The 72,089-nt window shown below is 43.6% G+C and overlaps 2 long non-coding RNA genes across 3 annotated transcripts; both read right to left on the bottom strand.

Annotated features, from left to right (window-relative positions):
* Nucleotides 1-20,747: 20,747 nt before the first annotated feature.
* Nucleotides 20,748-26,622, bottom strand: Gm31423. 2 transcript variants are annotated; one of them, XR_376972.3, is made up of 4 exons: nucleotides 26,593-26,622; nucleotides 25,358-25,424; nucleotides 22,151-22,236; nucleotides 20,748-21,897 (listed from the first exon to the last, which is right to left on the bottom strand). It is a non-coding gene; the product is annotated as a predicted gene, 31423 (long non-coding RNA). The 2 variants fall into 2 exon arrangements; XR_868435.2 differs by lacking the exons at nucleotides 25,358-25,424; nucleotides 26,593-26,622 and adding an exon at nucleotides 23,262-23,420.
* A 26,147-nt stretch (nucleotides 26,623-52,769) lies between these two features.
* On the bottom strand, nucleotides 52,770-62,838 carry Gm52815. Its single transcript, XR_003955927.1, has 3 exons — nucleotides 60,746-62,838; nucleotides 58,567-58,751; nucleotides 52,770-55,119 (listed from the first exon to the last, which is right to left on the bottom strand). It is a non-coding gene; the product is annotated as a predicted gene, 52815 (long non-coding RNA).
* Between the last annotated feature and the right edge of the window lie 9,251 nt (nucleotides 62,839-72,089).

The following is a 72,089-nucleotide window of genomic DNA, read 5'->3' as shown; positions in this document are numbered from 1 at the left end:
TATGAGCCTATTCTAGGGAGACATGTCATCTTTCATGAAGGTTCAGTGTCCTAGTTCCCTTCCCCCAGGCAAAACGACACGGGAGCAGGTCAGGGTTGCTCTGGGTAAAAGCCTGTAAGCCTAAGAGCTAATCCTGTACATGGCTCCTTTACCTACACACTGGGGATTTGACCTCTATCTCCACTCTCATTAATATGGGTGGCCTATTTGCTCTTATTAAAAGAAAAAGGGGGAGATGTTGGGAGCCGCCCCCACATTCGCCGTTACAAGATGGCGCTGACATCCTGTGTTCTAAGTGGTAAACAAATAATCTGCGCATGTGCCAAGGGTATCTTATGACTACTTGTGCTCTGCCTTCCCCGTGACGTCAACTCGGCCGATGGGCTGCAGCCAATCAGGGAGTGACACGTCCGAGGCGAAGGAGAATGCTCCTTAAGAGGGACGGGGTTTTCGTTTTCTCTCTCTCTTGCTTCGCTCTCTCTTGCTTCTTACACTCTGGCCCCATAAGATGTAAGCAATAAAGCTTTGCCGTAGAAGATTCTGGTTGTTGTGTTCTTCCTGGCCGGTCGTGAGAACGCGTCGAATAACAATGCAGAAGACACAAAACACAATTTAGAACACCCTGATACCATGGTAACTATTCCTGTCCCATGAGAGTGTGGATTTACCGGCTGGGGAAAAGTGTGCATTCCCCTTTACAATCTAATCACCTCACAAGGATCCAACATTGTGACACTATCATAAAATCAATCAAAGTTCAGCATCAGCTTCAGAGGGGACAGACCATACTCAGACTAAGGTCATCATCTGAGGTTCCTTGTGACTGTGAATGGGATGGAGAGTTTTAACCCAGAACAGGCAGAACATAGGGAAATACCAATGTCACAGCTAAATCAATTTAACTGATTAAATGAAGTCTCTGTGCTCTAATGACTAGAAAACCAGGGTCCCTGGGCTTCCTTGGCATTGGAATGAAAGAAGGCATATAGGCAAGGACCTTGGCACTCTGGTCCAGTAGTTGATATATCCCTGTTCCCTTTTGCTGAGAAGGACTTATAAGAACTGCCTTCATCTGTTTTGGAAACTGTCTCACCATTGTATCCCTGGCTAGCCTAGAACTTGTTACTTGTTATGTAGACAAAGCTGGCCTTGAACTCACTATATACATCTTCTGGCCTCTGCCTCCTAAGTGCTGGAATTAAAGGCATGTGACACCATATCTAGTTAGGTCATGGTTTGACCAATCAAGAGGCTTCATGTTTTAGAACAAAAGCAGTCTCAGGCTTACTCACACCAGACTCAAGTATAAAAAGAAGTAACTGTACAACTTCTGTACAGAAGTAACTGACCCAGAGTCTTTTAATGTCTCCTAACACCCACACTGATGACTAACAGAGGTGCCAGTGGACTGAAGTTTGGTCCAGCTACTGGAGTTGGGTTATTCCAGTAAGCTCCATCTTTGCAGGTGATTCAATTTTTCCAGGTGACACTACATTTTCCTGTCCCTCTCCAAGATGGGGTCAGTCTATGGGAGAGGTTCCAGAACTTTGGTCACAAGGGGAGAGAGAGGCCCCTTCTGTTGTACTGATCCATAGCTATAAGCCTGCTGGCATTTGTAGAGTAGCTAGCCTGCTGTTAGCTCATGCTGTGTGGAGGAAGCTCACTGCTGAGGTATCTCTGGAATACTATGGTCTGTTCTCCCCTGACTTGAATAGGGCAAAATGTCCTCCTTGAGGACTCAAGCCCATCTTGAGTCCTTGGACTCTGGACTTTCTAGGAACTAGCAGATCTTCTTTCTAGGCTCAGCTAGCAAGGAATCTGTAATGTGCCCTATTTTTCCACTTGAGTTCAGGGAATGGGTCTCTCAATTTACTGGCCTGAGACTTTAGTTGTTCTATTCTGAATTCTCCACTCAGTCCTTAGTTATGGCCTCTGGGCCAGGACAGGGAGCCAAGGATGACTGAAAGATGATAGTGATGGTCTCCAGCTCGGGATGGCTCAGCTTACACTTTTGAACGTTAGGATAGTGCAAAAGCAGATCACTAGCCTTGACTTTTGTTGTGGTGCTGGGATAGCAGCATATGATAGTCCAGTGATGAAGGCCACACTCAGCCAGCTGTATCCTAGTCACCAAGCCATGCAAGGAAACCAACGAAACAACAGAAGAGTGCTGCTAAGTTAGATGTGATCAGAGCAGTGTTGACTTACACGGGTTGTCTACCTATAGCATTTCCAACTTATGGAGAATTCATTGCAATATTATCCCATGATAAGTCAAGGAGTACCAGCATTGCCGCACTACCCTGGCTCACTCAGCTCTCTGCACAATCGGGTGAGCACGATGCTTCAGCCATGTCGAAAGTTCGTATGCAAAACTCCTGGGAGAAAGTTTCTTTGTTCCCCTTTCACCTCTGGTATTAGTGATTGACTGTGCAGGTCGTGATATTGGGGGTGGGGTGTGGATAAAGCATGGTGGAGAAGAACCAGATCATACATGAAGCCTTACATACCCAAACAGTCCTACCCAGTGAGCTTTCTAAATAATGAGCATCCGCTGTATGGGCTCATCCTGCATGGCAGCCATTAACCACAGACATCTCTCAAGAACTTGAAATGTGACTGGTGCCTCTGCAGAGCTGAAATTTGAATTTAATTTTAACCATTTACAGTTAAATTTAAATGATACTTGGAACCACATGTGCTCATATGGTAGCTATGATGTTGGACAGTACAATTCTCTATCTTTTATGGGGAACTTCTGATTATCTGATTTATGGGCTCCTTTTCAGGTTGATTTTTTTTTTAAATATAAAATCTATGGGGTTACTATGTAAGTATATTAATTTGAAATTAACTATTCAGTTCATTTTTACAGAGTAATACTCTATGTGTTTTGTTTGTTTGTTTATTCATTTTGTGGTGGTTAGGATTGAACCCAGGGCCTTGTGTATCCTAGGCAAGTGCTGTACCACTGAGCCACCACCCAGCCCTATACTATTTAACTAATACATTATGTATCAATTTGGCAGCAAGATGATAACTATCATAATGAAGTAATGGTGAACAAAAATAATGTTCAGGGTATCTGATAGGACATAATATGGTATGAGACTATCTAACATATATTGATATTAAAGTGTATACCACTAATGTTAGTGTAGTTTGGGTTAAGTTAGAATTTAGTGGAAATAAATATCCAATTATTTTCCTTGAATTCATATACTTTCTAAACTCTTTTACAGACCTCTTGAGGATATATATATATATATATATATATATTTTAAAGCTGTGTTCTAGACTTATGTGAAGAAGACAGGTTGACAAGGTTAATTCACACAAGAAATAATTGTGGAATTCCCACTCTATGCCAGATATTAGTCTAGACACTAGGCAACAGTTTTGAATGAGGGAGACAAGGTTGGAGCATCCCACAAACACATATATTTCAGGGGAAGAGCAAGACATTGGATGAAGTAGCTGAGAATCTGAGACTGGTGCAAATGCTGTGGAGAAAACAGTAGAGAACTGATGGAGGGCTCAGAGGCCAAGTGGCTGCTTTAGATTGGGCAAGTAGCAATGTCTAACAGAAGTGACCTTTGAGTTGAGGTTAGCTTGGAAAAATGATCCAGACACACAGGGTGTGAGGGCTTGCCCACAGCTAAAGGTGCCAAAGTCACAGGGGTGGGTGTTACAAGGCAGCAGGGTCACAGGAAAACATCGAAGAAGGTAGAGGACAGAGAGGAGGGCCCAAGTCAGCCGTAGCTCTGAATTTGTGAGCTGTTTTTCAGAAGGGCAGGGAATTCATATTTTATTCGAAGTTCACCTGTAGTAAAAGGAAGGCTGTGATCCTGTAAGAATAGATTATTTAGGGAAAGTGGGAGCAAGAAGCTTCATGTGGGGAAGCTATGGTTGTTATGTAGTGTGGTAAGGGTGGCCGGGGACTCTGCAGGTGATAAAGCAGATAGAGAAAAGCAAGTGATGATTTTCCTAATGTGACTGACAAATCAAAAATAGGATGCATGGAATCTCAGGATGACATGGGGAAAAATCACTTACTAAGATGAAAGAATGACAGGGGGAGGTGAACTTGGGGGCTGTCTTAGGGTTCTATTGCTGAGAAGAGACACCACGATGAAGGCAACTCTTAAAAAGGACATTTAATAGGGGCTGGCTCACAGGTTCAGAGGTTCAGTCCATTATTATCATGGCAGGAAGCATGACAGCATCCAGGCAGACAGGAAGAGGGTCTCCTCCACACTGAGTGAAGCTTGAGCCCTCAAAGCCCACTTCCACAGTGACACACTTCCTTCACCAAGGCCACACCTCCTAATAGTAGCACTTACCATGGGCCAAGAGTACTCAAACCACCACAGGGGCAAAGTCAAGACCTGCACTCTGGTTTTTGAGTATCACAATGGGGATGCTTGGCTACAGGAGTCTGAAGTTCTGTGGTGAGGGTAAGGCTTATGCTGTACATGTCAATCATCTGCATTTGTGGATGTAGATGTCTCACTTGCCATGTTGTATCATTGCCATGGAAACAAATGGCATTTTATCAGCATGCTGGAGATTAAAGACCAGTGATTGTAAGAACAGAAAGGACAAGGTATGAGCCCTAGGGGAATTGGGTGTTAGGGACTGACCACTGAGAACTTATTGTGCAACTGTTTCAGCCTGAATCTTCAGATTGGTGTGTTTCCAATGGCAGGACAAAGCCCTCTAGTCCCAAGCAGCTGTTCTACAGAACTTGGAAACTGTCAGGGGTTGAGATGATGACCCACACCTGTCTGCAAGGGTTCATTACCAAACATTTCATCACCATTACCACAAATGTACTTCTTTTTTGGTGAGTCTGGACTCCTTTAATCTCCTCCTTATATTTAAACATTTCCCCCAATTTGTTAGTCCCATCTTCCTTTGTAGATTTCCAGGAAGTCATCCTATAGGATAATCTGGGCTCTTCTTTCTCAGAACCTGTTGTCCATACCTGGCTTGACAGCTTTCCGGGGAGGGCCTGTAGCCACTTATCCTTTAGCCACTTCTTTTGGTGCTCATTTGGTGTTGACATATGAGTTCCCCAGGAAACACACCCAGACAGAGATCTGTGTGTAAAAGGTTTTATGGAGGGGTTCCCTTAGGATGTGAAAGTGAAGAAAGCAGGACAGAACAAAGGGAGGAGTTGAATTGTGGTGTGGTTCAGGAGACTCCTCACCTGATCAGGCAGGAGTTCTCAACTTGAGGCCCTTCAGAGTTGCCCTGAATGCATCAACAGGGGTTCAGAACATTTAGTTCTTGTCTTAATTACTCTACCTGTTTCTATGACAGAAGCAACTTAAGAGAGAAAAAACATTTGTTTGAGCTCACAGTTCAAGCATGCACTCCTTTTCCAGGGAGATGACCTGGAGGCTCAAGTAGCTGGTTACATTGTACCTGTCATCCTGGAACAGAGAACAATGCGTCTTCGATTCACTTTCTCTTCTTTATTCAGTTCAAGACAGGAGTTCATAGAACAACGCTGCCCAAATTGGGTCTTTCCACCTCACTTGATAAGAAGATAAATCCCTCACAGGTTTGTTCAGTATATAACTTAATCTATATAACCCTGGAAGCATGTCTCTGGGTGATCTCATCAAACTGCTAATCAATATTTACCATCACTTCTCTCGTAGTTCTTAAACACAGATCGACTCAAAGAAGACACATATCCTTGGACAAGGTAACTTCTTTAGCAAGAGAGCCTTTCCTGGTCAGGAATGCAATTAAAAGTAGTCAGCCATTGGCATTCCTGTTCTATAAAAAAAGCATTGCAGTTTGTAGTCTATGTGTTCACTGGATTCTAATACAGTATGACCCAGTACACAGTTTGAGTAAGAGACTGTGGCTCAGAAACATTAAACAACTAGCATAAAAGGAGTAGAGACGAAACTTGAGCCCTTGTCTACCACTCCAGATCTCATTACTTTTACCATATTGGATCGTTGCAGAGGGAAGAAAACACATTTGCATAAGCAAGCTAACCAAGAGCCTGGATAGCGCCTGCCAGTTGTTTCTGTTTTCTCTTATTCCTCCACCCCCATTTTCTTCTTTTACATGTGTATGTGTTGATATGTATGCATATGATTGTGTGCACATGTTCACCTACATGTGTTTGCTTGCCAGAAGTCAACAATAGGTGTCTTTCTCTATTCCTTCCCACCTAAAGCTTGACAACTTGTTGAGACTGCCTGGCCAGAAGCCCTGGGCATTCTTCTGTTTCTGCTTCTTTTGGGATTACAGATCCATGCTGTTCCCTGGACATTTTACATGGGTTTTGGGGATTTATCTAGAGGCCGAATGCTTGCACAGTAAACACTTGACTAACTGAGACATCTTCCCAGCAGTTTTAAAATTTTGAGTCACATCAGTTCAACAGATTAAGCTAGAAATCTGGGGCTATGAAGTTCATCTGGAGAAGTTATATGTGAAGAGGGGATGGGATGGGTTGTGCACCAAACTGTATGTGAAACCTGGTGCCAGGCATTACCTGTGTCAGTCACTTTTCTTGTTGCTGTGACAAAACACCGGAAAGTGGAGCTTAAGGGAGGAAAGGATGACTTTGGTTCACAGTGAGAGTCCAGCCCATCTTGGGAGAGAAGGCAGGAAGGCTACAGGAGCCTGAAGTAACTAGTTACACTGCATCTGCAGTCAGGAAGCAGAGAGAGATGAATGATAGATATCAACTCCAATTTTATCATTGTTATTATTCAGTCCATGGTGTAAACCACCCACATTTAATGTAGGTCCTTTTTTTTTTTAAGCCTTTTTGTTTGTCTTGTTTTTGGTAGAGCTTAAAATCTTGGTGCTTACTGTGGTACAAACCCAAAATAAGAACATTTTTTAGACATTGGAGTTCATTGCAATAAGGCTGTACTTCAATGTCCCTCACATCACCAAAGGATTTTACCTCCATAGTAGCTAAGCTAAGAGTTGACAGTTCTGCTGCACCAAGGAATGAGTTGCAAATACAGGATAGAGATGTCCTGCTATGGTCAAAGCTATTTGACTTGAGTGATTGTCATCATTCTCAACCCACAGGGAACAGGTTATACTCATTTAAGAAAGGGTGTTTTTTAAGATGGTCTATCCATGAAGTCATTCATCAACCATTTTAGTGAACAATGGTTCTGCTTGGAAGGTGGCACAGACATTAGGTGAGGATGGATGTGATGATTTTGAAACGCATTCATCTCAGAAAAAAGAGGAACTTATAAAGTCCTCTTCTTCAAAATTGATACAATAATTATAAATATCAAACAAAGCCTTCAGTCTCACTCTTTGCTATTCTCTTATAAACCACCTCCCAAATTAATTGTGTATGTTTCTTTTTTTTTTCCATTTTTTATTAGGTATTTAGCTCATTTACATTTCCAATGCTATACCAAAAGTCCCCCATATCCACCCACCCCCACTCCCCTGCCCACCCACTCCCCCTTTTTGGCCCTGGTGTTCCCCTGTACTGGGGCATATAAAGTTTGCAAGTCCAATGGGCCTCTCTTTCCAGTGATGGCCGACTAGGCCATCTTTTGATATATATGCAGCTAGAGTCAAGAGCTCCGGGGTACTGGTTAGTTCATAATGTTGTTCCACCTATAGGGTTGCAGATCCCTTTAGCTCCTTGGCTACTTTCTCTAGCTCCTCCATTGGGAGCCCTATGATCCATCCATTAGCTGACTTTGAGCATCCACTTCTGTGTTTGCTAGGCCCCGGCATAGTCTCACAAGAGACAGCTACATCTGGGTCCTTTCAATAAAATCTTGCTAGTGTATGCAATGGTGTCAGCGTTTGGATGCTGATTATGGGGTGGATCCCTGGATATGGCAGTCTCTACATGGTCCATCCTTTCATCTCAGCTCCAAACTTTGTCTCTGTAACTCCTTCCATGGGTGTTTTGTTCCGAATTCTAAGGAGGGGCATAGTGTCCACACTTCAGTCTTCATTCTTCTTGAGTTTCATGTGTTTAGCAAATTGTATCTTATATCTTGGGTATCCTAGGTTTTGGGCTAATATCCACTTATCAGTGAGTACATATTGTGTGAGTTCCTTTGTGAATGTGTTACCTCACTCAGGATGATACCCTCCAGGTCCATCCATTTGGCTAGGAATTTCATAAATTCATTCTTTTTAATAGCTGAGTAGTACTCCATTGTGTAAATGTACCACATTTTCTGTATCCATTCCTCTGTTGAGGGGCATCTGGGTTCTTTCCAGCTTCTGGCTATTATAAATAAGGCTGCTATGAACATAGTGGAGCATGTGTCCTTCTTACCGGTTGGGACATCTTCTGGATATATGCCCAGGAGAGGTATTGCTGGATCCTCCGGTAGTACTATGTCCAATTTTCTGAGGAACCGCCAGACTGATTTCCAGAGTGGTTGTACAAGCCTGCAATCCCACCAACAATGGAGGAGTGTTCCTCTTTCTCCACATCCACACCAGCATCTGCTGTCACCTGAATTTTTGATCTTAGCCATTCTGACTGGTGTGAGGTGGAATCTCAGGGTTGTTTTGATTTGCATTTCCCTGATGATTAAGGATGTTGAACATTTTTTCAGGTGCTTCTCTGCCATTCGGTATTCCTCAGGTGAGAATTCTTTGTTCAGTTCTGAGCCCCATTTTTTAATGGGGTTATTTGATTTTCTGAAGTCCACCTTCTTGAGTTCTTTATATATGTTGGATATTAGTCCCCTATCTGATTTAGGATAGGTAAAGATCCTTTCCCAATCTGTTGGTGGTCTTTTTGTCTTATTGATGGTGTCTTTTGCCTTGCAGAAACTTTGGAGTTTCATGAGGTCCCATTTGACAATTCTCGATCTTACAGCACAAGCCATTGCTGTTCTATTCAGGAATTTTTTCCCTGTGCCCATATCTTCAAGGCTTTTCCCCACTTTCTCCTCTATAAGTTTCAGTGTCTCTGGTTTTATGTGAAGTTCCTTGATCCACTTAGATTTGACCTTAGTACAAGGAGATAAGTATGGATCGATTCGCATTCTTCTACACGATAACAACCAGTTGTGCCAGCACCAATTGTTGAAAATGCTGTCTTTCTTCCACTGGATGGTTTTAGCTCCCTTGTCGAAGATCAAGTGACCATAGGTGTGTGGGTTCATTTCTGGGTCTTCAATTCTATTCCATTGGTCTACTTGTCTGTCTCTATACCAGTACCATGCAGTTTTTATCACAATTGCTCTGTAGTAAAGCTTTAGGTCTGGCATGGTGATTCCGCCAGAAGTTCTTTTATCCTTGAGAAGACTTTTTGCTAACCTAGGTTTTTTGTTATTCCAGACAAATTTGCAAATTGCTCCTTCCAATTCGTTGAAGAATTGAGTTGGAATTTTGATGGGGATTGCATTGAATCTGTAGATTGCTTTTGGCAAGATAGCCATTTTTACAATGTTGATCCTGCCAATCCATGAGCATGGGAGATCTTTCCATCTTCTGAGATCTTCCTTAATTTCTTTCTTCAGAGATTTGAAGTTTTTATCATACAGATCTTTCACTTCCTTAGTTAGAGTCACGCCAAGATATTTTATATTATTTGTGACTATTGAGAAGGGTGTTGTTTCCCTAATTTCTTTCTCAACCTGTTTATTCTTTGTATAGAGAAAGGCCATTGACTTGTTTGAGTTTATTTTATATCCAGCTACTTCACCGAAGCTGTTTATTAGGTTTAGGAGTTCTCTGGTAGAATTTTTAGGGTCACTTATATATACTATCATATCATCTGCAAAAAGTGATATTTTGACTTCCTCTTTTCCAATTTGTATCCCCTTGATCTCCTTTTGTTGTCGAATTGCTCTGGCTAATACTTCAAGTACTATGTTGAAAAGATAGGGAGAAAGTGGGCAGCCTTGTCTAGTCCCTGATTTTAGTGGGATTGCTTCCAGCTTCTCTCCATTTACTTTGATGTTGGCTACTGGTTTGCTGTAGATTGCTTTTATCATGTTTAGGTATGGGCCTTGAATTCCTGATCTTTCCAACACTTTTATCATGAATGGGTGTTGGATCTTGTCAAATGCTTTTTCTGCATCTAACGAGATGATCATGTGGTTTTTGTCTTTGAGTTTGTTTATATAATGGATTACATTGATGGATTTTCGTATATTAAACCATCCCTGCATCCCTGGAATAAAACCTACTTGGTCAGGATGGATGATTGCTTTAATGTGTTCTTGGATTCGGTTAGCGAGAATTTTATTGAGGATTTTTGCATCGATATTCATAAGAGAAATTGGTCTGAAGTTCTCTATCTTTGTTGGGTCTTTCTGTGGTTTAGGTATCAGGGTAATAGTGGCTTCATAAAATGAGTTGGGTAGAGTACCTTCTACTTCTATTTTGTGAAATAGTTTGTGCAGAACTGGAATTAGATCTTCTTTGAAGGTCTGATAGAACTCTGCACTAAACCCATCTGGTCCTGGGCTTTTTTTGGTTGGGAGACTATTAATAACTGCTTCTATTTCTTTAGGTGATATGGGACTGTTTAGATGATCAACTTGATCCTGATTCAACTTTGGTACCTGGTATCTGTCCAGAAATTTGTCCATTTCGTCCAGGTTTTCCAGTTTTGTTGAGTATAGCCTTTTGTAGAAGGATCTGATGGTGTTTTGTATTTCTTCAGGATCTGTTGTTATGTCTCCCTTTTCATTTCTGATTTTGTTAATTAGGATTTTGTCCCTGTGCCCTTTAGTGAGTCTAGCTAAGGGTTTATCTATCTTGTTGATTTTCTCAAAGAACCAACTCCTCGTTTGGTTAATTCTTTGAATAGTTCTTTTTGTTTCCACTTGGTTGATTTCACCCCTGAGTTTGATTATTTCCTGCCGTCTACTCCTCTTGGGTGAATTTGCCTCCTTTTTTTCTAGGGCTTTTAGATGTGTTGTCAAGCTGCTAGTATGTGCTGTCTCCCGTTTCTTCTTGGAGGCACTCAGAGCTATGAGTTTCCCTCTTAGAAATGCTTTCATTGTGTCCCATAGGTTTGGGTACGTTGTGGCTTCATTTTCATTAAACTCTAAAAAGTCTTTAATTTCTTTCTTTATTCCTTCCTTGACCAAGGTATCATTGAGAAGAGTGTTATTCAGTTTCCACGTGAATGTTGGCTTTCCATTATTTATGTTGTTATTGAAGATCAGTCTTAGGCCATGGTGGTCTGATAGGATACATGGGACAATTTCAATATTTTTGTATCTATTGAGGCCTGTTTTGTGACCAATTATATGGTCAATTTTGGAGAAGGTCCCGTGAGGTGCTGAGAAGAAGGTATATCCTTTTGTTTTAGGATAAAATGTTCTGTAGATATCTGTCAGGTCCATTTGTTTCATAACTTCTGTTAGTTTCACTGTGTCCCTGTTTAGTTTCTGTTTCCACGATCTGTCCTTTGAAGAAAGTGGTGTGTTGAAGTCTCCCACTATTATTGTGTGAGGTGCAATGTATGCTTTGAGCTTTACTAAAGTGTCTCTAATGAATGTAGCTGCCCTTGCATTTGGTGCGTAGATATTCAGAATTGAGAGTTCCTCTTGGAGGATTTTACCTTTGATGAGTATGAAGTGTCCCTCCTTGTCTTTTTTGATAACTTTGGGTTGGAAGTCGATTTTATCCGATATTAAAATGGCTACTCCAGCTTGTTTCTTCAGTCCATTTGCTTGGAAAATTGTTTTCCAGCCTTTCACTCTGAGGTAGTGTCTGTCTTTTTCCCTGAGATGGGTTTCCTGTAAGCAGCAGAATGTTGGGTCCTGTTTGTGTAGCCAGTCTGTTAGTCTATGTCTTTTTATTGGGGAATTGAGTCCATTGATATTAAGAGATATTAAGGAAAAGTAATTGTTGCTTCCTTTTATTTTTGTTGTTAGAGTTGGCATTCTGTTCTTGTGGCTGTCTTCTTTTTGGTTTGTTGAATGATTACATTCTTGGTTGTTCTAGGGCGTGATTTCCGTCCTTGTATTGCTTCTTTTCTGTTATTATCCTTTGAAGGGCTGGATTTGTGGAAAGATATTGTGTGAATTTGTTTTTGTCGTGGAATACTTTGGTTTCTCCATCTATGGTAATTGAGAGTTTGGCCGGGTATAGTAGCCTGGGCTGGCATTTGTGTTCTCTTAGTGTCTGTATAACATCTGTCCAGGCTCTTCTGGCTTTCATAGTCTCTGGTGAAAAGTCTGGTGTAATTCTGATAGGCCTTCCTTTATACGTTACTTGACCTTTCTCCCTTACTGCTTTTAATATTCTATCTTTATTTAGTGCATTTGTTGTTCTGATTATTATGTGTCGGGAGGAATTTCTTTTCTGGTCCAGTCTATTTGGAGTTCTGTAGGCTTCTTGTATGATCATGGGCATCTCTTTTTTTATGTTTGGGAAGTTTTCTTCTATTATTTTGTTGAAGATATTAGCTGGCCCTTTAAGTTGAAAATCTTCATTCTCATCAATTCCTATTATCCGTAGGTTTGGTCTTCTCATTGTGTCCTGGATTACCTGGATGTTTTGAATTAGGATCCTTTTGCATTTTGTATTTTCTTTGACTGTTGTGTCGATGTTCTCTATGGAATCTTCTGCACCTGAGATTCTCTCTTCCATTTCTTGTATTCTGTTGCTGATGCTTGCATCTATGGTTCCAGATCTCTTTCCTAGGGTTTCTATCTCCAGCGTTGCCTCGCTTTGGGTTTTCTTTATTGTGTCTACTTCCCCTTTTAGTTCTAGTATGGTTTTGTTCATTTCCATCACCTGTTTGGCTGTGTTTTCCTGCTTTTCTTTAAGGGCCTGTAACTCTTTAGCAGTGCTCTCCTGTAATTCTTTAAGTGACTTATGAAAGTCCTTCTTGATGTCCTCTATCATCATCATGAGAAATGTTTTTAAATCTGGGTCTAGATTTTCGGTTGTGTTGGGGTGCCCAGGACTAGGTGGGGTGGGAGTGCTGCGTTCTGATGATGGTGAGTGGTCTTGATTTCTGTTAGTAGGATTCTTACATTTGCCTTTCGCCATCTGGTAATCTCTGAAGCTAGCTGTTTTAGTTGTCACTGTTAAGAGCTTGTTCTTCAGGTGACTCTGTTAGCCTCTATAAGCAGACCTGGAGGGTAGCACTCTCCTTAGTTTCAGTGGGCAGAGTATTCTCTGCAGGCAAGCTCTCTTCTTGCAGGGCAGGTACCCAGATATCTGGTGTTCGAACCAGACTCCTGGCAGAAGTTGTGTTCCACTCACTAGAGGTCTTAGGATCTCGTGTGGAATCCTGTGTGGGCCCTTGCGGGTGTCAGGCGACTCCGCTGGCAAGGTAGCCCGGGGCTCGAGTGGAGCAGAAGGGGTTTGTGCCCCAGATCAAGCCCGGGTAGCCTGCTTCCCTATGTACCGCAGTCTCAGGTTCCGGGCGATTGGATTGGGGCAGGCGCTATGTTCCACTCACCAGAGGTCTTAGGATCCCGTGGGGAGGCCCGTGTGGGCCCTTGCGGGTGTTGGGCAAGACTCTGCTGGCAAGGTAGCCCGGGGGTCGAGTGGAGTTGAAGGGGCTTGTGCCCCAGATCAGGCCCGGGTAGCCTGCTTCCCTATGTACCGCAGTCTCAGGTTCCGGGCGATTGGATTGGGGCAGGCACTGTGTTCCACTCACCAGAGGTCTTAGGATCCTGTGGGGAGTCCCGTGTGGGCCCTTGCGGGTGTTGGGCAAGACTCTGCTGGCAAGGTAGCCCCGTGTATGTTTCTTTTGACTGTATAAATAATTTTGAAGTATGTAAGCTGTTCTGAAAACCACTGTAAAATAGTAAAACATCAAATAAACAATACTACTAATAGAGAGGCTGAGATAGGCGAAACATGATTTCAAGACCATTATGTAGTACACAGCAAGAAACTGTCACATACAAACAAGCAGAAAATGTATATGGATTGTACAATATTGGACTTATTTCTCCAATTACCAAATTAGAGGGACCACTGGATGACAAACAACAAATTTCTAATTCATATTTTTGAATTTCAATTGATTAAGATATGTTGGTAATGTTAATTTTCATATTAAGAAATATTAAGGAAAGGTGATTCTTACTTCTGTGAGACCCCGAGTTAAAGTGTTTCTCCCTGAAAGGTAAAGCCCCTGGACGTTCCCCAAGCTTGTTTTCCCTGATCTCTAAAAATATAGCCAGAAAGAAGCTCTTTGTTCTCTATAGCCAGCAAAAAGACTTTTTGTTTCTGTGCCTTACAGCCAGAGATGCGATGATTGTGGGGAGACCTAGCCAGGCGCTTGCATGGCTCCCTGTGCCAAAGACACGGAGATAAATTCCACAAAGAAGGGCTACAACTCACTCCCCACTCCTCATGCCTTGTAATTTTACCAAGGACACCCGGCCAGAGAAGAGCTGTAGCCCAACTCCTCCCAACTCTCCTCCCAATTCCTCAGCTAGCTGTTAAAAGCCCCCCTACTGTTACCGCTCGGGGGGGGGGGGGGGGTCGAACTCCCCTGCCCTGTGTGGCAAAAAGAGTTCGTCCTCAGCTAGCTGACAATAAAGCTTCTTGCAGTTTGCATCAGGTGTAGTTTTCTCTCGAGTTATTGGGGTGCCGGCCAGCTCATCCCGGGACTTGAGCAGAGGTCTCCCCAGTTTCGGGGGTCTTACACTTCCTGTTATTTTTGTTGTTAGAGGTGGAATTATGCTTGTGTGGCTATCTTCTTTGGGGTTTGTTGAAAGACAACTTTCTTGCTTCTTCTAGGGTGTGGTTTTGCTCCTTGTGTTGGTATTTCCCATCTATTATCCTTTGTTGGACTGGATTTGTGGAAAGATATTGTGTAAATTTGGTTTTGTCATGGGATATCTTGGTTTTTCTGCCTATGGTAATTGATAGTTTTGCTGGGTATAGTAGCCTGGGCTGGCATTTTTGTTCTCTTAGAGTCTGTATGACATCTGCCCAGGATCTTCTGGCTTTCATAGTCTCTGGTGAGGAGTCTGGTGTAATTCTGATAGGCCTGCATTTGTGACTTGACCTTTTCCCCTTAGTGCTTTTAATGTTCTTTGTTTAGTGCATTTGATGTTTTGATTATTATGTGATGGTAGGAATTTCTTTTCTGGTCCAGTCTCTATGGGGTTCTATAGGCTTCTTGTATGTTCATGGGCATTTCTTTCTTTAGGTTAGGAAAGTTTTCTTCTACAATTTTGTTGAAGATATTTACTGGCCCTTTAAGTTGGGAATTTTCACTCTCTTCTATACCTATTATTCTGAGGTTTGGTCTTCTCATTGTGTCCTGGATTTCCTGGATGTTTTGGGTTAGGTTTGCTCTTTATGTTTTCTTTGACTGTTGTGCCAATGTTTTCTATGGTATCTTCTGCACCTGAGATTCTCTCTTCTATCTCTTGTATTCTCTTGGTGATGCTTGTATCTATGACTCCTGATCTCTTTCCTAGGTTTTCTAACTCCAAGGATGTCTTCCTTTGTGATTTTTTTTTTATTGTTTCTAGTTCTATTTTTAGATCTTGGATGGTTTTGCTCATTTCCTTCACCTGTTTGATTGTTTGCCTGTAATTCTTTAAGGAATTTTTTGTGTTTCCTCTTTAAGGGCTTCTAGCTGTTTATCTGTGTTCTCCTGTATTTCTTTAAGAGAGTTATTTGTGTCCTTTTCAAAGTCCTCTATCATCATCATGAGAAGTGATTTTAGATCTGAATCTTGCTTTTCTGGTGTGATGGTGTGTCTAGGCCTTGCAATGGTGGGAGAATTGGGTTCTGATGATGCCAAGTAACCTTGGTTTCTGTTGCTTATATTCTTATGCTTGCCTCTCACCATCTAGTTATCTCTAGTGCCCTGGCTATATCTGACTGGAGCCTGTCTTTCTTGTAATCCTGGTTGTGCCAGAATTCCTCAGAGTCAAGCTGTCTCTGTGACCCTGGGATCCTATGATCCTGAGATCCTGGGTGTGTCTGAGCTCCTGGAAGTCAATCTGCCTCTGGACCCTGAGATCCTGGTGTGACCAAGCTCCTGTGATCCTGTGATCCTGGGTGTGTTAAGTACCTGGGAGTAGATCTTCCTCTGGGTGTTGTGAGACTGGCTGTAGAGTTTGTGCCCAAGGTCTGCTCAGGGCACAGGCCCAGACAAACTGGAAGGAACCCATGCCACTGGTCTGGTGGAGTTCCTGTGTGCTTGTGTCCCGCTGGTCCCAGTTACTACTCCCAGTGTTGGGTCAGATGTTATGTCCTCTTCACCTCTGATTCTATCAGGTCTTCTTTCTTAATTAACGTAATCTGGACACTCTCTCACAGACATGCTCAGAAATCAGTCTCCTAGGTGATTCTGGGTCCTGGAAAGGTGACAGCCAATATTAACGACAGCAACTACTTTCAGAAGGTACCTGTTGCTGACCTCATTTATGCTCCATCGAGGATCTGGAAGGCATCCAGAAGTCTATCAGTAAAACATATTTCAGTGATACTCAGAACATAAAGGAGAGGTGGAACTTTTCCTACAGCTGTGCAGTGGACAAGCAAGGGCCAACAAAAGCAAGCAGCAGCTGCAGTGCACACTCTAATTCCTGGTCACCAGCACCAGTCAGCAGTGGCACTAGCAGCAGGTGCTCTGACCTCCAACTGGCAGCTGTCCTAATTGACCTTGAAACCAACAGATTTCCATTCCTCCAGCTCTTCCAAACACCCAGTAAGTTCTGTATTTCCTGGCTTCATCTTTTCTTATGCAAACACTTGGAATGGTTTCATTTTTATTGTGTTGAATGTGACACAGAGCCCCAGTGTGAGGCTAGTCAGGGCTTGCTCTACTTTCTATACACACACACACACATGAAATAACTGGGGAGAAGATGTTTCTCTCCCAGAGTGCAATATGGTAATTAACACAAAACAAACCACATCCCTGATTGCTGAGATCAATCCCCAGGGAAACAAGCATCACTGCTTGAAGGTTTGTAATAGTCACCCTGTACAACCACAATGCTTGGTTCCAGTGTGGTCATATCCTGTGCCTCCTTTAGCCAACATCATAGTATCATAGAGAGATACACATGAAATTTCTTCAGATTATTCTTTCCCACGGTATTGATGAGATATATGCTTTCCTAGTGAAGGAGATGCATGGCAGGTCACAATCATGAATCACTAGCTGAATGCCAGACAAAGATGGAGGCACCAAGAGCATTATAAACAAATGAAGAACACATTATAGACTAACATTTCTGCTCCCAAGGAAGACTAGAAAAGCTGTGGACTTTTGTAAATCAAGTCACTTGAGTTTGTAGCCAGAAAAAGAAAGAGAAAAAGAAAAAGAAAAAGAAGAAAAAGACATTGGCCTTCTAAAGTATTGAATTTTTTTAAAAAAAAGATGTTTGTATTTTTTCTTTCTTTTTAGAGGTGTATTGAATTTTATACTATGATATTAACATGAGACTTTTGGGAGATGGGATAAAAATTTATGGCTCTAAGTGATATTTGTGTTTTAAGTTGGCAAGGAGTGGATTGTGCTAGTTAGCTTAAATATAAACTTGACACAACCTAACATTCATCTGGGAAGAAAGTCTTCATGAGGAATTTGTCTAGATCAGGTTGGGTTTTGGACATGTTTGTGTCGAGATTGCCTTGATTGTTATCTAACCTGGGAAAACCCAGCCCATTGAGGGCAGCACTATTCCCTAGGCAGGGGTTTTTGAACAGCCTAAGAAAGGAGAATACTAGCTGAGAACCAGCAAACAGGATGCATTTATTCTCTTTGCTCTTGAGTATGGATGTGATGTGCCTGGTTAAACTCTTACATTTAGTTCCCCACAGTGATTGACTCTATCCTGCAATCCTAAACTGAATACTTACCCTCCCACCCCCAGACTCATTTCAAACAAACATGTCATTTATAGAGAAGGCTCAAACTGGAAAACCTACCCACAAACACAAAATCTGCCACCCAGAAGATGCTAGGAAGCCTTCAGTTAAATGATACACAAAGGAAGAAAGGATTAAGGAGACATAAAGGCACCCTCACTTTAACAAGATTCACTACAATGCCTACCTTCTACTTCATGAGTCTGTTTCTATGTTCCAGGCAACAGCTGGTCCTACTTTATGGTTGTGGGTACAATGAGTTCTAGTAAATCCTGTGTAATAGATGCACTCATGTGCTCCATCTTTTAAACAATCTTCTTAATTAGGGTGCTGTCCTTTTAGCAAAGCATTTACACAGTTACTTTATTGCATTTGAATTCAACATTAGCTTCAATCGACTTAATATGATTTTATGGGTATTTTTTTTAAATTGCTGTACAATGAAGGGAATTTATTTTATCATTATGATGGAGTTATTCTCATGGATACTTAATATCTGTTGGTGCAGAGGCCTAGAAAATGCTATTAAGAAGGTAAGACCTCACACATGTGGTAGATGGTTGTCATTTTGCTGGTCTTGCCTGTATTAGTATAGTCTGATTCTGAGATCCTCTATTTCCTTATCTGTGAGATGAGACCAGGATCTTCCTTGCCTCAAAGCTATTGTGAACACCAAGTGAAACATCCTCCAGGAAAGGACTTTACGAAGCACCTAAAACTGTGTGCTTCTGGGTTTTTCTCTTCAGGTAGAAGCCCCAGTCGTCTAACCCATCTGGCTTTTGTGGATGTGTGGATGATGAAGAAGAAGATAGTTCCGAAGGCTCTGCAGAACAGGTGGGGCATATGCAGAGATGGGAGCCCCAGGTATCAGGGAGCAAGAGAAGATGACCAGGAGCAACAGAGGGCAGTGATGGGGTTAATCAGACCTTTGCTGTGGGCACCTGCTGACATCCCAATTACATCTGTACTTCCTCTTCATTATACCAAGTTGTCTTCCGGGCCTCTGCCTGCTCAGTCTCATCTGAAAACTCATGTTACTCACATTAGAGCCCAAACAAACTATTCTTTCCTTTCAGCACACCAATGTTCTGGAATATCGTCTTTGCTCTGGAGTGCTAGGATTTCATTTATTGGGGTCAAGTACATGAATAACCCTTTGAATATGGGTGAACTGGACCTTGACTGACACCAGGTTTCCACTGTCCGCTCACAGCATAGTTAGCTATGTGTCATCAGTGTCTTTTCTAAATCTGAAGACAAAGATTAATGTAAGTAGGTCACAGTATCTTCTGAATAATGCCATACCATTGTTATTCCAATACATACCTGTTATCAGTCTTCTTCATCATTGTATATCATAGCACATAAGAGCATTAGTCATGGGCATGAGAGATAGCTCAGTGGGAAAAAGAGCTTACTATAGCATTCCAAAAGATCTGTTTTGATCCCTGATATGTCCAAAAAGCTGTTATGGTAGCATGCATCTGTAATCCCAGTGTTCTTATAGCTATGGATACAGGAGAATTGCCATGAAGCCCATGGCCTGGAGTTGTCCTCTTGGGCTGGCAAAATGACTCAGCTGGTAAAGGTACTTACCGCCTAGCCTGGCAACCTGAATTCAATCCCTACACCCATATGGTGGAAAGGGACAACAGCCTAAGAAAATATATTTTCTGACCTCCACATTCATGCTGTATAATCCCACATTCATGTAGATACGCACACACAAACATAAACATGTGCAAAGTAAATAATGGTGAGAGAGCAAAAGCTATTTCCTGAGTTCCCAAACGCATACATCATATATATACACACCCCAAAATAATAATATTTAAGATCATGGCGTGAATGTAGTAGGCTACGTGCATAACATGTATGAAGCTCTGGGTTCCATCTCATGAACAACAACAACAGCAACAACAACAACAACAACAAACCAATCATGACAATCAACCCAAAGTTGTATTGTATTTTAAAGCATATAGGCTTGGAGGTCATAGCTTTAGGGCAAAGAGTCAGAAAATGTACATTTGAACCAGATAATCACATGTGTTACCTGGTGACACAAAGTTAAGTGTGTAAGTTTGAACAAGTTTTACTCTATCTGCTGGGGCCTCAGTTTGCCAAGGTCTTAAAATGGAGATAACATCTACTTCCCAAGGCAAACATCAAAGATTAAAGATAATGCAGGATGAGATAGCCTTAGAGAGATTAATGGCAGGGCCTTACTCTATTGATCCCATCTTACAGACGCGGACACATGTTCTTATTTATTGCCTTCTCATTGATACTAGAACACTTGACAGCACTTCTGGCTCACACACTGATTGACAAATGCTTTAGCTGTAGATCAAGGGGGGTTGAGAGACATTCTTTGTTTTTCTGGCTTTCTTCCCCTCCTCGCTAACATTAACATTTAGTTTAATAGTGGTCATGCCCTTGTTGGCTGACCTCTCAATTAAAGATCAAAACAGAGTCATGTGTCAATTTTAACTCCATCTAACGGCTCTCTGGACATCGAAGCTTTTCTACACTCTAATATGACCCCGAGAATCCACACCAGAGGAAGGCTGAAGTGAAATCTGGTTTTGTGCTTCTGTGTGACTGAAGGGAGTGTGCACTGACCAGAGTTCAGTGTGAAGGCCAAGTGCTGTCCCACATCACCCTTCCCCACTGAGCAGGCAATTGGCCAGGATAAGCCAACGTTGCATCTGAAGGGATTTCCTTGAATGGAACTCAAGGGGGAGAACATGTTCAACTCAAAGGAGAAAACCTTGTGAGAACCTATGTTGTTTGGGATGAAATCAGCCACTCTGTAAATAGCTGGGGGAAACAAACAGAATCACACCTCTTCCTCTCCCATGCTCTGACCGAGAACTGGTTGAGAGGTAAAAGAAAAGATTGAGGCAGAGTCAAGACACCATCTTTATTATTGGGAATGTTACTATTAAGTATGTCCAGCATATGGCTCCTGGGCACATTACATACACCTGGAAAAGCTGAGGACAAAGGATTACTCGAGCCCCTCCCTCCAGCCAAAGTTCAGAATCAGCCTAGGCAACATAGTGGGGTTTCCCCACCCCTCCTCAAAAGGAAGAGAAGGAAGAAGGAAGAGGAGATAAAGGAAGAGAGGAGGAGGAAGGTGAAGAGGCAGCTGACAGCTATGGGTGGCTTCCTCTTTTGCCTTAAATGTCCTATCAAGTAGATAGAGCCACTTGCAGCCAGGACTTTCCTGCTGGTTTCTCACGAGTTAAAGAAGTATGGGGACCTCTGTTCTCTGCAGGTGAACAAGTCCCAGGAAAGAGAAAGAGAAGTGACAAACTTGGGGATTCGAACTCAGAGGTGTGTGCCCAGGACCTCCTTTTAAATTCGCCCTGAGGAGAAATCAAGCAGGCCAGAAACGACAACACAAAGACTGTCATGGTTGTGAAAGTTCCTCCTTACAGAAGGAACCATCCGCTCCATCGGCTCCAGCGAAGAAGGAATAAGATCAACCTTTCTTTCTCCCTGAAAGTGAATTTCACTTCAACAGTTAACTCTGAAAGTCCACAGCTCGTAGCGTTTGTGCTTCTTAAAGCTGACAACTGGGATAGAACACCCATATTTTAGGAATACTTGTAGATTGCAAAATATTTGGCTGCCACCTGTTTCCTTTCCCTTCTTGCGAAGCGTTGTCCTCGGGGCTATCTACAGCGCTCATTATAAATCCATCCATCAACCCCAGCCTCGCAAGACAACAGTGGAGGAGCAGTTGGAAATGGGAGGGTTGAGCAACAGCTGACGGCTGATCTCCAGATCATAGGCAAGGCTATGAAATGTAACAAGATGTGCACCCCCTCCCCCGCGGCTCCCTCAGCCTGGACTATTTCTTAGTGTTCCTGGTTCTGTTGGCAGGAGTCCTACTGAATTCAGTCAAACCATATGAAATCCCTCCTGGGTGTTGCCAAAATAAATTGTTAATCATATCAGACGTAGCACTGAAGAGTATTTATCACCGTCACTTTTCTGTTTGGTAACTGCTCTCCTTTGCTTCGTTCAGGATCGGATGAGAGGAGGAGAGGCCCGGGCTGTGCATGCCACATCTTGTATCTGTCAGAGAGGAGAGAACAGGGGCTTGGGGGCCAGACAGGGTTCATGGGGTCAGCGGGAGGGCACCCCAATACTAACAAAAGATGTCTCTGTCATCCGATTTTAAATAGCCTCTGGAGATATTAACCGTCTGGACTCATTTCGAGCTTGGGAGTGGGAGACCCTCACAGAGGTTGGGCTGGACAGTGTACAGAGGGACATAGAGGTTTGGACCTGTGGGTTTCAATGTGGCTTCGCCGGCTGCAAAACTTACACGAGAGGACTGCAATAGTTTCCAGTAGCTCGTTTCATTATGTGGAGCCACGCGCACCCAGGCAGCTATGCGATGGCTGTTTCTCACTTGCAGTAGAAAGAAAGAAGTTGATCATAAGCAGAAAAGTGACGACTCAGATTTTCTTAATGGGAAAAAAAATATCAATAGATCCAGAATAGACAAGATACGCCTTGGGGTGAGTCCCCATTGGCATGGCTAGTCTAATCATCATAGATTTGTGGAAACAGATGAATTATTGTGAATTGAGTCTGGACCCTCCCTCTCATTTAGAGCGCTCTGTAGGTGTCAGGGCCAACGAGATGGGTAAAAGTGCTTTGCCTCCAAGCCGGACGTGACCTCCATCCCCAGGACCCACATGTTAGAAGAAGATAGCTGACACTAGGTTTTCCTTTGAGTTCTCCATGCGTGCCTTGGTAAGTGCCTGCCCACGGGTGTGCACACATAACAGTAAATAAAACAGAAGAAAAAGAGTTTTATAATTGAAAAGCAGATAGGTCCTAATGGCTCCCATGTCATCCATGGCTGGGTGTCCATGCTGACTTCAAGCTTAGTAATGCCACTCTATTCCCAAGCTTCATCCTTGTGACTCATTTCAGCAGTAACTAATGTGGGCTGGCTGGTGCCGGCCCCAGCATCTTCCTGCTTGGAAGTTGAGAACGCATCTAACCTGAGTGGAGACTGTGAATCCAAGGCAGCCAAAGAACTGTCAGACCAGGACAGACATCGTAGGCTTGTTGGCACATCTGGGAGCTGGAGATGTGATACCTCGAGAGGCTTAGCTGGGTAGTATGGAGAGGAATATATTTGGTAAAGCCTAGAGGGATATGAGTCCCAGCAAGCAGTGTGGTTATCCCGTGCTGGACTTTTAACCTGAACTTTCTGAATATGCACGTTGAATCCACAAGCTTCTGGTTCTGGTGATGGTGTTCCCGTGTATGGGGAGGGAAGCATGCATCCTGGCGCTTACATGAGTGTCTTGTGAGGGATAGGGCGTACATTTTAAGAAAGTTTATTCTAGTCTCCTTCTCTCTTGGGGGGATAAAAGACTGATGGAAAGCAATGTGAGAAGGAAAGGGTTGATTTAGCTTACACTTGCGTATCGTAGTCCATCAACTCAGGAACCTGGAAGCAAAACTGGAGTAGAGTCGTAGCATGGAGGAATGCTGCTTGGTAGCTTGCTTAGCCTGTACTTTTATACACCTGGCCTGGGTTGTGTCTCCCGGGTCAATTATTAATCAATAAAATGCCACCTGGACTTGCCCACAAGGCAACCTGTTGGAGGCGATTTCTCAACTGAGAGGCTCCTTCTTCACAAGTGACTTCAGTCTATGTCACATTGACAGAGACTAATTAATATAAAGTTGAAAACAATTATAAAGTCAACTACAATACGGGCAGTGCCTTATTATCACCAAGTTCTGCATAATCTTCAAGCATGTCAGAGATGAAAGAACTTTCATACACACACACACACACACACACACACACACACATTCTATATTTAGTGGAACAAGCCTGTAATCTCAGAACTTGGAAGGAAGAGGAACAGATATTGCCACAATTTCAGGGCCAGCCTGGGTTATATAGTTAGTAAATTTCTGGCTATCCTGGGCTATAGAGTAAGATACTGCCTCAACCTTCTTTTCCAGAAACGATCTTATATCAACTGAAGTTCTACACAATGGCTGTGCTGAGTGTACTAATAGCTACACTTCAAATAAGTGTATGCTCTTACTTATACTTTGATAAAGACTGTATTTCACATGGGAGTGATCTTGTACAGCTCCGAGTGACTCTGGCCTGCAGCCATATCCATTGCTCATTTTATAAGCAAGTCCATCATGCACCAGAGTTCTCATGCATGCTTATCCTCGGCTCTATTCTTTCTCCATCTTCTGTGGTAGAAGGTAGTGGTACATATTTAAAAGTCTGCTCTGTGTTCCTGGCAGGTGTGAGAGTGTCACTGCACCTCCTAAGAGCTCTGGAATAAAATAAAAGACACGCACACTCAACCTTTATGCTTTCATTTGCCGTGGCTTGCTCAATGACTGGGTCACTTCCGAACCTCCCTGTGACTAGCACATACTCCCCTCTGGTATTTCTGAGTTAACAGTTTCTAAATCTACATTTTATCTTTGCTGCCCCGTTTCCTTCTGGGCAGCCCTCCCATGGGGCCATTTTCTCTTTGCACCAACATTTCGACTGTCTCACCCTCCTGCTCCTTCATGTCATGGTCCATCCTATGCCCCTCTCATGGCAGACTCCTCTCTTCTCTAGGTCTTCTGTTTTCTTGCTTGGGAATCCTAAAAGTCCCACCCCTATCACTCTGCACAGCCATTGGCTGCTGGCTCTTTATTGACCAGTCAAAAAACCAACTGTTGGCAGAGTCCTGAAGCCAATGTGTGAATTCCCATGTGTGATGGCTATCCCTGGTTGTCAACTTGACTATATCTGGAATGAACTATAATCTAGAATTGGAGGGCTCACTTGTGATTCAGATCTTGAGGCTGGGAGGCACAAGTTTCTGACCTGGATCTTGGCATGGAGATCTTGAGACATAGTGGCCATGAAAATCTTAGGCCCACACAAGGTGGTAAAGGTCTTTAATGCCAGGAGACTAAGGCAAGGAGATGTCTGAGTTCAAGGTCAGCCTGGGACAAAACAAATCTGAGATCCAGGTGTGGTGGTATACACCTTTAATCTGGGTCACACCTTCTGCTGGTGACCTACATAAGGACATTGAAAGAAGGAAGATTCTCTCTTCTTCACATGCTTGCATTTACTTGGCAGCACATTTGTTGGAATCTACTAACCCCGGGGGTCTGAGCAACTAAATAGGTCCTTGGACCTCCCATTCACAGTTGGCCATTGGTTGGGGAGTTGGACTACAGACTGTAAGTCAACATAACAAATTCCCTTACTATGTAAGCCCATAAGTTCTGTGACTCTAGAGAACCCTGACTAATACACCATGTAAGCACAAATTAAATCCCCCAACAGTAGAAAGTCTGATAGAAGAAAAATAAATCACAGTCTGCAGTTTCCTTCTGGCCATTATCATTATTCATTTTCTCACAATTTTTCATGAAATGTTGTCATAAATGCACTGTGTATTATGAGGTTCTAGATTTTATGATGGAGCATTTCTACATTGGACATACAAAACATGAGCAAATATTGACTTACCTGTGGGTGGACAGGTGAACGGCTAAACCCTGCCTTGTTATACACAGAAGTGAGGTTTATGAAATGCCTACAAAAAACACAAAATGCACACCAACTTCCAAATCTAGAGGAAACAGAAATAAGGTTGCAGACCATGAGGAAGGAGAGATTCTGCCTACTGCAGTTTCCAATGGTGACATTAGCCTTTACTTTAGTCAGAGAAAATACTCCTAGGGAAAGATGCACACCATCCCTGGCATGACTAGTGTGCCAAGACATGGCAGAGGGAGGACTGACCAGAAGTATTCAGCAAGCATTTCCTTAAGTAGTATAGTTCATCATCGGTGATCATAGTTACAGTTAATGATAGGTTAATTGATAAATAATGACAGCACAATGGGGTAGATGTATCTAGTGGTTCATACAGGAATGAAGAATGAGGCTGGAGAATTTTTTATATGACTAAAAGACATTTTTATATAATTTATTTGTTTGTTAAAATGAATCATAGGTCATAAATTCCCTTCCTGCATTCCATTTCCTTATAAATATGGATTTGGCTTACACTTTACATTTAAATCTACAGATCCTGGATCCAGTTCTGTTTAAGTTGTAAACTTTAGGTCATGATTACATCTATTAGTTAAATTTTGGTGTTGGCTTTGTGTGTTCAATGGTTTCGGCAGAATTTTGAAGAAAAAATAATAATTAGGAACTTATGTTTCTGTGCTGATAAAACTCCTTGTGGGCAATTTTTGATAACTAAGATGATCTACTCATGGACATTTCTGCAGGTCTTACTCCTCCATATTTCAGCAGATGAAAAGGAGAGCTATGTCATTATTACTTAATTTTGTCTGCTTGCATGTGTCCCTTCCCACGTTTGTGAGTGTGCCTATCTGTATGCATGCATGTATGAGCTTATGTGTGTAGAGGTCCAAAGTTGATGTCCAGTGTCTTCCCTGCTCTCTCTTTGGCTTTATTTATTAAGGCAGGGTCTCTAGAAGGACTTAAAGCTGTCTGGGTAACTAGCTTGCCTGGGAATCCCTGGTCCCTACCTCCTGAGTGCCAGTGTTGACGACAAGTGGCTATCACACCTGACCAATTTTACATGAGAACCCCAGGCTTAGACAGCAAGCATGCTATCAACCCAAACAACTTCCCTCCTGTCTTAGCTTGGGATTCTATTGCTGTAAAGAGATACCATTACCAAGACAACTCTTATAAAGGCAAACAATTAATTGGGGCTGGCTTACAGTTTCAGAGGTTCAGACCATTATCATCATGGCAGGAAGCATGGCAGCCTGCAGGTAGACATGGTACTGGAGAAGGATCTGAAAATTCTACATCTTGATCCAAAGGTATCCAGAAGGAGACTCTCTTCCATAGATAGCCAAGAGAAAGCTTTCTTCTACATTGTGTGTAACTTGAATATAGGAGCTTTAAAACCCACCCCAACAGTGACACACTTCCTCCAAGAAAGCCACACCTACTCCAAGAAGGTGACACCTCCTAATAGTGCCACTCCCTGGGCCAAGCATATTCAAACTACCACATTCCACTCCTCCTATAGGCTTGTTCAAACATATGAGTCTTTGGGGGCCATACCTAGTCATAGCATAAAGCAAAATACATTTAACCCAACTTCCAAAGTCCCCACAGTCTATGGCAGTCTCAACATTGTTTACAAGTCCCAAGTTCAAAGTCTCTTCTGAGATTCATGCAATCTTTTAACTGCAATCCTCTATAAAATCAAAATAAAAAAAAAAAAACCAGATTGTATACTCAACACCACAGGCTATACATTAGTATTCCAAAGCATCATAGTGAGGAAGTACTGGACCAAACCAAGACACAAAACCAGCTTGGCAAATTTTAAACTCCGTATCTCCATGTCTGATGTCAAAGAGCTCTTCAGATCTCCAACTCATTTCATCCTTGCTAACTGCAACAAGCTTCTTTCTCTTGGGCTGGTTCCACTCCCTGTTAGCAGCTCTCCTCAACAGATATCCCATGGTTCCGGCATCTCAAACATCTTTGGGTCTCCAAGGAAACTTCAACTTTACAGCTTCTTCTTCCAGTGTCTGGGATTCACACATGATCTTCTGGGCTCCTCCAAAGCGTTTGTGTTACTTCTTCAGCTTTGCCCTCTGTAGCATTGTAGACTATAGTAGAGTCTGGTTGACTCTACTCCATTTGCTCCTGCTGTTCTTGGTAGTCATCCCATGTTACTGGTATCTCCTCTATACTGAGGTCTTCCATTGAACTAGGCTTCACAAAAAGCCTCTCATAGGCTCTCTGCATGGTGCCAAGCCTCAACTTCTTTGCATGATCCCTTCAGTTCTGGGCCATCAACTGCAACTAAGCTTGCAACTTCACCAATGGCCTTTCCTGGCCTCTCATAGTGTCAAGCCTCAGCTGCTGTCCATGACCCCTTCATACCTTTAAAACCAGTACCATCTGAGTGATTCTTACATATTACCAAGTCCAACTACAAGCACAAGGTACAGTCTTGGTTATGTCTGGAACACAGCTTCTTTGTGCTCTTAGAAAATACTTTCCAGAAGTTTTTACCATAGTGATGCTAGTTTCTTCTTAATCAGCACTAATTTCTTAGCTTTAGCTAACCAGCATCAATTGTCCTAGTAGTCCCTTCTATTCTTGACTCTAAATCCTGAAACATGGTCAAAGCTCCTCAGTTCTGCTGCTTGCTGGGGTTGGAACATGGCCCCCTTGTTCTATCACATCATCACCAGCTTTCTGTTTTCCAACTCCTTTACTGCCTAAGCTTGGTTGTCCTGTAGCTTAGTCTGTAGACTGACCTTGAACTCAGAGATCTGCATGACTCTGTCTACTGAGTGCTGGAATTAAAGGCATATACCACCATGCCTAGACCTAAGTCTTTCTTTACCTTTTCACAAGATCTTTATAAATTCTGAATTGTAGTTCATTCCAGATGCAGTCAAATTGACAACTGAGAATAGTCATCAAATTTCATCCCTTGTCAATCTGACATACAATCATATTTCCTTATGTCCAAATGAAAACATTAGCCAAGTCATAGTAACACCTAACATAACTCCACATTCAACTGCAAATGCATGAACAATAAACTTAACTGAGTGGGATCTTGCTCCCAAGGTCACCATTCCCTTCATCTGTTTATCTCTTTGAAGATAGGATTTAGCTCCATTCTACCTCCTGGTACCCTTGAATACTTGAACCATATATTTTGTAATTTTTTTACCCTCAGTTTGCTATGTTTGATCAAAATGCTAGCGATCAACAGGGCAAAGTTGAAACTAGGCTTTTTTGAGACTTCCATTGTCAATGTAATTAATCTAAATCTCTTTACCTTAGCCTCAGGAAGACTCTTTGGACAAGGACAAAAAGCAGCCACATTCTTTACCAAAATATCACTAGAACTATCTCTAGGCAACATACTAAAATTCTCCTCTGAAATATCTTGAGCCAGGCGCCCCAGAGTCCATATCACCTTCAGCACCAATATCTCCCATAGTCCTACTCAGATGGCCCATTAAGCCCTACTTAAAGCAAACTTCTGCTTTCCAAATCCAAAGTTCCAAAATCTACATTCCTCTAAACAAAAGTATCTTCTAAAGGTAAGAACATTTAGTTGAAGCTGGCTTACAGTTTCAGAGGTCTAGTCCCTTATCATCATGGCAGAAAACATGACAGCTGCAGGCAGACATATCACTGGAGGATTCGGGACTTCTACATTTTGATCTAAAAGCAGCCAGGAGGAGACTAAGTTTGTTTCATACTGGATGTACTTTGAGCATTTAAGACCTCAAAGCCCTGCCTCCACGGTGACAAACTTCCTCAAACAAAGCCACACCTCCTCTAATAAGGCCATATATCCTATTTTTCCACCTTCTATGGGCCAAGTGTTCAAATGTATGAGTCTATGGGGACTAAACCTACTCAAAGGACCTTGAGTTACAATGAGTTACACAGGTCCAGTCACTCACCAGACATTCAATATGTCAACATTACTCTCATTCTAGGAGCATTTAGAAGTAAAACCCTGGTTTTAGATATGGCTTACATTAGATCCTATTTAACACATTTTACATTTTAAAGTAAGATGAGGAATTCAATCCTGATCCAGCCTCTTGACAACTTTTGCAACCAAGGAATTGACTATGTAACCCTGAAAATTGGAAAACAGGAGGGGGGTCCTTATATTTGAGAATTAATGATTTATTGACTATTTGATTGATCCAAAGCTCCAGCCTAGCTTCCAGAATTTTGAAGTTGTATTAGCTTTCTGGGCTTCCTTAAGAAATTGCCACAAACCTAATGATATAACACAAAAGACATTTTATCTTCTTGTAGTTCCAGGAACTAGAACCTAAAATCCAGTGTTGCCTGGTCCCTGCTCATCCTCCCCTCATCTCTGGCCACTACTGGTGAATGCTAGCAATCTCTCTGTCTCCCTGCCCGTGTAGGTGCACTGCTTTAACCACTGTGTTCATTGTCAAGTTTCTTGTCCTGCTGTGTGTGTGTGTGTGTGTGTGTGTGTGTGTGTGTGTGTGTGTGTGTGTGTGTGTGTTTCTGTCTTTCTTCATTGGATTTAGAGTCCACCCTAAGCCACCATGACCTCAGCATAACTCAGGGCACTACATATATAAAATCCCTCTTTCCAGATAAGGTCATGGTCTAAGGGTCTGAACATAAATTCTGAACCTGTCTAACCCAATATAGTTATTTACGGGTCTGTTTTCCCACATTAGTATCTGGGCATGATGGCTATGAACTACGTTGCCCTCTGACAATAGCTTCTGTCCCTCTTAATTACCAAGGGTCTCAAGGCCCAGCCACCTGCAAGGGATGAATCTTTGGGAGCCCAGATCTTCGTGGATGCATGCATTTTTATTTTTATTTTATCTTATCTTGGAAATTAGAACACTAGGCCAGTGAGTAATTCTCTGCATGGGGCTATCCTTTGCCATTTGGGACATTTTCGGTTGAGTAATGCAATATTTTCTCTCAGAAAATACATTTCAAGTTCCAAACAAGCAACTCACAAAGTATTTTAGGAACGCTGTTGGCACTGTGTTCTGGGATGCCTGCATTGTTGATGAGATGGCATGTGGAGATGAAGCTGTCATCAGAGCCACAGTGGGAAGCTTGCATTACTGCTGTCTATCCAAATAATATCATTTTAATAAAAAAAAATCAGCCAATATAAAGTTTGTTTTTTAATTTTTGGCAAATGCATTTAAGTCCACTTATTAAATTGTATAAGATTGTAACATAAAAATAACTTGAATACTAGTTTTCTTACTATGGATTCTTCACTAGAGGCTAGGACAAGGTCTCAAGACCAGGGGGGTTTCATTGGGAAGTGATCTCAGAAAGTAGGAGTTATTCAGAATGAAAGGAGATGGCAGAAAGAAAAACCAAAATGAGGCTGCACCAAGGTCAGAGTCACTGCTGTAGGCAGCAGGACCTTTGATGCTGCTGTAAACTTGGGAAAGTAGATGGTGAACTTTCCCGGATTGTCTCTTGAACAGGTGGAGGTTGTATACCCTCCTACTTGCCTCCTGCATGGAGGGGAGGGAAGGGATCTATCTCACGCTCTCCAGTCTGGGCCACTTGGAAGTTGCTTCTGCAGAATAGTATTACAACTCAGTGTTAGCACCATCTAAGACTTAACTGTCCAGTAAGCACCCGTACCTCTACAGCTACAATCATATGTGGGCTGAGGGAAGGGAACAGACACTAAGGGTATCTGTTATATCAGAGTTCTTCTTCCCTTTGTTCCTCCCCCTCCTGTGTGTGTGTGTGTGTGTGTGTGTGTGTGTGTGTGTGTGAAGCTAGTATGAGTGCCAGTACACATATGCAGAGGTCAGAGGAAGGAGCGGATGCCCTGCTCCACCATTCTTCACCCTGTTCTCTTGAGACAATGCCCGTCAGTTACTGAACCTCAAGCATGGTTGGCAACCACCCAACCCCATGCGATCTTCCTCCCTCTACAGTGTTGCGGTAATGGACATGCTCAGCTTTTTACATAATGCTGGGGATTTGAACTCAGGTCTTCATGATTGTGCTACAAACACTCTTCTTCCCTGAGCCATCTCCCTACCTCTGAATTCCTTTTTTTAATAGATAACATGATCTTCATGTGTGATCATCATTTTAAAACGTTGCTAGAGAAGGTGATACTTAATTCTAGCTTCTCGGTTCTCTATCTGTTATTCAGTGACCTCCCTTGGACCAAGTTGTGTTCAATACTTTGTTTTACTATTAATAGAATGAGCTGTTCTGGGTAATGAATGTCATAACCAGAGAGTAACAGCAGCTCATTTTCACTTGGTGAAACTTCACAGATCACCAGCAGTAGATCGAACCACTTGCAAACACCATCATCAGTAGCGTCAGGATAGCAAACGAGATTCAGCAATGTGGTATAGCCTAGCAGAAATAGCCAGGCCTCCACCAAATCAGCATGAGTCAGCAGGAGTGGCCAGGACCAATGGGGATACCAGGAGAAGTTCTCTGCCATGCCTCTCAACAAAGCATTGCAAAGCTAGCTATGCAAGTCCCCTGTCACTGTTCAAATGCTATCCTGAAAGTTCCCTATTCCATCCCAGGGTTCTATTTATACTCCCTCCAAACATCATGTGCCCTTCCAGGGGTCTTGCCTCACCACCTGAGAGAGTCTGTCTTAGCAAGACTCTACAGAGTCTGAATCAGCTGGTATTACTCTTTGAAACAATGATCATTAAGAAACAGCAGGCAAACCAATACCATCCATTGTCATTGTCAAAGCACTCCTCATGTGTCTGCCCCAGAAAAACACCATCCAACACAACTGACTTTCCAAAGAAACTGTAAGTTTCCACTTCACTTTCCCTATCACTAATACACATAACCATACAATAGCTTCCTGTTGGCTTTGAGAGTAGAGGCAGGAGCCCATTGGATCCCACTGGACACAAAAAACCATCTTAATTAGTCTGGATGGAACAAGCAAACAAAACCCCAGCTTTCCTTTACCTGTGCCCTGGAACCCTGACTTATTTAACCCTTTCCATACCCATTTTCTTAGATTTGTTTGCTTTCATTCCACTCACTTTCCACGGACATTTGCCTGGCAGTTGTCCTCATTAGAATCAGTGCAAATGACATGGACAGATGAAATCCCAGGAAAGGCTGCCAATGCCAGCATGGATAGGGTGAGTATTTTTACAAGGACCAGGCCTGTCCAAAGACATTGTGATGCTAGATGTCTCTTAAATGGTCTTGCCCATCAGGAAGAAGGGAGCAAAGGTTAGGAACAACTAATTTGCATTCTTCTATGGGGCAGCATCCTTTGAAACACAATTAGTTGCATGTAGTATTCATCTGATCTTGTACTTGCAAAAAGACAAAGTGAACCATTGATCCATCAGGTCTCTTCTGCCTTTCCCATCATATTGGGCGTTTTAGTAGGAAAAAGAAAGCTGAATTGCATACCCTCCTATAAATTATATAATTGAAAAACAATAAATTTGAAGATCTAAAAGGAATAGAATAAGGAAGGGGTCATACAGCGACTTCCCTAATTAATAGCCACTTATGTCTTCCAGCTGGTAAAGCACTTCACAGATGTAATTACCCTTTATTTTAAACCATTTCACTTTGTACAGTGAAAAATTTCATTTGGGGGAAGTGAGAATTAGACATGGCTTCTAACCAAACCGGGGCAAATCAGTACTAAAAGAACGCCACACCAAAGACAGCAGCTGTGCCGTAAAGAGTTAACTCAACATGTAGTTAAAAATTAATCTGCAGAACTTGCCTCAATACTTGTTTTGGTTAAAAAAAAAAAAGAAAACAAGAAAACCTAAGCATAATGGCAGTGTGAGCATTCATCCCTACAAGTATACATGTATGCATAAAACATACTGCAAACACAGCACACCAGACAAGATGGCTCACTAGGCCAAAGTGTGGACTTACACTGCAAGTAAACGGCCCTAAATTTGGATTCTCAGTACCCACAGAAAATCCCAGGACGTCAGCGTCTAGGACAGGCAGCTCCTTGGTTCTTGTTGGCTTGACAGCCTATCTGAAATAGCAAGCCCGAGAGAGAGAGAGAGAGAGAGAGAGAGAGAGAGAGAGAGAGAGAGAGAGAGAGAGACTCTGTCTCAGAAAACTAAGAGAGAGACGGGACTAAGGAAGACAGCAAGACTGTTAACCTCTGGTCTCTATGTGTTCTTACATGGCCAAGAGCATGCATGCATGTGCATACCTGCATCACTCGCGCGCGCACACACACACACACACACACACACACGCAGCACCTACAGTGTTGAAAGTTATTAAATGTTAACACTATTTTTGTTTTTTCTCATTTTGATTTTTTGGGATACTGATTCACACAGCCCAGGCTGACTTTGCTACTATGTGACCAAAGCTGGTCTTGAACTTCTGATCCTCCTTTCTGGGAACTTTATCATAAACACTGCAGTCATCTACAAATATAATGACTTTCCTTTTTCTCTTCTGACCCTGAGGTACTTTCTTCTCATTGTCTTATTGCCGCCTTATCTCCATTAATACAATCATTTTTCAGATGGAGCTTTTTTGCCTCGTTGCTGACATACGGTTGGTTGCCTTAGGATTGTGTCTGGAGTGTGAAGCTGACTTGTAGGTTCTTCCATTTGTGTCTTGGGTCGGGCAGATTCCATTCCCTTCTGGTAGGAAACACATCGGAGTTCCTCTTTGTTGCTATTCATGAATGAGTGCGACACATTTGCCAGATATTTTTGTCTGCATGTATTGGTAAATTTTCTCATGTGTCCTGTTTGATATAGTGAATGATATTGAATTTCTGAAGGCTTATTTCACTAATATGCATGTCATGATACCCTCATGTCATGAGTATAGGTACCCTCAGAGACTAGAAGAGATCATCATATTGCCCCGGAGCTCGAGTTACAGGTAACTCTCAGTTGCGTAACATGGGTGCTGGGAACCCAACTCCAGTCCTCTTCAGGGACAGCACGCACCATTAACCCTTGAGCAGTCCCTCTGCCTCTTATATTGAAATTTTAAGGTTAAAACCGTTTTGAGTTCCTGGGATTAACTCAATTTGGCCACAACTGATACTGTTTTGTGTACTGATGAGTTAACCCCTGCCAGTATTCTATTCAGAATATGTCTGAAGGTTAGGCATGGTAGTACATGCCTATAATTCCAGTGCTCTGGGCTGAGGATCGCCACAGGTCTGATGCCAGCTTAAGCTGTATAGCAAAACGTTGCCTAAGCCCTAAGTTTATGTAATGTACTAGTTATTTTACACCCCCCCCCATTTTTATTTATTTATTTGAGACAGAATTTCACTATACATTTCTGGGTAGCCTGGAACTCTCTATGTAGACCAGGCTGGCCTTGAACTCCCATACTTCTGCTTGCCTCTGCCTCCCAAGTGCTGGGATTAACGGCGTGAGCCGCCATGCCCAGCCTGTTTCTGTTTTTTAAATTTTTGTTTGTTTGTTTTGTTTTGTCTAAATCAAAATATATTGATCTCTTAAAACAAGTATTAGGAAAAAATTATCCAAGGTTGGAATTGTTCACTCCTTGATTAAATTATAATAAATATTTGATAGAATTTCTCAGCAAATTATCTGGACCTAGAGTTTTCCTTGTAGGAAAAAAAAATTAAAATAGACATTTAAATTCTTTTTATTTTTCTTGGCATCACAGTGCCTGTGTGGAGGTCTAAGGGGAACTTGTGGGAGTCAGATCCATTGTCCTTCTATCACGTGGGATGCAGGTGTTGAACCCAGGCCATCCAGCCTGCCACCAAGTACCTTTACCTGTTGAGACACATCACTAGCCCCAAAGTTAATTCTTTCAATAGACATGAGGCTATTCATATTTTCCATTTTATCGTGTGTCAGCTTAAGAAATTTGTACTGTAAGTTCATAAATTCTAAAATGTTAATTTATTGCAAAAAAATACCCTTTAAGATGTTTTTGAGGCCACAAACTTGACTGCCATCCCAAGTTTAGTTCTTGATGCCCATGATCCATGTTCTCTGTCTTTTATCCCTACTCAATCTACCTAGCGTTTTATCAATCACGGAAGGCTGAGAAGGTAAAAGATGCACTATTTACAATGTCTTTAATTACCTGTGCACTGACTGTGGCAGGGTTTCTACTCAAGGGCTCTGTAACGAAGCATTTGTGCAAAATCATAACTATTTCATTATTTCACGGTATGCTCATTTACTATTCATAGCAGGAACATATGTGATGTGGTAAAGACACCATCCATTCCACCAAAAGTGTTTGTTATAACATCAGGGTTTGACAACACGTTCTAGTGGTTAAAAGCTCAGGCTATGGACACAGCTGTGTTCAACATCAACAGTCAGCTGGAGTGCCTGCTGGCTGGGGATTTTAAACAGTCCGCCTTATTTTTCTAAGCATCTAAGGTTATTAGGGTTAAATAGGAAGATGCCGTTATAGCACTAAGTGCAACTACTGAGCTGCTCTGTAAAACTTTGGGTTATTATTTTTAACACTGTGAGTAGCCTGGTCAGACTTAATCTCAGATGACAGTGTGTGTGTGTGTGTGTGTGTGTGTGTGTGTGTGTGTGTAGCTCTGTGTGTATCTGTATGTGTATGTATGTATGTATGTGTATGTGAATTTGTGTGTGTATGTGTGGGTATGTGTATGCATGTGTGCATTGTATATGTGCGTGTCTGTATGAGTGTGTGTGTATGTGTGTGTGAATGTGTGTATATATATATATGTGTGTGTATGTCTGTGTATGTTTGTGTGAGTATGTATGTATTATGTGATTGTGTGTGTGTGTGTGACACTGTGTGTGTGTGTCTAATGCTGTTTCAGCAGTCTTTGCTTTCTGTTCTCAGCTTTGTAAACTGTTGCTGAGCATGGTTTCTCAAGTCCTCAGTCGTCAGCTGTAAATTATCCCCCAAGAAGCCGCTGGCTGGCACCATGGGGCATCGTGTCAGGCTGAAGTGCTGTGTCCCGTTTTCATTTGCACACTTCTTTTGCCATCCTGTGGGGACGAGAGGGACTGACTGCCAAGACTTTTCCCATATGTTCTTGAAAATTATCTAACCACAACCAAAAAGAAATTAAAATACAACCCCAAGCAAACAGGAAACTGACTTTTTCTTTTGGGAACTTAGTCAAAAGCCAACATTTTGTGGTTTCTGTGAAGATTCCTCTCACAGGGTCAGGGATTCATTTACAAAGTGCTTTGTTTTCTCACTTTCCTCATGACTACTTGAAAAGACATTGTTCCTTCTTTTTTTACCTATGAAGGTTGGTTATGGCAACACCCACCAGATTCATATTAAATACCTACACACACACACACACACACACATATATATTCTTTATGATATATATTATTTTTGTAAGATAAAGCCATAGAAGTACCAGACAGCCACGCTGGCTTCAGGCAACTATAAATAATTTCTCCATTCATAACCAAATACAGGTATCTGGCACACTATATTGCTACAGCCTATTAATCATTATGTAGTCAGGGGAAGAGTCAGGCCACAGGCAAGCCTGGACATGGATGTGTCTTCGGTGGAGAGACTCTTGATCTATTTATGTAAGCACTCACATTTGGCACCATCCTGTGTTAGGAGAAAACTCTTGTGCTCTGTTTCCAACTCACGGGAACTTTTTGACTTTACAGGGGAGCCGCAGCTGGGCGGTATTATTTGAGGATAATGAGAAGGTAATGAGTATGCATATCTCCTCGTGTCCCCCACTAGGAATTCTTTTCCCATCTTTAAAAGTTCCTGTTCATATGCTTCTCTGTGGCTGTCATCTGCTGTTTGCTTCTCACTTGCCTTCACTTTCTCTCTACAGTTGCATATGGTGGCAGGGGCAGTGAGTGTGCTGGCCATCTTGGGCTGCATGGCACTCTCCGTGTTAAGGTGAGCTCAGAGTGGCAACATGTTTTCTGTGGTTAAGAATTTGAAGGGACTCCGGCTAGGTCAAGTGTGGTGGTCATGGCTCTGACAGGCCTCGTCCTTCTCCCCAATTCCCTCTGTCTTGCTAAAAGTCCGTAGATTTCATTCCTAATGCTAGTCTCCAAGGTCCGTTCTTTATTTGGCCACTTCTTCCTCCTGAGGCTGACTACCAAGGTCCAACTATCAAAATACTGAAGTCCAGCGGTCAAAAGCCCTCTTGGGCTCACCTAATTAACATGCCCAATTAAAGTTAAACACCTCATCCTAACACGGGGTTTCCCATTTTTCCCTTTATAAACCACCATTTTCCTATGTGACGGTCTGTCTCCTCTCCATCAGAGGAAGTCCTTTGTCCCATTTCCCTCCAAGACAAATCCCCCTTCCCCTCTCCCTTGCTCCCCTCTCCCTTGCTCCCTTCCCCTTCTTCCTCTTCTATCTCCTGCCTTTGTCCTCTTATCTCAGCCTTCTGTCCCTTTGGGACAAAGAAATCTCCTTTGTGCTGTAACTTGGTTTGGGGGACCCTGAGCTGATGCTGTCTCTTCCTTTTGGAGTTGGCGTTGCTTTTCTTCTGTTTCTTACACATGACAGTTTGGGGGTCTGAACTGTCTCTCTTCCTTGGGACTGGGGGTTACTGAAGTTTTTGCTTAGGAAGAAAGTCTGAGGGAAAGCTTTATTTGTAAGTTAACATCATACTGTATACTTGAGCCGCAGCCGCTTCTCCTTCTTTCCACGCCCCTAGCTACTTGGCTTACTTTCTCTTCCAACCTACGGGCATGTCAAACCATAAAATCCAAACAGCTTCGGAAGGGACTTGGCCAGCCAGCATTTATTGCGTCCCAGTCACTCCGCAGGTGCCTCTCTCTCTAAGCCCTCCTTTTGTACACAAGGAAAGCGGGACCTGTTCTATTTTTTAAAAACAAAAACAAAAAAACAAAAAAGCCTCTCAATCGAGTCATTTAAAAACTATCAAATCAAGGTTTCTTTTTTTTTTTTTTTTTTTTTCCTTTCTGAGAAGAGTCTCACAGCCAAGGCTGGGCCACATAGCCAAGGACATCTCTTCTTCACCTCCAGAATGCAAGGATTCTAGGCAGTCTGTGCCACCAGACCCGGCTTACGCCGCTGATGACCGGACCCCGGGCACTGAACCTCCAACCAGCCTTCAAGGCAGTTCTTTAAAACAGAAAAAAGACAAGCTCAAGGCCTGCAGTGAGATTGAACAACATCACAGGAGGAGCTAAGGCCCTTCCGGGGAGAAAGACACGCAAGCCTGTGGAGAGTGAGAAATGTTTCTTCCCTTAAAAGCCTCGCCGTTTTGGACCCTTTCCTCATAAAGGAAGAGCTGGACCCACAGAGCTCTCATGTCAGACTTCTTCATCTTTTTCCTTAAAATTAAAAAAAGGAGGGGCTTCGGAGGCACTCGGCTGGTGACAGCACTTGCTGATCTTGCTGAGGACTCAAGGCCAGTTCCCAGAATCCACATGGAATCTGCTCATGACTGCCGAAAGCCTAGCTTCAGGGGTCCAAAGCCCTCTTCTGGCCTTCTGGGGCACCTGTGTTTGTGTGTGTGCAAGTATGTATGTGTATAAAATACACAGAAACACATACATACAAAGATATTTACACATACAAAGAAATATTTAAAACAAAGATGGGGTGGTGATAGAAATAATGAAGAAAACTATGAGATATCTCCACACAGAATAAAATTCAGGATTTCCAACAGGCATTGGTTGTGGAGAAAAACCTATGGGAAATGATACATTCTTTATGCTATATAAAGAAAAATAGCGAAATAACAAAATCAGAAGTGGTTGGTTTGTTTTTGTCTTTACGGTGTTTTCATTATTTTTGAGATGTCGACAGTCAGACTTTATTACTTTTGTGGTGAAAAGAAAACTTTAGCCTCCCTACTCCAGCACCCCACAAATCATGTGAGCCACAGACAGTATTTGTTCTCATGGATACCAAACACTGAAGGATGCCAGGGGCGGGGCGAGAGTGCAGAGTGCAGAAGCCCCTTTCCTTTTGCTTAGCTGTTGCCTTATCTCACATCGACTTTGAACATTTTCACCTCTCTTAGTTTGCTAGACTTATATATCACTTATTAATCATTTAAAACTCTCAGATTAAAATGTTACCTACTCAGCTGGGGATGTGGCTGAGTTGTCGAGTGTTTGCACGAAGCCCTGGGTTTGATCTCTATTGCTGCGTAAGTTGGGTGTGGTGGCACACGATGTCACCTAGCACTGAGGCAGCAGAAGAAAGAGAATCAGAAATTTAAGGGCATCCTCAGCTACCTAGCTAGTTCCAGGCTACCCTGGTCTATGTGAGATCCTGTCTCACAAAAACAAGAACAAACAAATAAACAAAAAACCTATATGTATACACCTATATGTATATGTATATGTATATGTAAGCTAGTGTTAATGCTTTTACCATATGGTGGCCTCCTTTTTCTAACCAGCAGAAGTAATCCCAGAAGGTGGTTCACTACCTCATCTCTGTATCTAGCCCACACCTAAGGTGTATGTGCCATGTCATCTACTTTCTCTTCCTTTCTTAAGGATGCCTTGTACTTATTCTTTACTAAGTCCAACATCTTCACTTTTCTCAACTATTGTCAAGAGTTTCAGCATTTTTAACTGTTATTTTAAATTTATGACTTTAGCTGGTCGTCAGTGTAATGCCTATAAAACTAACTTTTATATACATATATATAAAATATATATGTATATAAAATGTATATATATATATGTATATATATTTATATTTATATATATTATATATATAATGTATATATATATATAAATGTATATATATATATATATATATACATTTGTATGGATTATATATGTATGTGTGTGTGTGTGTATACACATTTCGACTTACAGATTTAGAGTCCAGTGTGTTTGTGATATTCTCTCTCTCTCTCTCTCTCTCTCTCTCTCTCTCTCTCTCTCTCTTTCCCCCCCCCCCTACCCCCCTTGAGTGTGTGTGTACATGTATGTAGGGGATGGCTCAATTTTGGAAGTTTTTGGAATGAGAAGAGCTTTTCTGATTTATGCAGCACTTTGTTCTCTGGGAGCTCTTATGAGTCTGCTGAACAGAACGCCTGTGCTTGCACTCCAAGTCCTCAGCTGGGCAAGGTCAGGAGAGTGCTGAGGAGGTCCCTGCCAAAGTGATGCAGACCAGCTGTCCTCAAGGCCTTGAGAGACTTGTGATGACTTCACCGACCTGTCAATCACGTCTGCTTGCTTCAATGCCAGGCATCATGAGACTGTTAGAATCACTGATTTAAAGAGAGTGGAACATGGGGGCAGCCCTTGGCTACCACCACTGAGTGTCAAGTCACTGCTGATCTACTGTGAATACTAAAGAAAAACCTGTACTAGGCCACTCCCTAACACTGGCTTATTGTTGGAAAATTAACCAGGAAAGCGGCTTTCAAAGGCTTTAGATTTTGTATTTATTATTATTGTTATTATTATTAATTATTATGTGTGTTTGCACTATGGATTATTATTATTGTTATTATTACTAATTATTATTATTATGTGTGTGTGCACTATGGAAAATTTAAATAAAATTCAATAGTGTTGTATTATACAGTAGTATGTTATGTTATGTTATTCTAAATAAAGATGAAACTAATTCAGAATACCCAAATGTTTTCCAAAAGCAAATAAATAACTGAACTCAACTTGGCAGTTTACAAAAGCCTTGTGCCCTATACCAAGGTTTGCCCCTGAAATGCCTGTGCATGACTGAGACATGCAGGAAGGAGAGGCAGGAAGGTGGTGGGGGCGTATAAGATCTTGTGCACTAGCTAAGCAACTGTCGAGTTGGGGGTAGGTGGTTACTCTCTAACTCTAAGCCTCCATTTCTATGTCTGTAAACTGAGACCCTTAGGGCATTAAGTCACCTTCCAGGGCTCAGAAGAGCGGATATGCATTGTTCCTCAAAACCCAGGTATCATCCCTGATGTTCTGGCGAACGTCAGAGCCCAGACTCTTGTCTGCTCCGAGCCTGTGTTCTAGCAGTGGAAGAACTCCGCTCTGCGACTCCATGTGCACACACCTTCCAAGGGTTAGTAGCAACGAGGCAGAACCCAGAGAGGAAAGGGCTGCTCTGGTGCCACAGGCAGAACCAACATCACACTCTATGGAGAGCAGCATGGGAGAGGGCTGTCGCCAATAACAGACGGCAAGGTAGAGGAGCTTCACCTGGGCTGGCCCCCACTGTCACCCCTTAGCCCGCTGTACCCATCCCCAACTACATGAAATGGTTCCTTTGATCCTCTACACCTCTGAGGTTCAGTCGATCTTGGAAGCGGAACAAGAACCCCACCAGCAAAATACAAGAGCCTTAGTCAGCATACAGCAATGGTGCCATTTCTCTGTTTAATTATTCCTCTCTCTTTCCCTCTCTCCCTCTCTCACTCTCTCCCTCTCTCCCTCTTTCTCTCTCTCTCTCCCTCTCCCCCTCCCCCCTCTCTCCCCACACACAGGAAACTTAGGGGGATCAAAGTGGCCTTGTCCCCCAACAGTGCCTGCCTAAACCGAGTAGTGAGTGGCTTATATGTAATTAAGAACTAATTTCTCAGTCAAGGTGCTAATAGTCTTTTGTGGTCACCGCACACTAGATACCTCCGGATCCATGCAATCTGTGGTCTTATATTTATATCTTGCTTCCCAGACATGCTGCTCAGTAGCTTTTTTTGAGCCTTATGCCCACTCTTCCCTGTTCAGTTTGATGATGCCGACAGGTCCCTGCATACCATGCCTCCGCTTTGCCAGCTAGCGCTGTGTTAGGATCTGTCAACCACGCAGCCGAGAGAAGAAGCAGAGACCTTCTCATTACCGTCTTCCTGTTTCGATGGCTGTCGTTCTAACAATGCTCCTTCACCTTTGCACTGGGAGTTCCTTCCCACACTAGTGCACAGTCCAGCTTATACCTGCTGTTATGTCACCTGCACCAGGCTTCTTGGGAGTCCAGACCCGAGTACCCTTTGAGCCCAGGAACACCCACTTCAGCAAGCAGTAGCCGCTCGCTCTCAGAGGTCCATATTTCACCTCCACAGGACCCATCCTCTAGGTCTTGACCATTGCAATGCTTTCTGTTGTCTCCCCAGCTTGCTGGGAAGTGATTGTTGCCCACAGTTGCTCTGCACAGAGCCTTAAAAGCTTTCTTCGTGCTCTCCCTAGTACCTGGAGAATGGCTTTGCTGGCAAGACCCATGTTGATAGCATCCTTGACTAAGCCAAGAATCACTGTAAGGAACCGGAGAACAGAGTGAGTAACGGAGGCCCTCAGGCCTAGGTTTGTATTCTGCCTCTTGGAATCTGCCACCTGCTCTATTTAAGCCTTAGTTTGCTGGTAATAAGGATGGGCTTGTAGCAATTGTGAGTCCTTGGCACAGTCATTATAATCATTCCAGTGATAAGACTGCCAGCTTCTAAGCCCAAGCCCAGGTTGTATAACTCTTTGAAGAAGATATATATTCTTTGAATATATATATTTGAAGAAGAATATAAAGCATGTACTTAATAACGAGCTGTTGAATGGAATGAAGTACTGAAGATAATTGGAGTTCACTGGAACAATGAACTTTTGGTTATTGTACACAGACCCTACTGTCAGGTCAGGTTTGGTCTATAATATGTATGGACCAAGACAATTCTTATTTGTTTTATTCAGTTAGGTGGTGTCTTGGATCATAGCCTAGGTTGACTTTGAACTCATGATCCTCCTGCCTCGACTTTCCAAATGCTTTTATTACTCTGTCATTCATTCATTCTCCTGGCATGCCTCTTTCAGAACCCCCATTGTGGCTGGGAACGCATGGCATTGGCCACATAGAATCGAGATGTGCTGGGCGCATATGTGGCTTTCCTCAGCTAGGAAAGCAACACTGGCCTGATTCTGTTTCTCTTGGCGCCCTCGTATACAGCATAGGTTTCCCCATTAGACAACCACAGGCACCCTTCCTAACTGCTGAGTCCAGGATCCTAATGGAAACCCTGCAATAGAGTACCTGGGACCTCCCCAGACTGAGGCAGATGGAAGTGAGTCCCACACAGAGAGCCAGTGAAGCCTCTGCCTGTCTGAGTGGAGAGGACAGACAGACAGACCCTTCTCTAGTAAGGCTGTGGGTTCAGCAGCAAGATGTCAGGAAGGTTTTCTGGCTTCAGCTTCAGGACTATATATGTGGGGCCTGATACAGGTATTCTTAGGGGAGCTGGAGAGATGGCTCAGTGAATAAGAGCACTGACTACTCTTCCAGAGGTCCTGAGTTCAATTCCCAGCAACCACATGGTGGCTCAAAACTATCTGTAATGGGATCCAATGCCCTCTTCTGGTGTGTCTGAGGACAGCTACAGTGTACTAATATACATAAAAAATAACCAAATAAATGTTTAAAAAAAAGGTTTTCTTAAGCGTCTGAGAAGATGTTCTACATCAAGACTGTTTTCCCTACAACGGTCCTGAATGGATTCAAAACTGCCTCTCTTTATAACAAATGGAGACCATTTCAGAAAACCACAACTGGACACAGTGCAGAGACCACCAGATTGTGAGAGGCCCCACACCACTGGGCACATGTACATCACAGCTCCTGCATCTCTGACTCAGGGAACATGGGGCAAAAGGGCTGGGGGGAGATTTTAAGAGCCAGAGGTCCATGGAATCTGCTCTGAAGCAGTCTTTTTTTTTTTTTTTTTTTTTTTCCCCAGCAATGGCTGCATAAACAAGACTGGGAAAATGGGGATATCATGGACACATTAACATGGAAGGATAAAGATTTTGGGGTGACCCAGCTTCTAACAAACTACAGGCAACTAATGACTGCTGGGAGAAAGAGAAGTGACCTCTCTCAGGGACAGATCTGCATGACCTTCTAGTCTAGAGTGGTCAGCCTTGAAAGCATACACAGACCAACAACAAAAGCAGATTCTAACAGTTGCATATACCATGTGTGTGTGCACACACAGATCATACATATATAACAATAATAATCAAAGAAAAAGAGCCTATCAATTTGAGAGGTGGGTGGTTATGGGACTCAGGGTCTATACCTTTGAGGGTCTGGAGTACGGAAAGGAATGGAAAATAGGGACATAGTTCTATTTCAATAAAAACATATTAAATAGTATAAAGGACAAACATCATAAATCCAAAATTGTAATAATAATTATAATTTTTTAAAAGGCCAGAATGCGTATGTGAAAGACTATTCTTTGTCACAGAAGACTAAAATTTCTTCAAGGAAAAATTCTCACTTCTCTGGGTAAACAGATCACTGACCGTAGCGCTACCTAGGAGGCAGGATAGAGAGGACCAGATCCCGCTGAGGAGGTGGCTTTGCCCACAGTGGAGGAACTTGAAGAAGGTGATGACTCCTAGACAGGGGAGGAGACCTGTACACAGCCAGAAGCTTCAGCTGTCTTCAGGCAATCTGCGCTGCGCAGCCCGGAAGCCCTGCCCACCAGGAAGCCTTTTCTGAGCGTATACTCTTTTCAAAACCAGGGGGAAAGCTGCCAGGACACTGGGTTCCATGCCAGGTTGTGAGCAGCCGTGTCTGCACCCTGTAGAAAGACTCACACACCCGTGCTGTATGAAAGCAAGCTTGAAAAGCAAAGAATGCCGGGAATGGGGGGGGGGGGGGGGGGACATGGCTCAGTGAGAGCCCTTACTTACCTTTACTCGGTCCCCCACCCCCACCCCCAGATAAAAAGAGGAGAGAGGAGAAGAAGAAGGGGGAGAAAGGAGAGAAAGAGAGACCCGCAAAGGAGCAAGGGGAAAGGAAGAATAAACGAAATGAGAGGGAAAATGAATCCTGAGGAAATGAGATTGTGTGCGCACGCGCACTCAACTGGCTTCCGGGAGACTTGTTCTGTGAAGACTGACTGTTGCCTCCCGGGTCAGCCATGACTCTAATGGAGGCAAATGCCCGAGGGACAGTAGAAACCTATGGAGAAGGGAGACATGTGGGAAAGCATAGCTCAGGAAGGCTCGTGCCTGGACAGGACTGGGCTTTTCACCTTTCTTTGTAGGGCTAATTAGCTTCTCTCTGGAGCTTTCCTCTGGTTCTGAAGGGGCTTCACCGGGACCCAAGGTTCACCAAACACAGGTCTCAAGAGGCAGAACATTCAGTGACCAGGGTGAGACCAGGGCCAGCCAGGCGTAAGGAGGAGTCAGAAGAGACCCACAGGCCAGTTCAGATCAAAGCCAAACATCACAGAAGCAGAGTGATGAATGTGCCTTAGGCGAGTTCACAGATACCTGGGCGGTGGCTGGGAGAAGCTTCCAGGCCAGAGTGTCCTTCCAGCAGAGGCAGCGCGTCCTATGTGCCGCATCAGTGCAGCTGGCCCTGGGCTAGACCACAGTTATCTCGGGGCACTGAGTCTGCGGTCTGCGCTGGCCATTCCATTACCTTATGGTTGCCCTAGCCATGATTACTTTGCAAGACATTTGCTTTCTCCACTGAATTTGGGTATAAAAGGCACACCTACATCTTAGCCAGGAAAAACAAATATTGAAAAGCCACAATCAGGGTCTATGCAGGAATGAAGGTACCCCTGTTTCTCCATGATCTGCTGAGGGGCAGAGATAGAATCGCTCAGCCTCTGGGGTCAGGTGTACACGGCAGGATCCCACATCTTCTGCCGGTGGCTTCTTCCATCGTAGACAAGCTAACCTCTTGGACAAGTTAGCCTCTCAGAGACATACTCTCCTCCCCCTGTAAAATGAGGATCATTGCATCCGACTCGTGGGATTTCATCGTAGGAAGATCGAATGTGCTTGGGCAGAGATAGATACTGTTTTTTGTGTATAGAAACATCCTTTCTCTCTTTTCTGTTGATGGAGCTTTACCAGACACACGGTGGATTACATTTTCAAGTAGGCCTGGAATCAGTTGTGCCATTTAAAGTCTGGCCAATGAGCTACACACAGAAACGCTGTGACCAGCTCATAGGGGAAGCCCTCAACTTGAGAAAGCAATGTGTCCTACCTCCTTACTCTCCTTGATAGCTGGGGTTATGGTAGCTGAGATTCAAGTAGCCCTCTTGTTCCAAGCAGAAGTACAATAAAGATGGTAGGAAAACAAAAATGGGAGAGTTCTCGATGCCTGTGGAACTCCATGTTACAGCACTCAGCCCTTAAACTGGCCCCTGATGTCTTACAAGAAGGAACAAACCTTTTTATTATTTTTTTAAAATACTTTATTTATTTTATATATGTGAGTACACCATTGCTGTCTTCAGACACACCAGAAGAGGGCATCAGACCCCATTACAGATGGTTGTGAGCCACCATGTGATTGCTGGGAATTGAACTCAGGCCCTCTGGAAGGGCAGACAGTATTCTTAACCACTGAGCCTACTCTCCAGCCCAGGAACAAACATGTAACTTAAAAAAAACCTAATCCCTATGTAAGACTACAGATAAGGTATTCCTCCCCTGCACTGCCTCAACCCCTTCCTTCCTACCAAGGGCATCACAAATACAAGCATAAGGCAGAATCCCCAGAAGGAGCATTGGCCGTCCTTCTGGTTGGGTACACTCCTCGTCCTGAAAGCAGGGCAAGTCTTCAGTAAGTCTTTAGGAAGAGGCCAAAGGCCACGTGTCCACCTTACTCCATCTGCTAAGCCCTCAATCAAGAAGCAGTATGATGCAGAGAAAGGGTACAAAGAGCCCTCCACTCAACAGGCAAGCACTGGTTTGTCCCTGGCTTTCCTGTCTGCTAGCTGAGTGGCTTTGGAGCCGACACTTCTCTGAGCAGCACTGTCTTAAATGGGACATAGGATGAGAAAGATCCCTCAGTGGTACTGCCATGATACCGCAAACAAACAATCTGACCCCTGAGTGCTGGACAGAGCGCCCAAACTGTAAGCATTTTAAGAAATGGGATGGTTCGAGGATATGGTTAATTGATAAGAGTGCTTGCTTAACATGCAGGATCCTTAGTCCTCAGAATCATGTGAACTGGGTGGGGTGGGGCAGCACCAGGTGTGCGAGCAGTATTCTCAGAGTAGATGTCAGAGGATGCAAGGAATACTTGGAATGCAAGGCCATACTTGGCTTCATAGAGAGCTCAAGAAAGACCTTGTCACAGAGAGAGAGAGAGGAGAGGAGGAGACAGACAGACAGACAGACAGACAGACAGACACACACACTCACACAAACTGACAGAAAGGGGGGGGGGGGGAGGGAGAATATCATTTGTTCCCATTCCCAATCCCAGCTTAGGCCCCAGGCAGCCCATCTGCCAACTGTGTCCAGATGGGCTGTTTCTTCTTCTCATTGATGTTCCTCTTGTTCAGAAGGTTTCAGGGGAGGGGTAGGCCTAAGTGTTATTTGCCTTTAAACCCTGGACGGTCCCTTCCTTCTCCCTTTGAATGGATGTGGCATTTGATGTCTAGCCACTCACTAACATTTACTACCTTGCTGGCTTTCATTGCAAAGCATGAGTCTAGCCTGCAAGGCAGAGGCTCCAGCAAGTGTGCGAGTGTGTGGAACATCCCCTTTCATCCCCTTTCCATCCTTCATTCCTTTAGTTTTGACTTAAAATGTTCAGGCCCCTGCGGATACTTTTGGAACAAGTAAACCCATCCCAATGACCTGGAAGTAGTGCTAGCAAACTAATTTTCAAGCTCTTCTTACAGCTGCTCTACGTTGCCGAGTTCTAAGCCCTTGGATGGCAGAGTCTGCCTGTCGTGCCCTCATTTGTAGGCTTGTTTTCCATCTCTGACCTTGATTGCAGGAGCACAGATTACTCTCCTGACCTTGAGCAAGAACCTGGGCATCATGGGGAATGGCTGAGAGGCCCTAACTTGAGAGAAATGCTTTACTGTGCCAAATCACAGCAATCAGAAAGTCTTTTCTGGGTGATGTCAATAGCATCATTGTGAATTTTAGCATCTTCTAAATTTGCCTTTGAAAGAAAAGTATTGCTTTATTTTGTTTTGTTTTGTTTTTAGAGAAAGGATTTCTAGTCCTGGCTTGCCTCAAATTCACTATGTAGTAAAGGCTGGCCTTAATTGGATCCTTCTACCTCTGCTGCTCAGCCTCTCAAGTGCTGGGATTATAGGTGTGTGCTACTATGCCCAGGTTATTCACTGTTGGGCTTCATGCTAGGCAAGCCATCCATTAACTTAGCTATAAGCTTGGCTCTCAAAAAAGAATAATATGAGCCAACACCATTGTCTCAGTGTAGGAATGCATTTCATCCATTTTAGACAGATATAGTGACTTGATGTATGTGTGTGCCCTTATCTGAATGCTGCCCAGCCACTCCTAGTGCTTCAAGGTAGTAGATAGCAATAGTGATGATCTGGTAGAGTCTAGAATATTCTTCCACAAGGACTGATGGACTTTCTTCTTTCACACAGAATCGGAGAGTCCACACTCTATAAAGTTATCTTTTCTACGCAGCATGTCAAAAGTTACCACAAAAGTCGAATTCTAGTGTTGTCAAGAATCCCTAGTGCAGTCACTTAAGACTATTTAGGGGGTGTTCATTGGACTTGAGGTTTAGGAAAAAAAAAGACACAAAGTTGGGTGGGTACAGAGATGGGGTGGATGTGGGAGAAGCTGCGTAGGGTGATGAACATCACCAAAAGGTTAGTTCTCCCAAATTAATAGCAATACTATATTATGTAGACTACAGGGTATGGGCATGTGGCTCAGTAGAGTGGTTGGTTGACATGAATAAGGCCCCAGGTTCGATCTCTAACCCCACATAAAACTGGGTATGACAGTAGATAGCTGTATGCGGAATTTGGGAGGTAGAGGCAAGAGGATCAGAAGTCCAAGATCATCCTCAGCCATATGACTAGTTTGAGGCTAGCCTGTAGATCTAGGCTCCAGAAAAAGAAGAAGAGGAGGAGGGGAAGAGGGGGAAGGAGCGGAAGGAGGGAGGGAGGAAGAGAAGGAGGAGGAGGAGGAGCAGGAAGAGGAGGAGGAGGAGGAGGGGTAGGAGGAGGAGGAGGAGGGGAGGAGGAAGAGGAGGAGGAGGAGGAGGAGGAGGAGGAGGAGGAGGAGGAAGTGCCTTGTTTTTAATCCTACCCCTTCCTGTAACTCAGTCTGGAGTAGACCGAAGAATCAGCATTTTTTTTTTTTTTTTTACCAATAGATCAATTGATCTTGATGCAGGAGGTGGTATGAGGTATGTGTTGCGATGTCTCCTTTGTATTGTATTACTCCTGTCTTACACATAGGGTAGTGAGCTGACAGTGAGTTCACAGTCTGCATGCCAATGCAGGCAGAGTAGTTTGTGGGTAGAGCTCCTTTGATCCTGGAGACAGAGGAGGCTAGGAGAGCTTGCTGTAAAAGGTGGATAAACAGGATTTTTTTCCCTTTTGAGGAGGGGGTAAATTAGATCCTGGAAGCACTCCCAGACTGTAGAAAAGTGTGCTAGCTACCAGCTGTTCTGGGAGAGTGACTCACCACCCTTGTGCCAGCAACCAAGGGTGGTGAAATGGATTACAGCCACCTCTGTGGGGGGTGACAGGAGGTGGCAGTGTGACTCCAATAGGAGTGCGTGCACCACACCTTGTGGACCTGTGCATTCCAGAGAGGACCAGACCTCCTGCACAGATGCCGATCTGTGCTGTCAACTCCTGTGGCCCCAAAAGAAGAGGGAAGTGGGAGCCAAATAAGCCATCTCCAAAGGAACACAGATGCAGCACTATTTAGTCATGGGTATGAAAAGCCCTGTGTTTCAAACTCTGTCCTCATCCTCTCCCTTGCTGGGAAATCTGGTCCGTTCTACCTCTTACGTGTCTCCTAGGTAGGTCCCATCCCCCTCTCTGTGACACACAGGTCATTGCCCTCTGTTCATTCCCACCACCGTGGCCCATGCTTCGACCTCCATCATCTCTCATTTGCACTCAGTAGGTCTTCATCTTCATTGTCCTGTTTCCTGTCTTTCCCGCCATTCATCTTCTACCTAGCCTCAGATCTGTCTTCTCCAAAGTGCACGACTAAGCATAATATTGTCTCACTTAAGATCCATAGCCCTTAAACTTTGATTTTTTTTTAAAACTCCAGTGTGGGTGAGTATCACCCAGCAAGCTTGTGAAAACAGGGTGGTGCTGGACCCTTCTGGAATGTTCTTCATGGCTTCTTTATTTGCTGAATTCCTGAGTAAAGTTTCTTGTCTCCTGCACATACTGTGAACACTGAGTGCTGCTATTTTACTGAGTCTTCCTAGAGAGCATCAGGTACCATTACCCTCCCATCTTCCCAGCATCGTGTATTTGATGCACGTGGGGCTCATGCAGGCTTAGAACCTTGTTCAGAGTACACAGGTACTATATGAAGGAGCCAGAATTTCTCCTGACTTTAGCACCTGGACTGTTATTCAAGGAGATATTCAACTAATGGTAATTAAATAAACGAATTATATTTATTAACATCAGGTAAAATTTGTGCCTTGACTAGGAAAATAAAAAACATTCTAAATGATTTAAGTTCTTCATGATATGTTAACCTGAGATACAGCTATCATTTGATACTAGGTGCACTGTTTCTTTTATCATCACTGTGACAAGATTCCTAAGAGGCCAGCTTACAAGGAGAGGGCTTTGTTTGGGCCCATGGTTTCAGAGGCCTCAATCCATTATGGTGGGAAAACATGGAGGGATATCTTACATCATGGAAGCCAAGAAGGGGGGCAATGCTGGCATTTTACATTTCTCTTTCTCCCTTTTATTCAACCCGTGCCCTGTGGGATGGAGCCCACCACATTCAGGCTGTCTTCTCTCCCCATCCTCCTTGGACGTATCCTGGCAGACACATCCAGGGATGAGTGTCATTGCTACTTAGGGGATTCTAAGTCCAGTCAAGTCGATGAGGCAGATTAACCATCAAACAAGACACCAGGTCCGTCTGTGACAATGTGTGTGTCTATATGCTACTCAGGTATCACTGTATTTTAAGGGCAAGAGCCTGAAGGATGGAGAGCTAGATATCATTGCTCTCTACTTTAACGGGGCCACCATTTATCCATTTCTTTCTCTCTTCTCTTTTCTTTATTTCTGTCTTCTTCCTCCTCCTCTTCCTCCTCCTCCTCTTTCTTTTTCTCCTTTCTTACTCTTTGTTGAGACAGGTTTTTTTTTTTCTATGTAGCATTGGCTATCCTGGAACTTGCACTGGAGACCAGACTGGCCTTGAACTCACAGAGATCCAACCTTCCTCTGCCTTTAGAGTGCTGAGATTAAAGGAGCATGTTACCACTGCCTGGCCGTTTGTCCACTTCTATCTGGCTACCCCCATTACTTCTTTGCATTTGTTTGTTTGTTTGGTTTGGTTTTTTTGCATAGGGTTTCACTATGTAATACAACGTGGTGAATGACCAGAATCTTGATGGATCTTGGTGAATTCTTTGATGAATCTCCAAGAAATTCACGGGCTCTGCCATAATTCACGGGCTCTGCCATGTGAGTAGCACCTACAGGTGCCTGAGACCCAAGCCTGTACCATTGGAGAAGCCAGAACTAGCGCAGCTTCCAAGCCTTGAGGTGGTCTCAGGAAGTCAACGGGAGAAGTCCTGTGCTGCTTGCACTCAGGGTGGCCCTTTGTCCTGCTTGCTGAGTTCTCCTTTCTCAACAGAAGCCAGCAGCCAAGCCTGGCTCCTTCATGAGATTTTTTTTTCCTCCCTTGGATGCAGCAGAGACCTCTTTCTACAAGTCCCAGAACTGTTTTCCCGGCTTTACAAACGAGGAAGCATGAATCTCTGTAGAGAAGCCTGCAGCCACTGGTTCTAAATGTTGAAGGAGAAAAATGAATGTATTCTTAGCCTGGACCTGCTAAGGACAGACCATGCACTGACACTTCCTGCCGGGTGCACCTTTCCTCCTCTTGCACACATGCTCCCCCTGCTGCCGGAAGCTGGAAGTGCGCCCGTGGGTGGGGCTGCGAGGACCACCTTAGCCCATGTTAATGCCCGCGTCAAAAAATTCCAAAGGAGTGACCAAAGACGAAATCATAGTCTTAAGATTCTTCCAAAGGTTCCGAATAAAGCTTTTCTTTTTCCATATCAGACATAGGCTTTGTAATAAAGGATGAATGTACACCTCCGTACCCTTCCTTAAAGGGTTAAATGAACGCAAGGACTTCAGGGTTAGAGTCGGTCACAGTTCCAGGATTTGATGAGCCTCGGCTTCTTTACCTGTACTTTGAACACAGTGACATTGTGCATCTCACAGCATAATTGTGGAACACATCCATGAATAGGAGTGTGCTAAATGTTATAACATAAACAAAATTACTGTGTGCTGTCTCTTCTAACATCCTCTTTCCCTCTCCTGCCTCCCCCTCCTTTCCCTCTCCTTTCCTCTTCTTTCTATCCCAGCTCCTCTTTCTCTCCCATTTTTAAAAACATATTTAAGTGGACATTATTTTGAAGCAGCTTAACCCTCCCACACCCCAAAAGGAAGGAAGGCAAAGAAAGTTCAGCCACAAACCGGAAGTAACAGAAAAAAAAAAAAAAGCCAACCCGTATCTCTGGCAAAACAGTAAAAAAGTGAAAGAAAGAAAGGAAGAAAGAAAAAATAAAGCAGTTTTAGGCTTTCGGGAGATCAAGTTCTATTTAGCTAACATGGGTTGCCAGCCTGGCTTGACCCCCTAAGTAGGGGGTTTTAGAGATGACTGGATAATTCTTGACCTCCGTTTGACCTCATAAATAGGAATTCTCATTCGGCATTGTAGGAGCTCTGGAGCTAGTAGGTTCCTGCCTTTTTAAATGTAGGTCTCTCCTCCTTTTCGCCGGTGGCAGTGGGCGGGCATGGGCTCGCGGCAGGGAGGGGCCGCCACGCCTGCGCCCTCCTGGGAGCCGCCCTGCCCTGCTGCTGCTGCTGCTCCTGCGGGCAGCTCAGGGCCCCGCTGGCTCCCTCCCTTCCTCTAGCAGCTCTGCCACGTGGTAGATTGGCTACTTCTGGGAATGTGAGAAAGCACTCCAATGAGGGCCATACCAAGAACTTTACAGCTCTATAAATTGTGTTAAACTTTCCTTACAAGCGTCTGTTTAGAGGAGACGAACCCTTAGATATTCTCTATAGCACAAGAAAACAGGGGCGACGGGACCAATCAGGACAGTGCTGGCTGTTGTGCTTGCTTAGTTCTTGAAAATGTTATAGCATTCTTTTGTCTTTTCCTTCTTGGGGGGTGGGGGGTGGGGGAGCGGTTTAAGGTAAGGAGGGGAGGGTCTAAAAAAGATGCGGGTGAACATCACCTCACCAGCTTTCATGGAAGTTTCTGCCCTAGGACTGAGGAAGAAGACAGCAGCCTTTCTGGCCCTGAACTTCTCCAAGTAAAGTGCTTGGGGAAAGGGGACCTATGTCTCTCTTTAGAGTAGCCCAAGTATATGGTACAGTGACATGGAATCAAATAAACGCATTCTTAAGGTTGGATCTTGCCACGACTTAGGCTGTGTGTTTTGAAACCGCTTAGCCAATGACCTCCCACTGTGCATGTGCAATGGAAACCTCTGTGTGTGTGTGTGTGTGTGTGTGTGTGTGTGTGTGTGTGTGTGTGTGTGTTGACCATGCGCCTGTCAACAGGAGAAGTCAGCCTGTGGTATTGATGGGAAGAGTGAAGAGGGCAAGGCCACAGAGCTGGTTTCCTGGGAAGGCCAGCCTAGGTCAAGGTCTGAATGCCGTATTCGGTACCAGTGATGATGGGTCTGCCAGCAATCCTTCATGGTAAATTAAACAACTGGCATTTGAAAACATAAGTCAAAATAAACATTTAACCTATTTATTATGTATTTATTTTACAAATTACACTGGGTGTGTTTCCAATGCAAAAACACACACACACACACACACACACACACACACACACACTCGGGTACCCTCTTAAGTAGAGAGCACATTTTAAATTAAAATTTTATTTTAATAGGTCATTTATTTCTACAATTCAAAAGTCAAATTTTAGAACACACTGTACCTGAAAGGTCTTGCCTAAACCTCCCTCACATCATCTGATTTCTTCAGGTTCTTTTTTTCCTTCATCGATAACCATTTTTTTAAATGTTACTTGTTTATGAAATTCTTGTAGATTCAGAGCCTGACCGTAAGTTGAGTCGCACACGGTTATGTTTTGAATTGGGTCTCTTTAAGTGGTATCTGGCTGGCCTAAACAACCTGCCTCTTGCCGGGGACCCCCAGGGACCACCGAGGACCCAGGAGATGGGCTACAAGAAAGAGAACCTGAGAGTTGAAGCTGCTATAGGGGAATAGGGTGACTCCATATGTTCTTCAAGAATCCAGCCAGACGAGGCTGGTTCGTCGAGTGAGTCCTGGGATTCTTGCCTGCTACTGATGGGAGTTGCTGGCTAGCTTCACAGGGAAAAGCTGTCTCAGGGGAGCTGCAAGGAAGCCCGGGACAGGTACAGGTCAGATCACACAGATCCAGCCCTCCCACAGCTTAAGGGTTTGCTCGGAAGAAAGAACCCCATACAGAGCTGGACTCTCCAGAGGTTCTCCAGCTTGAACAAGGCCGATCAGCTGGCAGGCAGGGGTAGGCTGCAGAATCAGCTTTTTGTCTTGTTTGGACTTCTGCCAGGTCTGTTGCAACAAAGTGCAGCCAAGGGCAGAAGTTTCCCATTTTGGGGGTGATAGATGCTGGAAAGCTGAGAGTCTGTGCACGTCTGAGGCTTGAGAGTGATGATCTGTTCCAGAACTTTCTCCTTGCCTTGTACTTACTTGTCTGATTTCTGTGTCTTCACCCTTTTGTGTTTGTCTGGATTCCCAAGGCCCTGGACTAGGATCTACCCTAAGTGCTTCATTTTAACTTCACCTTTGTAAAAAGAAAACACAAAAGCACCACTTATGAACAAAGCTACATTCTTGAAACATTGTTCAAAAATTACTTATAAACAAAGCTACATTCTTGAAACATTGTTCAAAAATTTATAGAAACATCTTGCATGGAAGTGAGGATACTATTGTGGTTTGAGTGTGCCTCCCCCTCCCCCCCCCCCAATTTCATGTGCTGAGAGCTTTCCCTCCATTCATTAGTTGGGGGCATTGGGCTTGATACTAGATCATTAGGACAAGAGAGTGCTGCACTGCAGGAGTGGGTTACTAGGGCAGGAGTGCTAGACTTAGTAGAAAAACACGACTGGCCTCTTGTTCACATGGCTGTTCCCATGCAATCTCTAGCTCTTCTGCCTTTTGCCATAGAATGACCCAGAATGAAAAGCAGCCCTTGATGAAATACCTTTATCAAGGAGTCCCTGGCCTCTAGACAGTGAAAAAAAAATCTCTCTTCTTAAAAGCTGCACAGTCTGAAGAGGACAGTGGTGGTTCATGCCTTTAATTCCAGCACTCCGTAGCTAGGGAGGTAGGAAGATCTCTGAGTTTGAGGCCAGCCTGGTCTATAGGGTGAGTTCTTAGACAGCCAGGGCTTTACAGAGAAGCCCAGTCTTGGGGGGGAAAATTACCCAGTCTGTGAGGATTCTGTTAGAGCAGCACAAAATGGACCAATAGACTCTAGCCTTTACTTTTTGCTTATTGTTTTTGGGACAAAGTCTCATTTCATAGCGCTGCTGTCCTGGAATTCACTATGCAGACCACGCTGGCCTTGCGTTCACAGAGACCTACCTGCCTCTGCCTCCTAGTCGATGTTTCAAACCAGATTGGAACTGGAAGTCCTTTTACCTCTACCTCCAAAATGCTGGGTGTGCAGGCATGTACCACCATGGCTGACTCGAAAGCTATTTCTCAAGAGAACACAACTGACATCGCTGTCACCTCTTTGTACCTTTGACTGTGTCCACCTGCCTACAAAAATGCTGTCCTCACACCATTCTATCATGAAAAACCAAGCCACACCAGTCTGGGAACATGTCCCGTTCCTCATCTGTGTGACACGAGGGAGGCAGTGTGAGACCCCGGAGTGTGATCACTCATTGTGGCCTCTGTATATGAAATACAGTATGGTCTTCATTATGGAGAATGGCCCTGCGGTTCCAACAAATCTTTCATCTTTATAAAATCCCAGGTAGGGAAGCTCTCCCTCCAGTCACAGTCCTCTATGCCTAGATTCTATGAAACTGCTTGTGACTTGGACTCAGGTTTTCTTTACCTACGCTTTGAGATAGAGACTATTCTCTAAGGTCTGCCCGGGCCTTGGGTGTGATGGCCTTGGATTAATTTTTTTTTTCTCTTTGTTTCTGTTAAATATGGCCTGGCACCTTTCCTGGGACGCTGTGACAAACACTTCAGACCCATTTGTGTTGCTGGGTGTGGCTTTGCCTGCACCTCCTCCTCACAAGGTGAAAACAGGAGCTGAGTGCCACTGGAGGGAGGGATTCTGCTCCCGGAAATCCCCCATGGAGCCAATTCCGTTCCAAATCTTTCTCAACACCCAGAGGAGAAGCACAACAGCTGGTAGCTCCCCCCTGCCCCCCCCCCCATGATTCTATATTCTGGGACTGGAGGGACAGAGTGTGTGTGTGTGTGTGTGTGTGTGTGTGTGTGTGTGTGTATAAATGTATATTAACGGATCTGAGGTTGAAAGTTAAGAAGTAGATTTGGAGCCTCAGTTGGGTCCACAACTCTGGTTGCGCCTGGCCCACCCTCGTTAGATCTCTTCACTAGGCTTCTACTGGACGGTTACCATGAGAAGCAGAGACCTAGGACACTCTGAGAAGCAGAGACCTATTACTTTTCTGTCATCCTGGCCTTCCAGAGTTCTTGAGTTCCAGTCCGGTGCCCCGAGTTTCTGGGCTCCATCCGAATGAGGAGTGAGTAGAAGCCAAAAATGCTGGCGAGCTGAGTTCTCTCAGTACAAGGAGGAAACACACCACTGTGAGGAATCAAAACTGTTCAGCCACCTTCCTCACTCACAGGGTCCCTCAAGGGACCCAGAGAAGGTGGTGAGTGTAGTCAGGGTTAGGTTATTTGTTCTTAGGCAAAGTTAGGGAAAATCAAGGGGTCTCAGGGCCACCTCTCTCTCTGGTGTTCCCTAGGTCCTTAGCTTTCCTTCTCTGGCTCCACTTCTGACTCACCCCACCGCAGCCCTTGTCTTTAGAAGTACTAGAGTTTACAATGGCCTTCCAGGGAAGGTAAGAGCTGAAACTGGGAAAGGTGTAGCAGCCTTTGACCTTGTGCGACCCTGGTCTGTGACTCACTTGCTGGACTCCCTGGCTGTTCCCATTCCTGATGGAGGGATGCCAGAGCTCACATGGAAACAACACAGGCCCGAAAGGAGGGCTGAAGTGAGGTTGCAAGCTAACTCTCCCAGCACTTGATACAAAGTGATGTCTTGGTGGAGATGGTAACAGTAACCCCCAGGGAGCATCCCTACCAGATGCCATTCCACTGCAGCGTGGCAGTCATTGCAAGAGGAGGGTACTGTTTCAATTCCCATTTTACCCCACCACAGTGAGGTCCAAAAGGCAAAGTTAATACAGAGCAGAGCTGGGTTTCCAGTCCTGCAGTTTGTGCTCTGAACTAAGAAAAATGTGGGTATTTGTTGTATAACCGAGAAGGCAGAGTAAAGTCAAGTGCCTTGTCCAAGACTGCACAGCCTGGGAGAAACAGGGATGAGATAAACAGCTCCCCACCCTGACTCTAGACTTCTCCCCAGGCGTAGGGTGGGGCGGTTGAGGGGTGGAGGAGGCAGGATGTAATTGCATCTTGCATCTGCCTCGCCCTTCTCCACCTCAAATTTCTACCTTCCTCCTGAAGCTGTGAGCTCTCGTTTCAGGTGACAGGAAGCCACTGGAAAAAGAGCCAGCTCCGGAGTGATCCGGTGAAGAAATCAGAAACCTGCCAATCCAGGAATGAGTCCAACACGCCCTATGGGACTGACACCTGGCTGCCCAGGTAAAGTGTCCAGATGCCCTAGGCCAAGAGAGGTGAACACTGGAGGAAGTTTCCAGAAAGTCCAATGTGAAGAAGTAGAAACAAAAAAACCCAAAGACTACGCTGTGATTTAAAAGACAGGCTGCAATCAGTGTCTCTTAGTTGGGAAGAGCCACTCAGAGAATAATGAGTAACCTTTTGTTGTATCAGAGAGCTGACACTGACTGGGCACTTACTGTGTATCAAGACCAGTGCTACAAGTTTACCTCAGGGCTAGAGGTGAGGAAAATACATCAAAGTTTAGTTGATCCAATAAGAGAAAGATTCTGGTAGTTTCCTTACTCCACACCCACTTTTTTTGTATTCCTTAATTCTTGATGACAGGGCATTTCAAAGACAATTTAAGAAAATATTGATGGGACTGGTGATATACCTTGGCTGTAGAGTGCATATCCAGCGTGCATCAGGCTCTGGTTTGATTCCCCATCACTGTGTAACCAACTATGGCAGTACATGGCTGTAACTCCAACACTCGAGAGGTAGAAGTGGGAGGATCTGAAATTTAAGATCATCCTTCCACACATCCAGAGATGGAGGCTAGCCTGGGCAACATGAGACCTAACTCAAGAGAAAGAAGGAAAGGAAGGAAGAAAGGAAGGAAGGAAGGAAGGAAGGAAGGAAGGAAAAAATAAAAATAAAACATTGCAATAAATTCCCGTGAATTTAATCTACTAGTTTCAATCATTATCATCACAAGTCAGTCTTGTCTACTCTTCCTTCTATTGGACTATTTTGAAGTAAAGTATTATTGTGCATTATAAAATCCCATTATATACACAATAATATATATCCCAGAAAGGACTATGGTAACAGCAATATAGTGTGTGATGGTTAATCTTGGTTGTCAATTTGACCACATCTGTAACCAACTAAAATCCAACCAAGGTGGTAAACCTGTGAGAGATTTCTTGAATGGATCATTTGAGGTGGGAAGACTCTCTAAATCTGGGTCACTTGAGTCAGAAGACTCACCCCAAATCTGATCAACACCTTTTGATAGCAGCCCACATAAAAGGGCATGGATGAAGGAAGCGTTTGCTTTTTGGCATGTTTGCCCTCACCCTCAAGTTCATCTGTCCTGTTCCTGAGCCATTTCTTCACTGATGTTAGAACTACATCTTCAAGATCCCAATGTGGACAGAAGACCGGAAGCTCTCTAGTGCCTTCCAGGGACTCCAGCACCATACTGAGGCTACTGAGACACGCAGTCTCATGAACCAAACAAATACCAGATCCTTGGCCTTTCCATCAAGAGCCATCCATTGTTGGACTACTCAGACCACATCCTGATAGCCACTCTGACAATCATACATTCATCCTATCAGTTTTGTAACTCTAGAGAACCCTGACATATACACAGAGTTACCCCTAAAGAAAATGGAATGACTTTCAATAGCAATTGAGGAGCCAACCTCTTTTAAGGTATCTGGTTGGCTCCATCATGTATTTTTACAGTTGGTTTATACAAACTGGAATAGAAATCGTTTAAACATCACATTTGGCCAAGCCTCTTAAACCCCTAATCCACATTCAGGTCCCATTTCCATGCCATTTATTTGTTGAATGAAGAAAGTGAACCCTTTGCCCTGCACTAGTTCTCACGGTTTAGATTTGTTGATCGTGCACCTGTGATGGCATCTACCATGTTCTTCTGACCCCAGGATTTCCTGTAGAGGTGTTGCTAAGATCTAGTGGTTGGACTGAGTTGACATTTCATTGTTTGGGGAAGATGTTTCAGTGAGCATGGCAACCCAGTGCATAAACACTCTTGTTTCCTGAACGTGGAACCTCAAACCCAGAAAACAACACCGATGAATGGATGAAGGCTGGAACTTGAGTCTTCTGCTCCATTGCTGGTCTTGAGCCTAGATTCTAGAACCTTCTCAGGTTGGAAGAATGACGTAGTTGCCTAGTCTTTACCTTCAATCAGAGAGAAGCCAAGATGGGGGGGGGGGTAGGGGACCAATTAAACCTTTCAAGAACATGAGAAAAGAGGTTCCCCAAGCTTGGTGGGGAGGGGGGCTCTGCACCTTTACTCTGCCAAGAGGCTGGAAGCTTTGAGACAGAACTCTGGTGTGGATGACAGGTTTTTTTTTTTCTTTCTCTCTCTTCTTTTATAGACTGGGAACAGGTTTACCTGAGGAACACTTCATGTCTTAAACTTTCTCATTTTAGTCAAAGGGAAAGAAATGTGTGCTCATGTATGTTGTTGGATGAACACCTGAGGTGACGCACAGAATTCTCCCCAGAGGAGGACAGAGGAAAGGCTTTCTCTATCATCTTCCCCCCAACCCACTCAATGAGCATTTCCCCCAATTCCAGTTATGCAGAGCATGTGGCTTCAGATCCCAAACTGTAGGCCAGAAAGACATATTCTATTACAAAGCAGAAGAATATCACTCTGAATCCCAAAGTGTGAGGCAGGGTAAAGATGTCTCAAGGACTTAATACACATGAGAACTGACATTTGTAGAATACATAAAACACATCACATAACCCATTTGAACTACTCCTGGTTTACACTTACAGCAGCTCTGCAAGGTGAGACGTACCTGTTTCTGTAACTATAATTTGCAGATGAGGGAGACCAGTTTGTATTAGAGAAGGCCATATCAAACGAAGGTTTTTCTCAACTAGAAACAATAGTTAATACTATTACTAATAGTTAATAGTTATTACCGTTGTACTATGCGGTCAACTAGTGGTTATAGTAATGAATTAACAGGAATTAAAATAGATGTTACAGAGTTTGGGAGTGGCCCCAGGAACACACACTGGAAGCCCCAGCGTTCTGAAACCTAGCATCTTCCATTTTAAGACGGAATTTGGGAATTCATTAAGCAGGTGTAGCAGATGAAGGGATAAAAATTTCTCACAGGAATTGACCCTGGACAAGCAATAATTAAGAATTTTCCCATTCTCTGTCAAGGGCAGAAAGGTCCTCCAAGGGCTATCAAGGTCCTGGGTGGCACACACGTGCTCTAACCTGGACACTAAAAACACATGTTCGGGGTAGACAAACTGCAAGAAAGGATCCCTATAGGAAGCTCCTCTGGCAGGCAAGAAAGCCATACTGGGTCCCAAAGCTTACTTAGTGGAGCATGGGGAGCAGTCCCCCCCCCCCGCACCCCCATGCCCTTGCAGCCAGGAGCAAAGGGTAGCAGTGCTATGGTAGGTTAAGCTTGCTTCACAAAACAAGCTCCACACCTGCTAAGCCCACGTCCTTCCTGCTGAAACATTGTCGTCTTTTGATGGTTGTGTCATGTGACTGTGGTCTCCTTTCAGCTCCCAAGAAGGCAGAACACCATTACTATGTTATGCAACCTGCTGGCTTGTTTTTGAATTAAAAAGAAAAAAAAGAAATGTTTCCCCCACATTCAAGGCCATAGTGTCCAAATTTCCCCCAATCTCCCTGGCTTGACTCTCGGGGTCAGGATGACATTATTCTACCTAAGCAGTCTATATACCACAGTGTTTATAACACTCTTTTCAACCAAGTTAAGCAGCTTCCGTGGCCTTTGTCACTGAATTTTGTTTGTTTTTGAGACAGGATCTCTAGCCCATGCTAGCCTCAAATGTATGATATACTAGAGGACGGCCTTGAACTCCCGAGCCTCCTGCTTCGACCTCTTGAGTGCTATGGTTACTGGTGTGAATCTGGTACAGGCAGTGCTGATGCCTGAACCCAGGGATTGACCTCAGGACTTTGTGTATGCTAGGCAAGCAAGCACTCTGCCAACAGATACCCAGTCCTGTCACTGGGTTTTACAAAAATGGCGGGGGGGGGGGGGATGACAAAAATAATCGATATTTTGCATTTAAGTTTCTTTGTAAGATTCGTAGTGAAAAGCAGAGAAAGGAAGTGTAATCAATACACAGGGAAGACAAACAATTGAAGGAGTTCAGGTTCCATTTTGGGGCACTGACACATAAGCTAGATTTTAACTGGGGAAAAATTGCTGAAGAGGGCAAGAGGCTATCATTACTAAGCGGTCTTGGTCAAAGGATGGTCCTGTCCGTCTCTGTCACTGTTCCGGTCCCAAAAGGTCATAGCAATTGCCAATCTGGCATTAACTTGAGGAGACCAATCTGGTTCCTACAAGATGATCTGTTCCAGGGAGTAGCCTCTTCAACATAGGTAATTATTGTCATCTTAGGGACGAGATGTCCTGCTGGCTCACCATTTCTTGGAGATGGTTTTCGTCCCTTGTCACCGGAGATAATTTATCAACCAGCCCTGTTGCTCCTGGAATGCAAGGTGACTCAAGAGGAGAGGTTCAGGACAGAGACTTATCTCCATGCCTTCAGCCTTGATGTGGAATGAAGCTGGTTAGGTAGACAGATACTCCTTGAGAGCTTAAAATGCCTTCAGAGTCTAGAAAGGGTTGGAGCCAATGTCAAAGAGACAGATGAAGGTAAGATGAAGGCAGTGCTCGAGACTCCTTCCTGATTTTAGTTACCCTATGGTTGGAGGAGTTGAGAGGAAATTCTTGGTGCTTGTTACAGCTTCCCTCTTGGGTTTGAATATCCTCAGGTCTGAAGGAGTTAGAGTATCCTGGTTTAGAGATGAACGAATGCAGCCGGGCATTGTGGTGCATGCCTTTAATCCCAGCACTCAGGAGGCAGAGGCAGGCCGATTTCTGAGTTCAAGGCCAACCTGGTCTACAAAGTGAGTTCCAGGACAGCCAAGGCTACACAGAGAAACCCTGTCTCAAAAAACTACAAAAAAAAGAGAGAGAGAGATAAACGAATGCACAAGAGGCACACAAGCTGAGGTGGTGGAAGCAAAAGGAGCCATGCTTAAGTCTGAACGTAGACTCACCACTGTCAAAAGGATACAGGCGAGTGATAGAGGCAGAAGATATCACTTGGAAAAAAAAGCCCAATAGGAGCCTTCTCTCTTGTTAAGTAGCTCTGTGGGTATGGACTACTAAAAATTAATTCTAATGGCAGGGACTTAATGTCACATAACAGATACTGGCATTTCCTCTAAGCTTTGATTTCATCTGGAAAGAGGACACTCCAATTTTTTCCTGGTTTTGAAACCAGCTTTCTATGTATGCAGTTTAGGCTGGGCTCAAACTCATGGTCCTTCTGCATTAACCTCTCATGTACTAGGATAACAGGTGTGAGCCATCGGGCTAAGGATGGCTTTGTTTAGATTGTGATAATAGCCCCCCCCCCCCACCCCTTTCTGTCTCTGAATGATTTCTGAATGCTGAAGACAGCATTCACTGCCCTTGCCATGTCCCAGTTGGTGTGATCTGATTTCAAGTGGTGGGGTGAAGGGCTGGCAATGCAAATGACAAGTAGTCAGAGCTAATGTGACCCACTTGGGCCAAATTCAAGCAGCTAAGAGATATAGACAGAGTGGCTCTTAGACTCACCTTATCTGAGGCTCGTTATTACATTGATTTCTGTCTATCCTGTGGGTGATTGCCTTGCAACTCAAGAAAGAGCCGCTCCACTCATTTTACTAGACGCTGTATTTCTGCTGGACATGGTAGTGAATGCCTACGAGTCTGTCATCAGACGGCAGAGATAGGAGGATTACACCAAGCTCAAAGCCAATTTGGCCTACGTAGCAACACCAGGCCAGCCAGGGCTACATAGTAAAATCCTGTGTCAAAAGCAGATATGCAGGAGTGGGGGTGTAACTCAGGTGGTAGGATGTTGCTTACTCTCAGGTTCACAAAAACTATCAGTGTTAGCGCCTGTCTGTAGGAAGGTCAGAAGTTCAAGGTCATCAACAGCTACATAGTGAGTTTGAGGCCAGTCCAGAATGCATGAAACCCTTTCTCAAAAAACAAAAATTCAGGATTGGAGAGATGGCTCAGCAGTTAAGAGTACTGACTGCTCTTCCAAAGGTCCCACATTCAAATCCCAGCAACCACATGGTGGCTCACAACCACCCGTAATGAGATCTGACGCCCTCTTCTGGCATGGCTACAGTGTACTTATGTATAATAATAAATAAATCCTTGGGCCTAAACGAGCAGAAGTCCTAAAAAAAAAATCAATTCCCAACAACCACATGAAGACTCACAACCATCAGTACAGCTACAGTGTACTCACATACATAAAATAAATCAACCTTTAAATAACAAAACCAAAAATTCCTTGGGAACTTTGGCAAACAAGTGACATCAGTTTACACGGAAAAGCAAGCACAGTCAGCGAGCTCAGGTACTTACGAGAAAACCAGTTTGAAAGTAAGCATCCGTTGGTGTTGTTTTCCACAAGTTTGGTTGTAAATTCTTTTTTTTTGCGGGGGGGGGGGGGGGGGGTTCGAGACAGGGTTTCTCTGTATAGCCCTGGCTGTCCTGGAACTCACTTTATAGACCAGGCTAGCCTCGAACTCAGAAATCCACCTGCCTCTGCCTCCCGAGTGCTGGGATTAAAGGCGTGAGCTACCAAGCGCGGCTGGTTGTAAATTCTTTAGAGGAGGATAGGGACAGTGAGTTGCAAAGACATGGGGTAGCCATGGTTAGAATTCTGCAGGAAGTGTAGCAATCAACAAAACAGTCTAGTCATTCCCTAGGAGTGAACTTTAGGGTAAGCTTGTAGACAGCGCTATGTCATAGACAGCGCTACAGTAGAACCGTCAAGTTCTTTCTATGTGCTTCTCAGAAATGCATTAAATTTGTTTCAATTTAATAGGTAAAGTAAGTTGCCAACAATAGGCTATTTTTATACATAAATCCTATTTTATTTTGTCTGTTTTAAAATGTATTTATTTATTTGCTTTGTGTATGTGTCTGTGTGTATATGTGTGTATGGTGTGTGTGTGTGTGTGTGTGTGTGTGTGTGTGTGTGTATGTGTGTGTGTGTGTGTGTGTGTGTGTAAAATATGTGTGTCAGTGTAGGACCACCAGTGTCACAGTGACGCCCATGTGGACATCAGAGGACAACTCCTTTAGGAGTTGATTCTTTTCTGACATTTTGCGGGATTTGGGGATCAAATGCAGGTCATCAGGTCCATGTGCAAGCACCCGTACCCACTGACCCATTTAAAGTTGTTTTTTAAGGATCTGTGGGAAGGGAAAAAAGTAGGTAAAAAAGTTTTCTACATAAAGTTGGACATGTGTGTTCACAGATGCAGTCCTTGGTAACCAATGACCAATCACTACATAAAACATTGTATGCAATATAGTGCCTGAGTGAGTAACTTTTGTTAAAGACAACATTCACAACACACTTAGGGACTCAGGAACACTAGCCTGAAAAGTGGTAACTCTGGCATTCCTTTTAGCTTGGAGGGCACTGACATGGGAATGTGTTCTTCTAAGAAGGCTTACCTACTTGAACAACAGTTCTCAATGGGTGGCTTGTGACCCCTTTTGAAGTGGGGGGTTGGTCAAATGTCACAGATCAGACATCCTGCATATCAGATATTTACATCACTGTTCATAACAGTGACAAATTACAGTTATGAAGTAGAAACAACGGAATTTTACAGGTGGGGTCACCACAATTTGAGGAGTCGTATGAGAGGGTCACAGCTTTAGGAAGATGGAGAGCCACCAGCCTAGAGGAACACAAACACATTCAACCTACAGAAGAGCCAGAAACGAGTCACCCTGTACATGCACAAATGCTCCTTGGATAATGATCTAGTTTCGTTCAGCCTTTGAAGCAAAATCTAGATTTTTGACTCAGTAAAATAATATATCCACAGCACTGTCAGCCATGGAAACGACAGACCTCTTACAAATCAGCCGAGGAAGATGCTGAGGATCACAGACAGACACGTGTGTATAGCAGCAGAACATTGAGTGGTCAAAGCAAGTAAGAGCAGACCACATTTCTAATAGCAGGACCATCCAAACGGCAAGGCTTGTTTGTTTGTTTTTCTACCTGAATGCTTGTACCTTCAAAGAACAGAAACATCAAATTTTCTATGGGTCATTTTCTATGTAGAAAATCTAGGCAAAGTTCATACTATATTAAAAAGCAATGCTTGTAGTTCTGCATGTATTAAACTGAGATATCCTTAAGTCTGCAGGCTTCTACATAACATGTAGATAAAAGTTCACACACCTAGGTTTACTCATTCTTGTCATAGAGTCACAGCATTTTCTGTGTTTGTTTTGACATGGTTTTATGTAGCCCAGGCTGGCCTTGCTATGTAGCTAAGGATACTCTTGAACATTTGATCTTGGCCCCCACTTCCAAAATGCTGAGGCTTCAGTTCACCTCTAACACTCTTGACTCATAGGATAGTAAGCATATTGGGATCGCCCTAAAATAATAGGCACGTACACAGCCGTCATTTAAAGGGCTTTAACACAGAGAGATGCTTAACTGAACCTTGACTCTGTTAAGTCTCAATTTCCTGAGTGTTAAAAAGCTTGACAAACTCAGCAGAAGGCGTAAGTGACTTCCTAGGTGAAGGTTACCTCGATAACACCCCAAATATTTATCTTTTAAACCAGGGGTTTTGTTGTTATTTTCTGAAAATCTTTCTCTCTCGCTCTATCTCTCTCTTTTTTTTTGTCAGTTTTGTTTCGTTTTGGTTGTTTGCAAATGTTACTATGAACAAAACAACATCTTAAAGAAAGATTTGTTAGGCCAGGCATGGTGGCACATGGTACCTTAGGAGGCAGAGGGCCCACCTTGTCTACATAGTGAGTTCCAGGACAACCAGGGCCATGCATAGAGAGCCTGTCTACCAACAGACAAATAAAAACAACAGAAAGATCTGCTGCTTTACAGAGAGAGTTGTGTTCTAGTTTTATGTCATTGAAATGCATTTGCTTTTAGAAAAACCTCTAGATACATTTACATTTCATAACAGCCTTTTACAAAGGTTAGAATGTAGGCAATCATTTCTTAATACGATAAGATGCATTCTTACCCTTCTCACGTTCCTTCACATTAAAACACAATTTAAAATTCTTTCAGTTTTCTACGTATGGAATTAGAATTCTTAACTCTCGAATTGGCTTACCCTTTCAGAGCCCTAGGGAGAAAGCAAGCATAAACAGTTTTCTGTACATTTGCCATTTAGGAAAACCTAGCTATGAATAATCTCAACTACATTTTAAAAAAGAACGGGGCCAAGGAATACTTAGGACAGAATAAAATCAGGACACAACTGGCCCAACCATGTGGCTAAATTCTCTAAAGTCATTCCTCGGTCTCTAAGCAGGGAACAACAGCTGGGTTTTAAAATAACCAGTATTTTCCCACAACCTCAGATTCAGATCCATTGTAACTTGCCTGCAGATTACCTAGACCTGGCCAGTAGCTGGCCCTCTGCCCGCTTTCAAAAGGAAGAGCAGCAGAGGGGGAAAGGAGAAAAAAGAAAAAAAAAACTTAGCCGCTTCTATATAATTATGATACACACACACACACACACACACACACACACACACACACACACTTCATATTAGGTGTGCCAAGAGCAACTTCAGCTTGCAGGTGGAGGGCAGATGAAGTTTTGCCCTGTGGTCTTGGTCTCACCACCAAGAGGTTTGCTCAAGGTTCATGCTAACCAATCACCACACACCTCTGGGCTGCTGTGTTCCTTCTAAATAAGGAACCGGGTGGTATTCTAGACACTGAGCATACGTCAGAGGTCAAAGGACAACTTACAGGAGTCTGTTTTCTTCTTTCACTATGTGGGATCCAGGGGTCTATCTCAAGTCATCAGCCGAGGCACCATTTTCCCACTCAGCATCTCTCTTGCCCCTCTTAGACAAAGGCTTAATCAGACCATTGCTACTGTCAGCCTATTTTTAAAACTGATCAAGTCAATCACCATAGATACAGGCTTTGAGAGGCTGATTCATTCGATGACATATAAAAAAACAATTACACCAATTCAGTGCATAAGTCTATAAACCCGCTAGTCAGCTAGAATCCCTCCTCAGGGACCCCACCCCACTCCCAACCCCCCACCACCAGCAAGAATGCTGACTTAGCATTCTCCATGGTTACAGGAACTACAGAATCTCCCAAATACCTTTGTCTCTGTGTGCCTTGTAGCCCATTCCCTGCTCCCAGGCACAGAATTCAAGCTTCTATGTCACGCCAGCATGATTCTAAATAGCTCAAAAGAAGTGCAGATTGGCTTGAAAGAGCCCCAAAGACAAAGCTTGCCCAGACAAACAGATGCCCAAATCACTCTAAGGAATCTAGGGACTCAGGGGAGCCCCACAATATAGGAACAGAGGTTTCCTATTAGATTAGTTCAAAGTGAATCCAAAGAGTTCAAAAGAGCCTCAAAACACCAAGGGATCAGGAAGGACCACAGGTCCCTGGGGCCATTCCATCCTTCTGCTCCCTTTTCAGTCAAGTTCCTTTGAGTGGCTCATTCCCCAAAAGTGTCATTTCTCTGGCAGCACCAATAAGCAGGGCTCAGCTGCCTCTCCTGAAACACAAATTTAAAAATGGATTATGGTGAAAACAGAAATAGGAGATTTCACCAAGGTGGCCACCCTGGGGCTAACGGGAAGAATGGACAAAGGGGCCTGGTGACCTTGGGAACACAGACCATTGCCTTTCGCTGAGGGCAGCCGGACACAGTCCCTTCCCACTGGTTAAGTGGCCTACTTACCAAGGCAGTCTTGCATGTTTCAAGAAGTATTTATAAAGTTTGAGACCCCAAGTTTGTCCTCATAATTGGTATCTTATAGGTTTTTGTTGGGTTTTATTTTGTATTTTTATTTTCTGTGCATTGGTGTTTTGAACTCAGGACTTCTGAAAGAGCAGCCAAGTGCTCTTAACAGCTAAGCCATCTCTCCAGCCCTTTATAAATATTTTTAAAGCCATGGTAAAGAAGCAAAGTTAATTATGAAACATTAAAAACCACTGAAATTTGGTCTTAATTTCAATTTTTTGAAAATTTAATAGTACGAAATTGATGCTAAACAGAAAAAAATGTGTATTCACATATAGTTGCTGCAGTATAGTTTATAATAAAGGAAGCTGAAACCAGCTCTCCTTTATGGTGGAATTTTATACAAATTATGGTATGCATGGCGTAAGAGAAGTGTTTTCCTGTGTATGTTCATGTGTGTGGGTACATGTTCATATGCATGTGCATGCCTGTGGGGGTCAGAGGTTAACTTCAGGTGTCCTTCCATGGAGACATCCACTTTCTTTCTTCAGACAAAGGGATCTGTCTGCCTGGCTCTCCCTCCCCTGAGCTAGAATTACAAGCATACATCACATGGTTGGATTTTTTTTTTACATGGTTTGGGGGATCAAACTCAGGTTCTGGTACTAGATTTATTTTTAATATCTCTCTCTCTCTCTCTCTCTCTCTCTCTCTCTCTCTCTCTCTCTCTGTGTGTGTGTGTGTGTGTGTGTGTGTGTGTGTATGTGTTTACACACACACATACATGATGTGTGTATATAGGGAGGCAAGCATGTCATAGCATTTATGTGGATATCAGAGACAACTCTGTGGTGTTCTTGCTCTAAATGGAGTATTACACCAATTGCTTAGTGGGTTTCTAAATGAAATAAGAAAAGGGAACCTATTTGTGTAAGACCACACTGGTGATGTTTAGGTTGGTCATCACCCGTGTTCTGTTTCTTATTTTTAACAATGAACATGTATTCTAACTTTTGTTCACCAATGGAGAAATATAAATTATAAATAGATTATGTATATGTATATATGCATATACATGCATTATATTTATTTAATGGCTCTGGGGATTGAACTTAGTTTCACTACTGCTAGGTGGCATTCTAAGTTTAGTTTTATTTCATGTGCATTGGTGTTTTGTTTGCATGTATGTCTGCATCAGGGTGTCAGATCTTGGAGTTACAGACAGTTATGAACTGCCATATAGGTGCTGGGAATTGAACCTGGCTCCTCTGGAAGAGCGGTCAGTAATCTCAACCAGTGAGCCATCTCTCCAGTCCCCCTAACTTTAATTTTTAAAGAGTTCTTTGAAGTCAATCCATTCCCGGAGCACCAGAATGGAAGCAGAGTGTGCGGCGAGTCATTTTTCACGTGCACACTCCTGGCCCAAACAATGAGCTGCTGCACTCTGCAGCTCAGCTCCGAGCATCAGCAGTCATCTTGAGAGTCGAAGCAGAGACCCTGTGTATCTTGGATGCTGCTATTACATTGCACAATCCTCTACACACCGCAGCAGTAAGAGGGGAACCCAGGCTTCGTACCAAAAAGGTTCACACGCTCTGATATTCACATTCTAGTTTCACTTTGACTTGAAAGTCACACAGAAACCAAATGATTAAATCTGCATTTCCTTTGAACTCTGTGTAGATGGTGAGGTAGGGATTCCCCTTGTAGCTGACATTCCTTACCAAAAAGGATTCTGGAGGCTCTTGGCTCTGAAGCTGTCAGCTGCCTTGACACCAGCCCGATCCAGCGGAATTAGACACTTCCTGTGTTCTGTGGGATTTCACAGGTCTCTGTGCAAGCTCGCACCTCTGTAGCAAATCATGGTTGCTTTCAGATCAACAGTTAGTTCTCACAGTTCTCCTGAGCAAGAGAGAGGAAGTGAGAGAGAGGCTTGCAAGCTCTTGCTGCAGTCCTTTTTAATCTATTGAAGACGGGGAGGTACCAAGGTGTGAGGTCGGCTCTGTTTTTCTCACAGCGGGGCGTGGTCCTCAGAGCATGGTCTGCAGAGCATGGTTCTCAGAGCGGACCTCTAACTCAAGGCTTTGATAGAATGGCCCTGTGTGTGTTGTACTTAGTAGTGCCGAGATGTTTGCAAGCCAATCGTTTCGGTTAGATTCCTCTTATCATAGAGACTTCAGGAGAGTTTAAAAGTGTGGATGCAACCTCGAAACAGGGCTCCCTCCCTTCTAGTCCTGCACATTACCACATTCTTCTAAGCTCCAGACTTCATGATTGTTGATAGTGTTTGCTACTTAGAAATGAGCAAGCTTGAAGGTTGCTGAGGATGAACCTCCTCCTTCATAATCAGCTTTGGACGCCATCTTGCCTCTCTGTTTTATAAAAGGGGGGAAACATCATAATTGACCTTCTTAGGCATGTGGAAATGGAGAGAAGATATCAAGTTGCCCCCAAGATCTAAGATCCCACGACGGGGGACTATGGATTAGACATAGGTGAGAAAGGGGGACATAGCATGCTTTCTTGGGGTCCAGGCAGGGAAGACCTTCCTGCTTCTGCTAAAGAAAGCATGGTTATTCCTTATACTTGCTTAGTTTTCTTTCTTTACTTCTTGCTAATCTGTGCTGATGCATGATTTCAGAAAAAAAAAATGGGGTGAGAGTCATATCTTTGGCCATGGGGAAGAGAGACTGTCTGAACTACCCAAAAAGATCCCAAGATTGCTGGAGGCCTTTTGGTAAGGAACAAAGACTTGTTACTGTCTTCCTCTTGAAGAATTCATCTAGATAGGCCTGTCAGTCACTCAAGCAGGAAAATGCCCCTTGGGAAAGCTCTCTGCCCCCAGAGACTTCAGAAAGTGCTATGAGTCACACTAAATGTGTAGCTCCTTGTAATGGTCTCTCTGGCCATTGTCTAGTCTCACTCTGTGAGAGTGTTTCCAATTACTCTGTAATAAACCTTACCTATAGCATCTACAATAGGTCAGTTGAGATCACAAGAACCAGGGAACCATTGGGAAGCCGGGGTGAGGTCCTGGAGATACTTCCATCTCCACACTGGTTACTAATCCGTCAGTCTCTGTCTGTGGCTCCATCCTGTTAGGCTGTCGTTCTGAGGAACCTGTCCATCTCTTCTAGGTTGTTCGGCTTGTTGAAGATCCTGCTCACCCCAGTCTCTTAGGCTTTGTGATTCTGCAGTACTAACTGTGACGTCTTCTTCATTTTATGATGTCAATTGCTTATTTGACTCTTCCCTCTTACTAATCTAGGTAAAAGTTTGTTCGCTTTAATCTTTAAAAAAAAAAAGCTTCAAGTTTCACTGATCTTTTCTGT

Source organism: Mus musculus, chromosome 5 (genome assembly GCF_000001635.26).
Source record: "Mus musculus strain C57BL/6J chromosome 5, GRCm38.p6 C57BL/6J".
Taxonomy (NCBI): Eukaryota; Metazoa; Chordata; class Mammalia; order Rodentia; family Muridae; genus Mus; species Mus musculus.
This window is presented reverse-complemented; position numbering and strand designations above follow the sequence as displayed.